The sequence below is a fragment of the Coturnix japonica genome, chromosome 1 (genome assembly GCF_001577835.2).
Source record: "Coturnix japonica isolate 7356 chromosome 1, Coturnix japonica 2.1, whole genome shotgun sequence".
NCBI classification, from domain to species: domain Eukaryota; kingdom Metazoa; phylum Chordata; class Aves; order Galliformes; family Phasianidae; genus Coturnix; species Coturnix japonica.
This window is the reverse complement of record NC_029516.1, coordinates 33656841-33728929: the sequence shown is the minus strand read 5'-3', so window position 1 is coordinate 33728929 and position 72089 is coordinate 33656841.

The window sequence follows — 72089 nt, the reverse complement described above, 5'->3', positions numbered from 1 at the left end:
AATAGTAAATATAATAATTGCCATATTAACTGGTACTCATTTGATACACTTTTGGCCACTATACTGATATCAGCTGTCACCAGAATGAAGCCGTGGCACAGCACAAATTCATAATCTACATGGCTAAATTATCATCTCTTTCCAGGAAGCCTGTTTTATCACAAATGTCTCATGATCTGGGGTCCTGTATCACAATGGACCACTTCAAATGTTTCAAAATCAAAACATTTTGTATTTACATCTCTTTCACCCTGGAAGATATAGCAGCCATTTATATGTGGAGAATACACAGACTTTAATTAATTCTCCCCAGCATGGTTTGTTTATTACCTGAAATCACTTTCTGGCATATGCTTACAAAAGTCGTGCTGGTCAGTTTCCTATTTTGAACTGCAGAGGTATCTAAAGCTCTTTCATTGCCATCAGGAATGAAACGTAATATAGAGGCAAATATTATATTAAATGCAATTATGGTCTATCTGTGAATATCTATCTTGTTTTTTTAAAAAAGGAAAATAATGATCACTTCAAACTTCAGAATTACTGTATTTGCACCATGCATATAGTTGTTTTAATAAGTCAAAATTAGCATTATTTCAAATGCTCAAAAATCACATTTAATGGTGTTTAACAGCCTTCCTAACAAAGAAAGAAATATGACTGTTTCCATAAGTCTCTAATGAGAATCTTTTCTCCTCTCTTGCTCTTCAGTACAAGAGATAGTTTTGTTGACTGCAGTAATCTCAGTCATGAGGCACAGAAAATGTAATTCCCATGAGTCATTCACCCACTTTCAGCTGAGTTCACATCTAAAGAAGGTAATAAGATCTGTTGCCAAATTCCAGTCATACACCAGGCCATGCTAACAACATCTCATTTTTACACCATGGGACAGCATTCCATTTTACACAGTGGAATATCAACTTATGAACCACTGTTAATCTTAACGTTTAAGTCATAGAAATGTAGAAACTAACAATACTTGAAGAATTACAACAGTGATTGTTGTTCTGCCCTTTCAGAGCAGGTTTCATTCAAAGGCACAGCAGTTCCTTAAATATATTCTCATGATAGTAGGTGATCATATGAAGAGTAAAGCTCTGACAATGTAAAGTAGCTTCAATATGCCAGTTATAATACAGATTGTCACACTAATTTCATCTAGATAGTTCTGTTATTCTACTCTAATTTGCTAAGTAGCCTGGTAACTTTGATAATCTCTTGCTGTCAAAAATCTTTTACAACAGATATAACTTCAACAATGTACTTTATCTTGTTGTTGGAAGACATTCAAGAAATTTGAAGTTTGTTTTTTTTTCAAGCCACAGAGCTATGATACTTTTCAAAACTGTAATCATATCATTTGATATGGCACAGCATAAAATCAATAAAGTAATATAAAATAAGATAAATGAGATATCTTTCTTGGGAATCGCTTGGCTTAAAATATGACAAGCTTTGTGCAAAAAAAAAAAAAAAAAGTGACTAGTTGATGAAAATCTCTCTTGAGCATGAGCAAATTGGATTATCAATTAGCAGTATGTCTTCAAAAATCTCCTTTTCTTAAGCCTCCTTCAGTTCCAGTATCATTTGTCAAATGCCAGTGAGAAATATCTGTGATAAGCAGCAAAGCCTTGCTTGCAGACTGCCATTTTCTTCTGAAAACAAAAGCCTGGTAAGCTTGACTAAACCTGTCTGTTAAAATCCCTTGCAGCAAAAACAAAGAATGAAGAATTTCTTTAAATTAATTATTTCAGTGATTTAACCTAAAATTAAAGTCAAGCTGAATAACTGCCAGCCACTCCAAGGTCCCAGGGTAAGTCTCCATACTTAGTAACAAAATGGGACTATGGAACATAATCATACACCTGAGGACTTCGGGAATGTTTGTTTTTTTTTCATCCTCCCAGAAGCAAGCTATCTTCTACTCACCTTGCAGTGGACTGGGATTCGGCTTTCTTCATAGAATCATGAAATAATTTGGGTTGGAAGTTCTTGCATTTCTCTCTCTCTGTGTATGTGTATCAGACAAATTAATTTGTCTCAAAGGCCTAAAATGTGGTAGCCTTGGTCTAAGCAAAATTTAATTTTGTATGTCTGGGTTAACAGAAAATCTTTGACTTAATGATTTCTCTGAATCTGGTTCTTACTATGCTGTCTGGGAATTTAAACTTATTTATTCTTACCACAGTGATATTTTTAAATTATAAAAGCATGGACAAACAGGCTTTTCAGTACACAATTCTAACCTTCTTTCTTGAAATTTCCAACAAACAGCAAATGTTTCACCAAAATAAGACCACATCCATATGTTCCTTGGAAAAGAAGAGAGCAAAATAAGAAAATGACAAATATAACTATTAAAAAAAAAAAAATTAAAAAATCCTCTGGCTTCCTTACATGGAACAATTTAAATTTCCCATATGTATTGACATGAATTTTCTGTGTTGCTTTTTTTGTTTTCCAACTTGCTTTACATTGTGAATTTAATGGCACACCAAGGCTTGTAAAGCAAATGTAGACTACTAGAGAAATGATCAAAAACCTCTCACAATGTCATCACATTTCAATGGCATGCTTTGTTTAATTTTAACACTGTGTCTTCCTTTATCTCCTGGATATTTTTGCCTCCAGGAGTACAGTTACCTCTTAATCTCATGAGAATTGGAATAACAGCTGATCTCAGCTCTCCATATGCTGTTTTATTTTAGGCATAATTTAAAATCTATAAAATATGTCAGGTTATCAGCACTAAAAATAGATTTTCATTTGTCCCCAAAGCAGTTTTATCACAGAAAGTGGCAACTTCTTTACAAGCAAGTGCTTCTCTGCCTTGATTGTAGGCACAGGAACAGAAAAGTTTGCAAATCCCACTCTTTACCATAGAGAAAAAATATTTTTCATATTACTTTTCATAAATTAAAGAGATTCCATATAAAAGCTAATGAAATATTTTACCTGCACATCCTACAGAAATGCGTCCCATGGCAATACTACAGGCTTGGGGCAGAATGGCTGGAAGACTGTGTTGAAGAAATGGACATGAGGGCTCTGGTCAACACTCAGCTAAACGAGAGCCAGCAGTGTGCCCAGGCAGTCAAGGAGGCCAATGGCATCCTGGCTTGTATCAGAAACAGTGCGGCCAGAAGGAACAGGGATGTGATCATCCCCCTGTACTCAGCTCTGGTGAGACTGCACGCTGACTTCTGTGTTAAGTTTTGGGCTCCTCACTATAAGAAAAATATATTGATGCCATGGAGCTCATAACAAAGTTGGTAAAGGAGCTGGAGCACAAGTCTTATGAGATGCAGCTATGGGAACTGGGATTGTTCAGTCTGGAAGAGGCTGTGGTGAGGTGGGGTCAGCCTTTTCTCTACTGATAGGATGAGAGGGAATGGCCTCAAATTGTTCTAGGGAAAGTTAGACTGGATATAAGGAAGAATTTATTCTCCAGATATTCAGGTGCTGGAACGGGCTGCTCAGGAAGATAGTTGAGTCACCACCCCTGAAGGTGTTCAAGCAATGTGTGGATGCTGTACTAAGGGACAGAGTTTAGTGGGGAAATATTGGTGATAGGTGAATGGTTGGACTGGATCATCTTGGAAGTCTTTTCTGACCTTGGTGATTCTATGATTGTTCCACAACCTCACTACTATAACAGCTACAAAATTTCCAATCTGAATCTGTTTCACTCTGCCATATCACCTTGTGGCTTAACATGTCAGTTTAACAAATTCACTTTCTCAGCCTACATCCAGTCTCTAAAAGGGACAGCACTTTATGGTCTTTTATTAGTGTTAAGGCTGACTAAGGGATAATTCCGGCCCCACACTGTGGTACTTCCTCTGATAATAACTTTAAAAAGTTCAGACGTGCCACTAGTACCTTAAAATCTATATGCCAGCTCTTGTCTTGAGACTTTCCTTCTTATAGTCTGCAAAATTGTACACCTTTCCCAGACTCCAGCCTTCCTAAAATAAGCTTTGTTTGGATCAGTAGTCTGTTGGTCACAACATCTGGAAATCCATCTTAATACTTTTGGAAACCCTGTGTAGTATGAATAAATAGCACTTCAGTGAAGCTATAGTTATTAAATAGAATAAAATCTGAACATGGTAGAGCTCACTCAGAAGACAAGAATTGGAACTTGTAACAACTCAAATCACAGGCATTTTTCTGAAGGTAGTAGTAACAATCAGAAATATGCAGATATTTTCATGGTGGTAACTATCTACAGGTACATGCAACAAGCTTTATTATCTCAAAACAGAAGACAAAACTGTAGTAGCCATTTATTTTCTGACATGGTTTTCACAAGCAAAGTCTTGTCTTTACTCCATTGCGCAGTTTGGACAGGGACAACTGAAAAGAAAAAAGAACATCAGAAACCATGAAAATAGTTTTTCACCAGCATTTATAGCATAAGCATTGTTTCACGACCATATTTGTTCATGAGTATATCTGAAAGTGATTCCAACATTATTATTTGCACCCACTATGCAATGACAAGGCCAGTGTGCCAGCTGCATGGATAGAAGAGTAGGACATATTTTTCCCCAAGTACTGTTCATCAGAATATAAAAGAGAAGAGAAAAGAAAGAGTAAAATAGTTCTCAGGCTGTTTTTCTTCGATATATTTCAGGCGTTGATAAAGAAAAGGAATGAGTCAGTGTTTGGCTTCATGGAACTATCACAAGAAAAACCATTCACTCTTATCTCAGATAATGTTCAAATTGCAGCCAGACTGCAATGAAATGGAAAATTACCACAAATAAAAATAATGGCTTGAAAGTGAGTATATGGAGGGGAAAACTGTTAAAAAAAAAAAGCAGAGTTTAATTATGCTTAGTCTCTCTCTGCATCAACTTATTGTCCATTAAAGTTAAACTTGGGGAGAGATCACTGCTCAGGTTAGAACAATTTCAGAGAGAGAATGAAACATCTTGAACACTGGGGACTCTTTTATGAGACGTGTTTGCAGATAAATCTCCTGATTCTGTGGCTGGAATAGATTGATATGTTTGTACTTTCTTCACAATTAGTTCATGTTTTCTATGGAAAGTCTGAGTTTATAAGACAGTTACGCATTTATTAATGCTAAACAGACATTCAGTGACTAGTTACAAAAACACAGCTTACAGAAGACTTAGAATAAGAACATTTCTGTGATTAAAAGACTGTTTGTTTCTGATATATATCTGAAAAGCACTCTTAAATTCCTTCCTGGTTATATTATCTGTTAATTTCAGAGTAAGAGCAGCATCACTGAGGAGCCCATGGTAAGCTATAAAACGTGTGTACATGGTCAGACAGAATAAGAAAGAGAGCATCAACAAACATTATGTGACCCTGTGATCCTTGAATAGTGTGGAAATCTGAGCATGTAGGTCAGACTGCAAATATAAAAGGGTAATTATAAAACATCTGAGTTTTTCTTGGCAGAATGAATTGGATTTGCACCATCTTCTCTCAGCATTCATGTATTAACTCTGTTTTGGAATGAATACAACAGGAAGATACCCCCTATACAATAAATCTGATCATTTTCACCACATCTGTGGTATCATATCACAGAACAGGGTCTGGTAACAGCATTCAGGCACTGATGTCTCTAGAATTACAAAACTGGTGATACGAGCTTTTCATATTTACATGCATGGGCAGCTGACAAGAACGACACAGAACATCCTAACAGCCTACATCGTGAATAAGAGACAATGGCCGCTCTTCCTTCTTGGCCTCCTTTAGGCATATTGGAACATTTTATAAAATCTTCTGGCAGTAAGAAAACATAGAAGGCACTATGTCTCTCTTTTCTGCCTCCTAAATTTTAGCAAATGGTTGCAAAAAGTCTTCCCATACTGTGAAACTTATCCCAGAGGAATGGGTTGTCCAAAGGCAGCAGTAGCAGTTCTTGCTTCATTCCAGTTTTCTGGAAGTTTGAGGTTTTCTCTCAAACACCACCAGAGTTTATTCTAGAAGACAGCTGTTTTTCCAAAAAACATCTACAATGTTCTAAGTCTGTATATTTAGCAGCGTCCATCACAGCTTAGCTTTCAGCGTCCATTTTAATTACCATAAGTAATTATATACCACTACTTAAATACCATAAGTAAGTTCAATTTTTCCATGTTAACAAGTTACATCTAACAATCTTGTTGGACTTCTGTGGTAATTTTTTAAATTTTTTTTTTTTTTAGCTATGCATTATTTTTCAGCAATTGGAAAAATGAATTACTTCTGGTTGCAAAATTCAGCTAGTCTCATCTCTGCTCCTAAATATATTTTCTCGATCTGGCAACAAGAGATGCAAACTTTTCATGCATGATAAACAACATAGCAAAATTGCATACCAGGAACACAACTTTCATGGGAAATATCAAGTTTTCATTCAAGCAATAACAGTTTTCTGCCAAATTTTTAAGCGTTTCATAACAATAGTCGTTTCCAACTATAATAAATATGTCTGAACCCCATTGATTTAATTCCTAATTACATTTTTATAAAAATTTTCATATGATAAACTTGGAGAACTTGAGAAGCCAAAGAAATAGACTAAATTTTTGTGATTATTTTCATAGTGGATTTGTAAGACAAATATTCTGCAGTTATCTGAAAGTATAGCACATTCCTCAAGGTATTAATTGCACAACCATTTTTGTCATATAAAGTATTTACATGTAAATCACAAGTAAATTACAAACATTCTGTTGTTCTTTTTCATTTTTATTTTTTATTAATAAAATGCAATTATATTGTAAATACAGTTTTGATGGCAGTCACTTCTAACCACGACCAGCAGGTCAAGGGAGAAGGTTCCACTCGTCTACTCTGCTCTTGTGAGATCCCACTTAGAATACTGCATCCAGTTCTCAGGAAGCAAACACAAGGAGGATATTAAACTGTGTGAGCAGGTTCAGAGTACAGCTATGAAGATAATCAGAGAGCTGGAACACCTCAGGCTGAGTGAATTGGGGCTCTTAAGCCTGGAGAAGAGAAGGCCACTTCCTACTCTATGATTATATATATCTTATATGTTTTTATTATATATTTATAATAATAATATATAATAATATCATTACACAATATTATATGTATATTATATAATAATAAATATTGTATTATTATGTTTATTTTTAATAATAACAATAATTTATATTTATTTTAATAATAAAATTTAATAATAATAATGATAATGATAATGATAATAATTATAAATATATAAATATTTATAAATATAAAAATATTAACTTCTTCTTCTTCTTCTTCTTCTTCTTCTTCTTATTCTTATTCTTATTATTATTATTATTATTATTATTATATAACTATGATTGATAATGATGTATTTTTGTATCATAGAAAACCAAAGGTTTTCTTTTTGGGGAGGTGTTTGTTTTTTACAAGGAATTGCTAAAACACATCAACAAATTATTTCCTGATATTAATTTTAACACAACAGAGCCAGAAAACTTGAGTAATACCATAGGTACAATATTGGGCATAAGGAGGGTCTTTACTAACCTCTCTAGCTTCAGAAGTTCTCAGTCTTAAATGAGAATAGAGAAAAAATTCGCATAAAAATTCTACAAGGTAAAATTACTCTGTTTTGGCTCAACAGCAGAAATATGACACGAAGATAATGTATTAATTTGAACATGTCAATGACATTTTTAAACTTCTACTATCACTGGCAATACAAGTAAGTTGTGATCATTGATTTATCTGTCTGAAAAGAAGGTATGACTGTTTTAACCCTCCTCCAGAGACTCAATAATTACTATAGATTTTTTTATTTTCTAGATTTGTTGGAAGATGGTTTTTAATGAATGCTCTTAATTTGCATTTTCTGCAGTTCTCAGGACTAGAAAATAGTTCATTATAGAAACATGAGACAGAATTTTGTGTCATTCCAGTTCATTACTCTAATTACTGTATCTGTCAAAACTCCTAAGGATACGTGTTTGCAAGATGTAGCATTTAAATTTTTATTCGACTTAACTACTGATCTGTCCTATTTTCCCTCTTATCTTTATTCCATTTGTTTGGTTTTTGGGGTTTTGTTTTGTTTTGTTTTTGTTTTTTGTTTGTTTGTTTGTTGCTTTTTGTCAACTATTATAGAAACCTTTCTTCAGAACTTAATTACAAAAGAACGGTAGATATGAATTATCCATTTTCCTTGTAATTCTTCTCTTTTAGAGTGGAAATGACCAAAGTTCTGATTACACTGTGCAGTAATCCTCAATATATCTAATGCCTCTGCCAAAATTGTTCCTTAAGAAGACTGAGGTTACAGAAGCCCATTTCATTTCATCAAGACTGACATCACTGAGGCAATTTTCTAATGCCTTTCTCTCTGAGGCAAGTATTTTACATGCCTTACATTCCAGAGTTGTCTCCTGGAATGGGAGATTATCTTTTACAAGATCACTCATGGCGAATAATTTTCAGATAGCCCATAAAAGTTCAGAAGGCCAAACACAAATCTGAATAGTAGGAAGTTACATATTTTTGATGTATTATGTGTGAAAATATATTAAGCTGAAATGCCCAAGTAGGATGACTTTTCCTACTTCTTGTCCTCTCTCCTGGTAAGGGACCCTATATATATATATATATATATATATGTATATATTAAAATTATTATGTATAATTATAATATTATATTGCTATCATGTTCTCAAGAGAAAGTAATAGAAATCACCACTCACTCACACTGTCATGAACAGAGTTCTGAGATACAGTCTGTTGAGTAACTTCAGATTTGGAAAACATAAAACATATGATTCTTGAAGTATACAGAATAAACAGTTTTCTTGAAAAAAAAAATATATATATATATATATTTGTCACTCATGCATTTAATTAGAGCTTCAAAAAGTAGATTACTTTAATTGAAAATGTAATATACTATAGTTTGGGATCTTTTTTTTTTTTTTTTCTTTTCCTAGGGAAACCTAAATTAGCGTAGTTAATGAAATTACTTTTCTGTTTTGCTTTGTCAGTAAGCTAAATCTCATCCAGAGTTTTCTATCTGAAATAAGTAAATAAGTACACAAAACAAATAATCTGCTAAAGCTAATGATGTGCTTTTTTACCCAGAGATTTCAAAAGCTATTAATGCAAATTTCAGTGAACTATATCAACAGTATTTTAGCATTAACTTTTAATACTTTACAGATGTTTTTTATTGGGAAAATTGACATTAGTTTCTCTAAATACCTAAGAGATTTTTAGTGTAGCAAGCTGAAGTCTGTGGTTTTATGAAGTATATTATCTTCTGGATACTCTGTCAGGAAGTTCACAGGTCGTGAGCTTATTTGAAGCTGATCTGTAGCGCAATAAGGATAACAATTGATTTTCTGTTAATTGCCATATGAGCTGAAAACAGAAGCTGATGAATTTCAAACACGAATTTGACTTCCCAGACACTGCTGTGAGTATGAACAGGTTTTGTTATGGAGACTCTCTGTCTATTATCCAACTCCAGAGGTGGGTTACATTTCTAAGGGACATGGAAAAATTACGGCTGCAGTTCCACAGTTTCTCTTTGAAGGTGAGAGTCTGTGCCATGCCATCTCTTGGTATCTCTTACCTCAGTCCCTCAAATGTTAGAAAAAATATGACTTCAGGATCTTGGAAAGGATATATACAGCAAAAACACGTAAGCAACTGGCAAGGTATAGAAAGTTCATCTGACTGAAATACAGCTCAGTCTATATTTCTTTTCAAAAATACTTTGATTTCTTCTTATTATTATTTTTTTATTTTTTTTTTCAAAAATCCAGAAGTATATTACAAAAACAGCATTCAAAGGTTGGTTTGGAATCAATATATATATTTTTAAACAGATTCAAAGATCCTGATAACCATTTCAAAACTAACGTTAAAATGTTTCAGTCCCTTGAAGTCATCATAGGCTGAATACGACCTTTTTTTCTTCATGACTTCTTCACAAATAATTCAAATATGTGATAAAACAAAACATAACAAAACAACAACAACAAAAAAAAACCACACAAACCAAACCAAAAAAAAAAAACAAACCATGATAATAACATTAATTGTGGATCCCATGTCTGTGGCCAGATTAGTAATGATGTTATTGACATATTTATCCATCCCTAATTTTAATTAAATATCCTTTTTATATTTTTAAACTTTTCTTAATTTACTATGCTTTTGATGCTCCTTTTAATACTAGGATCAACCTTAAACATTATTATTTCAGGGGAGTCTGAGTGCAGAAAAAAAATCAACTTGTATATACTGCACATTTTACAAATGTTTGATATGTAGGAGAGGGGTCGAGATAGATACTATCAAATCCCTTTTATTTGACAGTTTGATGATTTCATAGTTAGTTGTTTTTGGTTTTGTTTTTTTTCAATGAGGATACATAGCCTAACTGATTAGTGCATTTTCACTTGAATTATTTGATAATATAGACAATAAGTTTGTGTAAAAATCAAAGCTTTTAAACTAGGCTTTGAAAAGAAACCTAATACTTTTTTGGTAGATCTGTCTATCGAATGACAAATTGATGGCATGAAAAATGTGTGCTGTTATTTGAATTGTAATCATTGAATTCTAAGATTACTTTATTGAAAAAAAACATCACATAAAAAACTTATTAGGTTAGCTGTTGCATATGGAAAATCTATTTCAAATCAAACTGCTGTGAATCTTATTTGAATATTTCCAGCAGAGAACATTATTTTCTAAATTAGTAAAAAACAAGGATTTTTAATGTATGCAAAATAAACATAAGAAAAACAAAATTCCAAATGGATATATCACCGGGAACACAGCTCAGTGGCTGAGTAGCTGTGGGGTAGATAAAAACACATTTCTAAATGACTTATAAAGAAACATTACGTTATTTGATGGTTAAAGTAAACTTTTATTTTTAAAAATATTAATTTGCTTTAAATGTTTTAAACCTTCATCACTAACATTTTGACACTGTGGTTGTTTTAAAAGTTGAAATGTCTGAGGGCTGTAATTTAAAGGCAGAATTCTAGTGTTGTTTTGTTGTTTTTTTTTTTGTAATTTATATTTCAAATTATCAAATATAAACATTAACAATATTATTTTAAATTAGTATTGTAAACTACTGTGAAATGCTTAAGGCAATAGATATCTAGGGATTAGAAATGCTTTGATGGTTATGGGGAAATTGCTAATATTCATACAATGAAAATATGAGGACTATGTCTATTTTCAGTAGGATATCACTTAATTTTTAAAAGAAAACATGTTTTGCAGTGAAATAGGCACAAGTATATGACTGTCTTTTATTTAACTACTTTTATGTCCTTTAATATTGTAAAATCAAGTTATTTCCTAATGATTATGACTTTAATATTACAATACCAATGTAAGCGTATGAAGTATTAATATTGTAGCACTTAATGTATTTGAATATAGGAGGCAGCTGTAAAGAACTTGAGATTTTCATTTGTAAAGTAGCTGTTTACAACATTTTGAAGATCTAACTATAAATGTTTGCCCTTAAACTTATAAAGAGAGTACGCATCCTTCCTCAGCTTGCCTGATGCTTTCACATGTTCAGAAAATGATGTTTTTGAAGGCTGTAAATTGAATAAAACCTGCATAAACTGTGAGAAAATAATAATAAAAATTGTATATCTGTTATTGTGAATAGAATTTGGTATAGTTTTGCTGGTGATGAGTTCATTATTTGTACTGAAGTCAAGCTCTAGCTTCTCTCTTGCAAAAGGTGTAGCTGAGTGATCAGGATAATTTTTTGATCCAGTTGAACTGATTTTATGAAAAGTCTCAATATCAGTAGCCTCCCTGAATGTGCATAATTACAGATTCCAGAAACGTTTGATCATCTCTGCCATCTTACACATCTTTATTGTACCCCAGTGATGTACATGAAGAGATGAATAATCTGGTTTTTGATAGACTCTGCCAGTTTGTATAATGCTAACATAGGGCTTTTGAGAAAGTTACCAGAAGAGTGCTATTAAAATCAAACTTTAATTGAGGCATCCAATTCATTCTCATTCTGATCTCATCGGTTTTCATTCACATGTGACACGTTGCCAGCTTACAGTTCTTGTAATAAGAACTTATAATAAAAGGTGGCCCTTTGGGAAAATAAAAGCCAAGATGAGCTTATTGCCTGAAATGAATTCAACTTGGGACTGATGGCTTTTAGCAAGATAAGTAGCTAAGACTGTTCACTGACAGCAATCTCTTATTTATTTACAGTAAAATCCTATTTATCTGAAGGTCTCAGCACACAGCTTAAATTCAGTTAACTGGAAGTATTTGTCACACGGATCTGATCGACAGGATTGCTCTGTATATTTCAAGGTATGATAGTTAAAGGATGCCTCTTTCCTGCACATCTGGTGCAGAAGACACAAACCCTCACAAAGTTCAGCCTAGTAGAGCTCTGAAACTACTTTTGTCTAAGGCTAGAGACAGTTCTCAGTTTAGTCAATTTTCAAATAGTGATATGCTCAGATAGATCCTGATGTAGGCATGCCATCTATACCTACTACATGATCAACTTAGAAAGACTAAATTAAAAAGAATTTAAATATCACTCCAATGAAATTACAAGGAAATCCTTGTACATAGAAGATAAATATCCATTCTTCATTACATTAGCAATCTCTCTGCTGCTTTATTTTCCTTTTGAGTAGCCACCTGTCATAGTCTTCCAGCCCATGTTTTTATTTCTGATGTAACATTTCCTTCTGTGCTACAAATTAGGTCTCTAAATACAGTGACACAATTAGGACTGCATCTTTAACATTTGTATTACAATATAATTTTCAAGATTTTCTCTTTTCTTCTAAAGTATCTATATATCTTTCAGTATTGGCAAATAGCAATGGCTCAGAAATCAATTCACATAGACTGAATATAAAACAGCTATGGGGCTGTCCTTTTGATGTCTAAGTCTGATTTCAGGCTGACAAATGATGGTTTGGAAAATCAAAATCTGGGTGGAAGAACTGTCTTCACAAAAATGGTTTTGCCAACTGCTACAACAATACTAAGAACAACTGTGGCTGCAGCAACAATTCTGCAGGATCCCACAAATAACTGAGGTCTGATGCTCACAGAGATGCCTGCTGTAATGACACTGATACTTTCGGTAAGTATACTGCAGCTTCATCTTCAAGATACAAGAACACCACAAACTGATGTGGTATTTGTTCTGTAAATAACAGCCAGAATAGCTTAGCACACAGCTATATTGGGTTTTCAGAGCCTGCTGTCCTATAAAAGCTTGAAAGAATTGAGAATCACTGCAAAAATGTAAGAAACAATTTTGAATAATTAAACAGGGGTCAATTCAGATCCTTGCCTTACAAATATGTTTCACAAACTTCTGCAAAGTGTGAAATGCCATTTGACAGCAAAAAGAAATCTGGTTTAGAAGGAAAGAAAATCACCTCTATTAAGAAGAAAAACCACTCTTAAAATTATCCTCTAAAACAGAGTTCAAAATCTCCAGCCCACTTGCTGTCATGATTCAACACAGGAATACAGATTTCAGTCTTTCTATGGGCTAATCATACTTCTGGTTCTTGGGTCTCTGAGGATGGAGGACTCCTCGGTGTCTGTGAACTAGTACGGAGGGAACCAAGGAACTCAGAATAGAGTCTGCTTACAGAGTTGGGTTGGAAGATATTTTTCTTACTCCATCTTGACACTGGGTGAATGTACATCATCAGTAAAGATGCTCATCTAATCCTCAACATGTGCTGGTTTAGACATACTGAAGGTGGAAAGGAAGCCCATTTGTTTGTTACAACAAACATGTAAGGACAGAAACACATCAAAATTTAAAAGAAAGGAGAAAGGCAAGAGACATCACAAGAGTATGAGAACTCATTCTACTACATCAGTCATACTAAGAAGATCAGAGGTGCTAGTCAGGAGTAACTCAGTGGTTTGGAAATGTGTTGGCATATGATACCAAGATGTTGTATGGTGTTTGGCAATCTTTTTTGCATCTGTTTTCACTAACAGTCATCACATGAATGTAGATGATTCTGATCTAGCACATAAATGGTTGTTGCAAATAAATGAATAATATAGCAGGATAGATATGATAGGTTGCAGTCAGCTTTAACTGTATCAGGAAAGATTCAAGTAAGGCATTAGAAAAAGCTTCAGAAAACTAGTAGGGATAATAAGAGACTGAAGTATTTTGCCTGGGGAAAGTGTGGAGTCTTCGTCTTTGGACAGGCAATGATTTGTCAAGAGTAGTTTGTGACAGAAATATCATCCATCAAAGTCTGACTGCCATGAGACAGAAGGAAAGAAAGTCTAGATGACAATACTAAGTCTCTTTGAACTCTTATCTTTCTCTGATTTTTGTAGTTTATTATTATTTGGAGAGCTAATAAATAAGACCGAATCTACTGGCTTTTTGTTACACGCATACTGGCAAACTTTGATTGCCTTTGGGAAAAAGTACTTGTCTACTGTAGCTGTTAATTTTTATAACATCTATAAGGCAGGTTAGTATTTGTAAACAAACATACTGTCAAACAAATTGAAGTCAGTCTTTCCTTTGACTTCTGAGTAGTTCAGCTGCAGCATGTAGATTTAGGAAGCTAAGCTGGCAGCTGGTCTCCCAAGACTCTTCTTTGCCTGCACATAGACAGGCACTTTAAGGCTTATACATGATACTAATTTATGTGCCCTGAAGATCAGACAAAGAACTGAGCTGGTTAAGTACTGATACAGACTGTTTAAACCATGAGCCAGTAGCTGGATGGTATTTGTACTCTCCTCCCATGCCTTTACAATGCTTAAATTAACCAACAAGAAGCTATCATTAATACACAATATTTAAAGAGAAGTTACAGAACATATAATGTGGAAAAATAGGAAGAAATTAATCACATTCACAGAGTTTATAGATTTCACTGCAAACCCTCCTCTCAGTTCTGTGCAATAAATAATACCAGGACAAACTAATTGTTTTCTCTAACAAGTCTATGTGATATATCTCTAAAATAGGCTGATTATGTAAATATCTAGTCAAGAGCAAAAGAAAGCAAACATACTCTATTTGGCTTCTACTCAGACTGGTAGTAAAAATAAAAGAGTTTTAAGCCAATGTGTTTTAGGACTTTAAACTAAAAAAAAACTGTAGAAAAAAACAAAACAAACACACTCAATAATTTCTATTCAGTTGTTGGTTTTGTTTGTTTATTTGTTTATGTTTTGGTGGGGTTTTTTTTGGGGGGGTGGGGGGGGGGGGGGAAGGGGAGGATACTGACTTTGTCTTATAAATTACAGAATTTCAGAAAAAGAATAAAGAACACAAAATAAGGTTTATCTAGTCTTCAACTTTCCAATATGCATTCAATTAAAATTATACTAGGAGTAAGATATCTCCTTCTTCCATCTGTAAAATTCAATATGTTTTCTTATCTAACAAGATTTGGCTGAGTAACTATTTGACTTGAAGAGAATATTGATTCACAAAATAACATTTGCTTTTCACTGTCCACTAAAACAAATCCTCGCAGGACTACCATGTAGCATTCTGCACATTGAGAAAATGTGCAAAGAATAAGGATCAGGTTGCAACTGAACGGTATAAGAATGAACTGAGTATATGATGTTCAGTTGATTGGTCAGTCGGCTTTGGTACTACAATTGAAACACCATTTGATTGAACTTTAAAATGTTTATTTTTATCCAAACTCAGTACTTACACTGGATATCACCTATAATCTGTCATTTCACTGAGTTATTTGTCCAGCACAGTGAAACTAATAGGTATCTAAACCCTCACTGAATGGTGGAATAGTTTAAGAGAAAGTATTTGCTATGTACAAATAATAGGAAAGCCTGCCTTGTTCTGAGCGAATATAACTGTAACTGAGATATTTAGAGCTAGCACATACAGTCATGAGAGAGTTCTAATCACCTATCTAATCTCAAAAGGATACGTCATATTAGTACTATGATTATCATATACCTTAATCTAAGAATCCACATTTATTTATTTAAATAATATTTTTAATATACAACTCACATGGATATTTAAAAAGAAAGTCCTTAGCTTCTGGTGTGAAATGCAGTAACAAAACTGCAATATTTTCTTTGCCAATCTGACCACAGAGTCTTTGTCACAGTGACAAAAGTGTCTTCAATGCGAAGACTCTTCAATGGGAAGGCCTTCATTGAAGGCTTATGAAGGGCTTGGAAAATCAACCCTATGAGGAGAGGCTAAGGAAGCTAGGGCTGTTTAGTCTGGGGAAAAGGAGGCTGAGGATATTGCCCTCTTCCAGTACCTGAAAGGTGCTTACAGTGTGAGTAGGGCAAGTCCATTCTCACTGGTGACAAGTGACAGGACGAGGGGAAATGGCCTCAAATTGTGACAGGGTAAGTTTAGGTTGGATGCTAGGAAACACTTCTTTACAGAAAGGGTATTCAAGTACTGGAATAGAATACCCTGGGAAGTGGTTGAATTACCATCCCTGGATGTGTTTAAGAGCCATTTGGATGTGGTGTTCAGGGATATGATTTAGCAGAGGGTTGTTAGAGTTAGCACACTATGGTTTAGGCTGTGGTTGGACTTGATCATCTTCAAGGTTTTTTCCAACCTGGGTAATTCTATGATTCTATGATTCCCCTTGGCATCCTGCCTGTGCTGGGGGTGCTTGCATTTCTTCCACGGGCACCAGAATACAAAGTGCTTTATTGAAGGCTTTATTGCACCCTGCTGTTACTGCTATAAGGGAAGGACTGGTTCCCTCCCCCCAAGACCTCTCATAAAAGGAGATCACTGTTGGACTGCTGACGAGGTTGTTTAACATTGCCCATGCTAGTATCCTGCAGAGTTACGGAGGTTAATGACTTCCAAAACTCAGATAATGCTGCAGAAATAGACAGTGAATAAATAATTCATATCTATTTTTCTATGACAAAAAGAAAAAGAAAAAAAAAAAGAGAGAGAGAGAGAGAGAAAAAGAAAAATGTGTGTAGCTAGACTTAGTTTCAAGCTACCATTAAAGTATTTGACTTAATTATAAATGTCATTTTTGCCCATTTACTTTTTTGACAGCCGGGCCTCTTCCAGAGACTTGATGACAGTATAATGGAAAGTTAATAAACGGATCAGTACATTGTTTTCCTTCTTTCCAGATGTTTCCTTCATTATGCCAGACACATTACATTCCAAGCAGAAAGATGCAAAGAGTGAAAAGTTTAGTGTCATTTAGTATCTCTTAGGAGACAAAATGTGCCATTCAAAATAATGCAGGATGCATCCTTGTTTGGCTGGAAGCAAACAGTTCATTCTGGTGAGAATGCTATACACAGAAATAAGCACTTAACAAAACGCAAACAACAAAAAAAGCTATAGTGGACCTCAAAAAACTATAAATAGAAAAAAATTATTATACATGTTTTTTACTGTAGATGAGACAGTTCCTATACTTTTATCTCTTCCTGACAACCACAGGCATCCAGCAAATGCATTTGGTTAGTACTACTTACTGTTGTATCTCTAGCACTAGCTGTTTCAATCACAGCAGGGTAGACAGAAGCAATGTTAATAAGCACTCTGAAAAATCTCACAGTGTCTGAATTTAGAGTGTAGTTGCTGTTTTATAGGGTCTAGATGAGAGACTGTAAATGTTTTCTGCTGAATGATGGAAGAAAAAAAGAACTATACAGGAACATTCAAACATTTAGTAATGAATTTAAGAGCCTGGGGATAATTTGGCACAAAATAAAATAAAATAAAACAAAACAAAATAAAATAAAAGCACAAATAATCTCTATGTCCTGTCTAAATGATATCTCACATAACCAATTTTCTCTTTAAAAATCAGTCCATAGCAAGTTAAGTTTTTATATTCAGAAGCAGTTTAGTTGACATTTGCATATGAATATAGAAACACTAGCTGTTGTAATCTAATAGTGTATACATAAACCTATGGTAATCATAATGCTTATTGATATAAATATGTGGGGAGGGAAAAGCATTTTAAGATTTTGGAAGAGATTTTATTTTCCAGAAGGCTGCTTATTCTGAAATGTCCAGTTCAGAGTTTCTTTTCTCACATTAAAAGAAACAATCTGTGTTTGTCACTTTCCTATTTTATCAAAGTTTTCATGTGCAGCTCTGGATTTTTGCTTTAACCTGCTAGAGGGAAACCCACAGCCTTATCATTTCATTTCTATTTCAGGAATATAGAAGGCACCATTTTACAAAGCCAGCTACTTTTCTGCTTCAGAGCTAATGCAATTTAGTTGGGTCCTCTAATAAGGTTTTATTTCATATATGCTGTATAAACCTTTCATTCCTACATTACTCCTCAGAGAACTTACAAACAAAAATACAGTTAAGAATAGTGATTGTGTTGACCACTCAACAACTTGCTGGGGCACACTCATTATAGTGAGATCTGATAAGTACAAGCGGTTTATTCAAGTTAAGGCATCAATTGTAGAAAGGTGCCCACAGATAATTGTTTATATCATCATGTTTTCCAGACCAAATATTTTCTTTTCTCCTATGTACGGTATTTGAATATTGTGCTTCTAACAGCTGCTTTTCTTACAATAATCTCCTTTTCTCTTAGAAGAAGAGTACAGAAAAAAATATTATGTAAAATATCCGTTGTGCCATAATTAACTACTAAACGATTTTTTAGTAGTAGTATTATAATGCACATTTAATAAAATAATTGTTGGAATGTATGCTTGATTGATTACTGGAAGAAAAAAAAATACAAAACAAACAACTACCTGACTATAATCAAATTGTACTTTTAAAGCTTTTTAAATCTATAATTCTAAATTTTCTAAACAGTGCAGAAGTGATTGTTTCCATGAACAATTTTCATGCCTTTGATTGAATGCAAATGTCATTTTATTTTTTTTTCTATAATTTTGTGTAACTCAAATATATATTGAAAAAAAAGAACTGTTTGCTTGTCTACTTAAAGCCTAGTAATACAGAGTCTCTGTGCTGATATCTCCCAGTTCTAGCAGAATAAGGCTGTTAATAAATAATACAAGGGGAAAAAAAAAAAAAAAAAAAAAAAAAAAAAGGAAAAAAAAAGAGTATTTTGTGAAAAAATAATTGTGTAAATTGCAAACACAAACATTCTGAAATTAGGAACTGACAGTTTAAGGCAATTAAATTTACTCTCCAATTTTGGTACAATCGCGTGGCAACCTGGCAATATATAAATGTATGTATGTATAAATGTATTTCTACAAGAAATGCTATTCTGCCTCCCCTGGTGAATCATTTTTATGGTATACTCTGAGTGTGGTAACTTGCAGATTCTTTTCTCCATTACTGAAAGCACAACATCATTTACTATTTGCTTTGTACAATTTTAAACTTAAATTAATTTCCGTGCCAATTTTTATGCAGCATTCTGCGGGGAAAAAAAAAAAAAAAAAAAAAAAAAAGGAATTTTAAACCTTGATTCAAAAGGAGATTTTGGTCAAGACCTCAGAGTTATCCCACCACCTTTTGTGAATGGCCCAAAGCTCTTCAACTTTGACAAAGTTCACATGCTTAGATGAGAAATGTAAACATAAATTGACCACAGTAGTCTACTTTTACCTCTGTCTCTCAATTTTTTTCTTAGACCTCAATTACTGAATGGAATCCTGTCTGGAATTTAATGATGGGCAAGGTTGGACAAGAAGTGGAGATGTTCTCTTCTTCAACAGAATGTAGCATAGGTAAAAAAAATATCTTAATTCCTGATGAATTCTAAACTCCTTCATGAAAAACATATTGGAAAGTATTCACTACAGAAGCTGGTGACTGCTTTTGTCTTCCACATCACTGATGATATTGTTGCTTGTTTTATGGGTTCTCCTTTCCTTGTACCCCTTGTCAGTGAAAACTGGGATCAAACATTTTAACTAATCAGCTGTACATAGTTATTTAGAAGCTTCAAGCCAGGACTGAATACAGATCTTTGGATCAGAGTTCCAGCCCCTCCACAAGCCACCTGTTCCAGATGGCTTGTGAGTCCAGAAGTCTTTGAACTCCAGACCTTTTTTGATATACTTAGCTTTTCTCTTGTTCACTTGCTTAGTAGGTGGGATTGCCTACAGAGAGGGTGAGCTGAAAGTAAATTCACTCTGGGCATTCTTGATTAGAAAGAAAGGTTTTGTAAGCACTGCCAGCACACAACTACAAAACTTAGTTACCAAGCGTCACTTTTCAAAAGCTTTCTGGCAGCTGCTGTGTGGCTAGAAAAGGGAGATGGCTACTCCCCTAACACTTAACAGTAGGTTTTGTTGAAAGCAGTAATCAGTAACTGATGAAATATTACCTATCATTCTTTTTTATGGCTGCACGTTCACTCCTTATACTTAGAGACCAACAGAAACAGGTTTTGATTGGTCATCAGGGAAATTATATAGAAGTTTTCAGAAACCTCATCATAAAATAAGTACTGAACCTTATGAAGGAAGATAAGAAACTAAAATACGAAATTATTTGTTTTAACATTTCAGAGGATCTGTGTGTAGAGGAATTTTGAACCAAAAGACATGAAACAGATTCACTAGAACATGTTAGCATTAATAATACCATTTCCGTTTGTGTGACATTGACTGTTAAACCACTGACAAATTCTGCTGCAGAAAAGGGTGCAAACCACATTTAAGCTCCCACCAAATGCAGTACTGCAATGCACTGGAGTAGAAAGCACAGCTTGCCTGCATAGTAGTCCTCAGTGACGATCCTTATCTGCTAAAGGGAAATACGGCTTTCACTACCAATTGGAAAAAATATTGATCTCATTACATGATGATGTAGTATCTCACCCCAGGCACCACCAGCCATGTTGGAATACTAATACTGTGCTTATCATCATGAATAATGTCAGTGGGAGCTGTAGAGATGATGTCCTGGTCCTGTTATGCTGTGGTCTCTTACCTTGATAGTAGGAAAAAATCTTTGAAACTTGGGAACAGTGGTTTCCATTCCCTGTTATAGAAAGAACTGAGTTTCATTAGTTGGAGATTGTGACCTCTTACTACCCTGGTAACACCCTGGTCTGTCTTGCCTGTCTCTTCAGTCTTCAGTTGGATCACGTTCATTTTCTCCTGGAGATGTAATGTCTCCTTGTCAGTGAGGGTTACAAAGCAAAGGAACATGTTCCCTGGCGAGGAAAACTGCAAAGAACTGACTAGCAGACTAACAACTCTCTTCTGTAGTTATGAAGGAAATGAGTTTAAGGACTTGTAATTTAACAAAATGTGAACAGACTGATATAGTGAAAGAATGTCATGGTTTTATGATCATCGGTATTCCACATCATCACATCATGTAGTGTACTGGGAATTAAAGTGTTAATGCCCCAGTTCCACACACCAAAGAGAAGAAACTACGTTCCCCAGAAGACTGTTTGCTGTGCTGATACCATTCCTGCACAGGGGGAATGCATATAAGGCAGTGGTGGGTTTGACACCATGAAAACTGTTATTTATAACCAAATGAAATCTGCAAAAGGAGATGGAGGAATACAACTCATGAAAATCCACCAGGAAAATATCAACAACCCACAATTCAACCTCAGTTTAGGCCTCTTTCAGAACTGGTGATTCAGGATGAGATGTTTCTGCATGTTGACGTTTTAACCTCCGTGGAATTTTTTTCAAGAATAAGTACCCTGCAGCATAAAATTAAGTCTGCATCATCTGCATTGTCTGGCCTTAACTTTGTGACTGTTTAACATTTAAATATTTTCAGCAGTCCTGCTTGCAAAAAACAACCGTAAAACTTCTAGGATGAAACTTGATTTTATATGACTCGTTGAAAAATATAAGATTAGATAGCATAGGTTATTATAATAATTTCATGGTGTATAATTTACAATAAATATATTACTTTCTAATTTATACTCTTTTTAAAAATAGTTTTTATAAAATGGTTAGGTCATATAGATGCCAGGAAGCATTTGTTCTGCTATGAATATCAAAGTCAAAATTAATATTAAAAAAATGTCTCCAGTAGCATACTACAGAACAATTTTAATCCATTTATCAGGGACTGGGTCTCTGCAAATGAGATTTTCTTTATATAAACATATACATAGCAGATTGCCTCAGAACTATTAGTGTTATCTTTATGATCCCTCTAGTGCATATTTAACAGTTGAGATTCATTGTGTGTTGGCATTTGCACAACTGTTGTCTCTAAAAGTAACAAATGTGAATAATCACAACAATGAATCCTTGCAGAATGCTTCCTTATATGATGCACTCAATTTTTTTTTTATTTTTTTTTTTTCTGAGAAGTCTTGGAAATTAAAGTGTTCTTGGTTAATTGGGTGTAAGATCTTCCAAACTCAGAACTTGTTTGCACACATCCATTTGGAATGCACCCAGATTCAGAGCACTGTTTTAATTACCCAAATCAGCCATTTCCAATAACTGAATGCATTTATATGTGAGTTCCTGTATTTCATTCACTTTTTACAAATATAAAATCTAAACGTTTATTACGCTTTTTTTTTTAAATTATTATTATTATTATTTTTTATTTTCCCAGGATAGTAATTAAACTTTTCTATAGTCATAGTTTCTAAAATTAGACTTCATAGAGTTTCTACATTTATTGAGGAGACATGAAACTTGTTATATTGATAACAACAGAATATAGTTGCAAGCTTAATCCAGAAAAGATGGCACTTTATCCAGAAAGCATCAATGCCAATTCACAACACAAGATGTGCTCTGAAAGCAAAATGTTTCATAATGAATGCCTTGAAAAGACAGAGTTCACACATGTAAAGGTATGTTAAGCTGCTATATCTAAAGGTGGACAACATTTCTAGCTTTTCAGATAGGGAAAGGAGATACAAGGATTGATTTCACACTGTTCTCCCCACTCCTTAAATTGTTGTTTTCTTTCTTTTTTTTTTTTTTTTTTTTTAAGAGAAGAAGGCGTTGTAGCAAGATGAAATATCTTGTGAAATGGTTAATAATGTTAGGAAAACAGACAATATTTCAGAGTTAAGCAAACAAGAAAAAGATATGTCATTGCCACTGCTCACTCTCGTTTCTTCACACTGCATGGTTGCTAATCTAAACACATTCTTACCAGACATAATCTTTGAGCCACAATGGCTATAATACAATATAATAAGATAAAAAGAAAGTGTTACTTATTTTTTTCCAATTCCGAGAGAATTGTATGACATCAAGAATAGTCAGTATCAACAAATACATTAGTACTTGGCATGCAAAATTTCATATGTTAGGCTGTAGAAACTGAATACAAATTGTAATCTTAAACATCTTAAATATAGTATCTTGGTATTTTAAAATGCTGCAAAAATCATGATAAAAATGAAACAGCATACCTTTAAAGGAATAGAAAAAATAAATCTATTTCACTGGATTGTTTGAATGTGAGGAAAACTATTTCATTTATTTTTCCAGATTTTCAAAAGGACTTTAATGAGTGTATCAAAAGATTGAACATAAATATGATGTTATGTTAAAGAGTCTGAATTTTATTCCATAGAAAGTACACCAAAAATAGTAATGGAATAGTATCAAAACATGTATCTTTTCAAGTGATATCACCTAAAGGTGATTATTTTCATTTTATAGAATTTCAATCAAATCCCAACTTTAATATATTGTACACTGTATAGGGGTTTACAGTTTTATTTGAATAAAGTGTTGCACAAAAATGTAGGATGGTCTATAAAATGAGAAGCACCAGTTCCTTTTGTACTTGACGAATTAAGAACCTCCTGGTTACTTCAGAGGCACTCTGCAAATGTCACTCTGAGATGCCATGGTATGATACACCACACTTGGACCATGGCAAGTTCTAGGATTTATATTTGAAAGGACTTGAAGTCCAGAAGTGACTAATGAGATCATTGTGACTGACCTTCTATACCACAAGTAGTATAAATTCTCAGTGAAAGGATTTAATGCCAGAAATGGAAACATATATCTATTTGTAAACAGAATTGCCATCTCCCCCAAGGAGTCTGTTCCAATGCACTTTCAGATTTAATTGCACGTTCTGCTAGGAAATTGTGTCTTATTTCAAAGCCAAAGATTATATTCCAGTCATTCAATCTTGTAATGCCTTTGTCCAATGTACTGAAAAAACTCTGAAAAAAAAAACATCTACGTGGATGTAGATGTTTTTTCAAACATCTTTTCCATGTATAAGTACCAGATTAACAAGTGATTCATTGACCTTCTTTGTGATAAGATAAATAGAGAAGCTGATATCAGAAGAGCAGACCAATTTGTTGCAATCTGTGATCCAAAAAAGAAATGGCATCACTACATAACAGATTCATTTCTGCAATATACAGGAATACTTGTCAGGAATTGAAATAGGCACCAGTGGTGTGAAATTGAGAAACTGTGAAATAGAGAAAACATACTAAAGTTAAATCTTTGTTTAAGTAAGTAGTATTTCATTGACATTTTAATTTCATATAATCTAGAAAAGACAGAACGCAGAACTTATTGTTGGGGCATAAAAAAGAATTTTTAGATTATACTCTTTCAAATACATCAGTTGAAAACAATTTTTCAAAAGGTAGAAGAATGAATTCTGAAGTTTCCTTGACACAAAAATGCTTGACTATTTTGAACAGTTCTCCATCTCAAATTTATACATAGCCTTCTTCCACCTTAAGAAAGAGGGCACAAATTCAAATTAACATATAAAATATTTATTGGAATATGAAGGGTCAACCACATACTCACTGGCATCAGAGTTAGACTGAGCCTTTAATAATGGACACACCATGGTATCTTCATAATCTAATTTTGAATCCTTCTGGATGAAAGTCATTATCATTATTAACTTATTTTATCCATTTAATTGTGTCCTCCAGGGTGTTGCACTAATTGACTTTTCTATAACTGCAACTGTATTTTTATGCATTATCAGTCATATTAATAAATAAGCGTTATAATGGTTCCAACTGGGACTACTTAGTTAAAGGTCACGTTTTGTTCAAACATTATATGGTTTATATGTTGTCAAATTTAGAACTAAGAAGATAAAACATAATTAAACTTTTTACCTCAGTTGTTCTCTCTGAACTTATTTGGTATGACTGCAGTCAAAAGCATGACAAAATTCATACTTTAAAGATAGGTTTTATGTGCCCTGTGACGGTCTTGTAAAAGCCTATTCTTTTCTTAGTAATTGTGACATTTTAGACAGAAAGATAAAATACACTGTAACAAATTTAAACACTTTGTATTGACCCACCCAAAATTCAAGTATATTTATTACAGACTATATGAACTCATCTGATTCCTGAGTTTTTTCCTTTTTCTCATCCTTATTAAATTTTAATTCCATTGACCTTTAACATTTATAGAGAATGCATTCTTTTTTCAAGAACAGCAGCTAAAATCTGTGCAGTGGAAATACAGAACTGTGAGAGACAATCCACAATACGAAATGATTATTTTTTTTTAAATGGTATGTTGGACTAGAATGGAATTACATTCCCATTGTAATGGTAGTTTAGAAAAGATGAAATCATTAGATAAATCATTAAACTGGAAAAGGAAAGTCAAAGCTTGTTTAATTGCTTAATTCAATTGCACAAACTATTATGATAATTACAGTAAATTGAAATTGTTATGATAAAGTTTTCTCTTGTGTTCATACAGAACTTCCTACCTTCCTGGTTTTGCCCATTTCCTCTTGTTCGAAGTCTGTCCACATCTACTTGACGCCCACCCATCAGATATTTTTAAGATCCCTCTTCAGTCTTTTCTTCTCCAGGCTAAACAGCCCCAGGTCACTCAGCCCTTCCTCATTAGGGAAATGCTCTAGGCCTCTATTCATCTCTGTAGCCCTCCAACAGACTCTCTTTGGATATTCCTTTTCAATGATATTCTGTTTCTGTAGAACGCTCTATTTCTGTAAAATCATACTAAAATAATATTTCTGTTAACATCTGCAGAATCTACAGTCTGAGAATGAAATAGATGAACTCTGATCACATGAATGAAAAATAAGTGTTTCAAATATTAAGCCAAGATGGGTGTGCCATGATAACACAACAGCTGCTAAAGTGAAAAAGAACAATTTTTCTTTCCTATTTGTAATTGATGTGTTGAATTTAATTGTCCTGTAAATTTGTCTAATAGTACTATCTGATTAATATTGGTTCATCTTTTTACAAGATGGCTGTAACTCCACATGTTGTTTAATAAAGTAGCTGTTTCTCACTTATTCAAGGGCCTCCTGGTGTCACTGTATTCTAAACTTACTGTGATTACTATGCTGAAAAGACATGAGTACATATACGAATCTAAAATGACAGTCAATGAGATCTGATACTTGGCATCTAGCTCTAGTACTGATTTGATTTTGAATGCTATTCTATATCCATCTTTAAACAAATATTTGATTTCAACCTCATGAGCTAGTAAAGCATATTCCTCCTTTAATTAAACTAAAACAAACAACAACAACAACAACAGAGAGAGACAGAGAGAGAGAGAGAAGGTGAGAAAGGGGGCACTAATCCCCAAAGAAAGTAGCAACGAGCATCATGTTAATTAATAGACACCACGGATGCTACAGATGGAGTGTTTTCATATTTCTTAGCAAATTCTGAAGAACCTATTCTGGATACTGTATTTGCCAATCAGTCTCCCTGTAGAAGGCACAACAAAACAAAACCACTACAGTAGTCCACAAGATAACTTTGAGAATGTTTGAAGATAAGGTGCATCTTGTATATCCAACCAATACTGTAACTATATTAAAAGAACATTGTTGCTTTTTCTGTGATTGTATTGATTGCAATATCTTTCAATAGCATTATGCTTGAAATAATAATAATCATTAAGTTGCCTTATCAGCCTATTTTCCTACTGAGAGAAGTGCATGTAATACACGAAGGTATAAATGCAATTATTTCCAACAAAAGTAGAGGAGATATAAATAGCTGGAGACAAATGTACAAAAAATAATTCCAAAATACATGGTCAATGTCACACTATTTACATTAGTTTTGCTTTACTTTGAAGAAGAAAATAAAGCAGTAATCAAGGCAAAATTTACTTTAGGGACATTAATGGTCCCTACTCTTCCTGATTTTGTGATCTTAAACATTCTTAAGCACATCAAGCTAAAAAGTGAAGCATAATGCAAATTAACTTTTAATTCCTGGTTGAGTGTGACAGCTTCATTATTTCTGAAGAAAAATGCATTTTCTACTTTGGCTAGGCCATAAGAATGAAAGATGGAGTTGAGTTTGCATACTATATGTAGCATCACTATTGGATGGAAATATTTTCAAAGCTTTGTACAGTGAAAAAAATTGTAACAAAGAATAGAAAGAAATTACAAGTGTCTTGTTCTTCAAGTTTCACTTCTTACAAGTAAACCTGCAAGGCTAAGCATTTTGTGTCTGAATATATAACTGAAAAGCTGAAATGAGAGATAGGTCGACTCAAGCACTGGCAAAAGGTAAAGTGATGCTAAGTATAATAAGTTTGAAACAGTAGGAACATGCAATTGTTCTGAAATCCCATTAGGAAGATGTATTATTATTAGGTTCTGCTATTGCTTCAGTAGGAGAAAGCATATAAAATACAAATCAGTGGGCACAAAGTTTGGGATTAAATCTAAGACATCAGTTTTCTAAACACAGTCACTAATCAATTCCTTTGCTTGGAAAGGCAGATGCACCATTTTGAACAGCCCCAAGAACGAGGGCGTAGAACACATGTCTTGCTGTTTTAGACTTTTAAATCTAACTGGAGAAACTTACTTTATGCCAATAGGCATTGCAAACAGTTCACTCAACTTCTCTGCCAATATGGCAATTTGCATAGCATTACCCATAATGCTTCACATTGTGTCTTTGCTTTGAAAACAGATTTAATTGAGCCTTGCTGAGCTGCATTAATGTGTCTGTTTAAATTGAGCAAATCTAATTAGCTCGCATGAAAGTTATGCCACCTCTGGTGCAGCAAAGCTAATGCAATTAAAGTCAGCCAGATGTATTGAGTATTGTAAACATGCAGTCTGACTGGTGGAGAATAGTTCTGTATTCATCAGAGACTGGACAGTTTTGTAACACATTAACAACAGCTGCACTCTCTACAGTGTACAAATATATATTTTGCTGTGTATATGACTTTTAAAATGCCAAGGATTCTGCATTCTGCAGCAGTACACATTATAAGATTAGAACAGTCTCATCTACATCTGTGCAAACCCAAGAATACTCATTTTTAAAGGGGTTAATACTTTTATGTATAGCAATTGCTACAAAATCAATATTTACTGTACATTGCATACCAACACTGTTTACACTGGAAATAATCTAGAAATTTTCGACTATTTATGTGTCTTTACAGACTCGGTTTCTAACAAAACTACAATAGGACAGTAATTGGAAACACCAAGATACTCTTTGAAAAGAATCAGAAGATAATTAATATGATAAAAATGTGTTTTATTTGGGTGACGAGTTATTTTCATTACAGACTTGTCAGATTAGAAACAATGTTATAGTTGACTGCTGTCTATAAAAGAGACATTGCTTGAGATGTTCAGATGATTTTTCATCCTTAAGCTGGTTTTTGTTTGTTTGTTTTTTAATAATGATTTAGAACCTAACTTCTAAGATATAGATGTAATGCAAAAAATAAGAGTATTGAAAACATCTGAAAGACAAAGATTCTCCTGCCAATAAGGTAGTTTGCATAGCATTACCCATAATATTTCAAAATGTGCTTGTGCTTTAAAATCTTACTTAGTGGAAGTTACTTACAGAATTGGCTCTATTTTAATGTAGTCATTCATTGTTTCTGCTCTATATTTCCTGTCTAGAAGAAAACCAACCTGACTAAAAAAAAATTGACTTTTCCAGTGCTAATCAATAGTCTTCTTCTTCCTTATTTATTCAATTAAGTATAATTGCAGAAAATAGTAATAAAGTCTGATGTTTCACACTGTAGAAAAGGCACTCATTGGAAAACAAAGTAGATTATGCTCTTGCTTTATTCATCCTAGATTTTGAACTTGCAACTTTTTGTCTTCCCTGTCTTTAAAATGGATACAGCAGTACCCCAAGAAATATATTTGTATATCATTTTCTTCAAGAAATTCTCAGAAGCATATAAATACTATGGAATTAAGTAAATGTGTATAATTTAGATGTTCAGAAGTACACTGTTTAAAAAAAAAAAAAAAAGTGGTATTTTTAGAATAGGCATAAAAACTATAAAAATAGGACACAATATTGTGGAATTCAATCTTAAAAATACTATTAACATTCCATTGTTATAAAGAAAAAATCATCTTAAAGAAGTTCAAGAGAAATTTTCCTTCATTTAGCTGTGTTTCTCAAATTCTAGACTTTCTCTTGTGAGAGGATTTCTAAAGATGATAAAGCAGAGGAAATAAAAATGGCTTTTCTTTTACTAAATCTTTAGATTTATCTATAGAAATATTATTCAGTACATATTGCCTTTAACACCATTCCCCAGAATCTCCACTATGAAAGAGGAATGGATTTGATGGTGGGATGGTTTATTACATACTTGTTTTGCATACAGGTTTTCATAACAAGTTCCAGCTGAGTACCTGAAACAAATGAAAACAGCTTAGAAGCCACTCTAAATTCTTTGTCCAACAATCCACTGTTTTATTACCCTACCCTAGTTATGTGCCTTCCATGCAAAAGCTCTAAGGAAGGCCTTGGGTATCAGTACAGTCTTTCTACTACCTCTGTGCTGAAGATATCATACAATTACTTTCTTCCCATCTCTCTTCCAGACGATTTCAGTGGAACTGAGGGGATATCAGGATTGCAAGAATTAGATTCCTTGGATCAGATTATGTAGGGACGAATATGTAGAGCTCAAAGAAGAATGCTGCGTGGAGTATATGTTTTCTGAAGTTTCATTTTTTAGCTTCTGAACACAACAGATCTTCTGATGTTCTTCATCTTAATTTTATAAAAACATTTTTCCATTTGGTGCTCAGACATGCATCAACTTGTTTGGCCATCTCTTACTAGCCTGTAACACTAACATGTGTGATGTCTATCGCTCAAGTCAAAAGATTACCTCCAAAAAGAACAATCTGAAAACCATGATATGTGAGGCTTGTTCACCTATTATTTTGGTGGCAATTTGATGTACCTTTAATTTGGGCAGGAAGGTATTTCACAAAATAGCAGAGTCTTCTCTTAGCTGTAATTTCCACTGGCAACTGAAATTCTGGATAACTTCTGTGCTGCTTCATTCAGCGTCCTTTTCCTCTTTACTCCATTCTACACCTTCAGGGAGCTTGTGCATCTAGAAAGACAGTGATTTACCTAAATTTATTTATCTTTCTTTTCTGGAAAATCTATATTGTTTTTGAATTTGAAAGCAGAAATGGAAAAACAAATCCAGAGTGAGAAAGAAGCAGTTTTCTGATTAAAATAAGCCAGTCACAGTGATTTGTTTATCCTGAAGAAACATCAGCTGAACAAAGTTCAAGCTGGTGCGGAAAGTGGGAAACCCTACACAAAGAGAAATACAGTCACTGAACAGAGTTCTTGTTAAATAAGAAAAACAATTACTATGATCTAATCAGGATATACTTCTCAAAAGATAAGAAAAAGAGCAGTTGCAACTTGACATTTATTGTTGCTGGCTCAGTGCTGCTATAGAATCATCAACACCTTCAGAACTGCTTGTATGCAGACATAAATGGGTCTTTTTTTTTCACAGGAGAAGAGGGACACTCATTACTGTCTAGATGAAGCTCTCTGTCAGGCTGGATGTAGCAAACAAAAGACTAAAAGGTTCAGGACCATTAAAAGAATTATGAAAGACCTACAAGTGGCTGAAACATAAAGACTCTTAATGTGCACTTTATTTTCAAAAGAGGCAGTATCCTAGCTACTTGGCTATTAGTAATCAACATATCATATTTGTTAGCTGTAACTCCATAGATTTTATTACCTACAGCCTCTCAGAACATGAAAATTATTTAATCCTAACACACCACATAAATTACATCTAAGCAGTTTTAATCCAGCGCCAAATATTTAAAAATAATTCACAAAGAATTCTGTAAATCTTGCAGATGGCAAAGTTGAGATGGGTTAGGAATGAGAATGTTCAGTATGTTAGTCTTCATAACCCAGTTTGCCTTCAAGGCACATGGAAAAGGTCTGTGCTATTTTGCAGAACTAAGTTCTTGGGGTTGACAAGCTGTAATCAATGTGTAGATGAAAACTGCATTGGGGCTGAAAAATCCACACATCATCCTAGTCCAGAGAACAGCAACTATCAGCTTTGTGCCTTGGTCGAAGGGATCACAAACTCCTGATGAGGAGTTTGTGGAGGCAGAGAAGGGAGCTCTCACCTCCTTGCCATTTCTTTGTCTTCTCTCACTGAGCAATTGCATGTCCAAACACTTGGCAGTTAATTAGTATAAGCACAGATAAGTGAAAACTGTGTTCCATATTTAGCTTTATCACTTTCTGCAATATTTCATACTGATTTTGTCTGATAAATATCTGGTTTTCCAATAAAATAGAGATCACATAGGCAGTTACACTACATGAAACTTTGTTTACCAAGGAAAGCAATTGCAGATGACTAAGAAAGCCCTGTGTAATTAACATATAATAATAAATGGTATCTATTTTCTCCAGCAGCATAGGAATCCCTCTTGCTTATCCTGCACAGAAACTGATTAAAACTGGAATTGCTCCAGACCTTAAAGCTTAACAAAGATCCGTTGAATATAAAGAATAATTTATTATCACCATTATTTTCTAATATATCTTCACAGGTCACACTCCCTGTATGTATTGTGCCTATATAAATTGTTTTGGAGTTATTTCACTATGCAATTTCAATTAGAAGACTGCTAGTTTATAAACCATTCAGGGTGTCAAGTGAGACTGTCACACTGAAGATAAATTGATTAAGCATTAATGATAAAAGCAAAGAAGCAAATCAGGAAGCTGGGTAGGATACAGATGTGATGACCAGGACCACAGGACTGCAGGAAAAAGGAAGAACAACTGTAATTAACAAAAACTGGAATAATGTGACGAAAGCCAAACACAAACTGAAGGGATAACATGGATAATGTATAGAAACTTGATTTTTGTTTTACTGGGAGTTAGCCTTTAATCTCTGAAAATAAAATGACAATTATTTATTTACTGTAATTAGTTTGCAAGCCAATGTTGGGAAAATGTGCACATGATATTTAGGGGAGATTTACTTTTGCAAGAGAGATCAGAACCCATCAGCTATGTTAGTTATTAAAATAGCACATGAAGTTACTTACACAACACTTTCTGTTGAGAAAGCAGGAGTTTGTGTTTAATGTAGGCAACAGAGAGCAAAAACAAACAGGCTTTTTCCAAACAGATGCAAAATTCTGTGTGAACTTTCTATCTGTTTCAAGATAATAATCCAAATGAGAACTAGACTAAGACTCCTCTTTTATTTACTACTCTGTTGGCTATAACAACTTGAGGTGCATAGTGATGCAAATACATGCATCTGAAGCTGTCCGTTGGAAAGCTAGTTCTGTTAGAAGGCCCTTTTAAAAATAATAAAATAAAATAATAAAGTAAAATAAAAATGTACACTTGTCAACTTGTTGTGCCATATTATAGGACAAAGTCTGATCTCATATTTACTACGTTCACTATTTTTTTTTCCCACCACTCTCAAGAAAATCACATATTTGAAGACCATCCATTTTTAAGCATTTGTAAGTTTAAAAATGGAATAGTCACTCTGAACAGAGAAACACTGCTTTAAGCAATCCGACATGCATTTACTTCCATCCCTGATGGAACACTATCAAAATTCTGAATTCTTTTTGGGAGTTTGGGGAAAGAGCTCTGAAAATCTATCCCCAGGTCAGGTGTTTGTGTTTTGTTTTTTTCAGTGGTTCCACTTCAGATGTGAACTCATATAGGCAAATGGGTTTGCTATAATTTTAAATATTTTACATCTATTATAACCCTCCTAGATCTTATGGAAGGCATTCAGAATTGTTTTAATTCCTCTATGTAAGGAAGCTCTCTCTACAACCTTTTCCACCACTACAGTACTACTTTTCATGCATTTGGCTGAAAGAAATGCTCCCAAAGAAGTTATCAGCACCACAATTGTACAGGCGTTAAGGTTTCAGTTTTTCTCCCTTGATAATTCCTGATCACCGCAATCTACACAGTATCTAGAACATTCAATAGACTGAGGTTTTTTCCTCAAAAATACCAGAGGTTTTAGGAATATGAAAGAGGCTTTTTAAAAACAAACCACTCCATTCTGTATGCCTTTCCACATGCAGAACATAACTGCTAGGAGGTCTAACCACTCCTTAGCCAGCACTTACTTAAAACAGTATTTTCCTCATCTGAGTTTCTAAGTATCCCTACCTGCACATTTAATACATCAAACAAAGTCTCTACTCTCATTTTCATAGTCCCATTCCAATCAGAGGGACTGCTTGGGGGCTCCCATGTGCATCCTGTAACAGAAACAGCACAATGATGCTTTGAATTTAATGGAAGCTATTTTTGACAAGTAAAGCAAAAATTTGCTGGGCAAGTTTGCTTTAAAGCAAGAGGCAAGATAACATTCTCTCCCGTGTTACTAATCGTTCTGACTTCTGCAGTTAAATACTGCTCTTGAACCTATGTTATTTCTTTAACAATACATTAAACATGGACAGAGATCTCTGCTGTTTCTCTTTGGTTTGTGGGGAAGGCATAGATACTTGAAAGGTCCTAGAAGTGTAATTATTGCCTGATGTAACTTACTGACTGGTACAGTGATCTGAAATGCAATAGAAAAAGTAAAAACTCATAGCAGCTGTGGATAGGCAATATGTGCCTTTAAATGGCTATGAGTATATTAGATACCATAAAAGAGAGAAAAAAAATAAAAGTTTCAAGCAAAATTTGTCAAACACCTATATAAAATTGAGTTCTTTCTTTCTTTGCTTTATTTTGCATGCTATTTCTCTGTTAATAAACAGTATTGTAGAAGTACACTGGCTATGACAAGATCAGCTTTTAGCCAGTGTAACTTTCATCAGAGAGAGTGTAGGAAAACTTTTAATGAGATTGACTTTTGGTCCAGAGTACCAGAGACTGCAAGAGCCATTTCACTTACCCCTACAAAGCCAGCTAAAGTGACTGGAGACCCATTGGAGGTGTGAATTTTTGCAGCTCAATGAGTGCCTGTGAAAGCAGATATTCTCTGTAGACTATGTGGTAGGCTGTGAGGGAGGACTCTGAAAGGTAGGGGTGAGAAGAAAACTTTAATTGTCAGAAAAAACACCTCCCACTCTGTACTGTTAAAATACACAAAATCTATCCCTAGGTTGAAGTCAAAGCAGCTTCAAGAACTTGAGGCCATCCAGCAATGTTAAAAGCAAGAATGACTATAATTCAGAAACTTTTGAAGTCTTACCTATGTTAGTCTATTGTGGTGTCAGATTGGGTCAATTAGGAAGGTAAAAACAGCTGCAGGGGTTTTAAAGGATGCATGAGGAACCATGAACTTTGCCAGGTGAAGCTTCAGATCCCTGCTTTACGAAACTGAGACTTGCATCCCAGAAAACAGAAGAGGTGCAGTAAGTAAAATCTGAAATGTGTCTGAAAGGCTGAGGAATTAATATAGATCATGACATCCTGCCAGCTCACAAGCATGTAGGCTCTGCTGTTGGCTGTACTCCTTCTGCAAAGATGTGAAAAGGTGCCTGGGAGACCAGAGTCCTGTACTGGTTCCTGTGAGCTAGGCCTATCTGGTTTGGCACTAGCTTAGCTAAGTTACAAGTTTGGGTTGTGAGACCTAAGTACCTAGGGACTAAACTCATGCTATCTGCAAGGATGGTTCTCTCACACAGGACATGAACTTAATACTGCCAAAGTGGACTTACTTTCTGTGTGTCATTTTGACTCTCTTCACAGAATTTCCAGTCCTACTGTTAGCTCTGGAATAAGAAAGGAGCCATGTCCACTGGAATAATATCTGCAGAGATGAGAAGCTGAAAGGCATTATGTCAGTAAACTTCTGGCCTAAGATTCATTATCTTCGGGAAATTGTTTGACACAGCTCAGAACTACATTACATCACCAAATGATGGTGCCAGAGTGCTGTGCCCAGATAAGGGATGATACACTACTCAGATATGTGCCATCTCATGAGAAGGGTGTAGTTATTTATGTGAGCTAACACACAGAGGTGCAATCAGTTTTGAAATCAGTGCAAAATCTTTCTTCCTGATCAGCTCAGTTGTGAGATCTAGAGCATTCATTAAAAACAGAAAGTTTGCAGTCCTCATATCTGGGCACTGTGCTATACGTTTTGATCAGAAATGACCTCCAGCTCACAGAAGGCCTGCAATTTTACCTCATACAAATTAATCCTGCACAAATGCAGTGTGATACATGAATCATGTAAAATCTTTCAGTAGTATTTTTAAGGCCTAAGGGGACACCTGTTCAGAGGATGAAAAAAATAACCTAATACTTGTAGCAAGGATTTATTGGCTAATAGTTTTTAAAGAGGTTGCATTTATCAAACACTATTTAATGGCTGTATGTTGTCCAGAGTTTTCTAAAGAATTTTTGTGCATATAGATTTGTGGTCCAGAAAGTGAGTCCTGTTGAGGTAGCAGGGAGAAAGATGGAGAACTGGTCTTCTGAAGACTTGTATTTCAAAGAATCCTCAGAAGAAAGGTAACTTCACAGTGACAACTTTAGGAAGTTCACTTTTAACCAGAGGAAATGCTCATATCTAGCTTTATTCCCTGGTGGTTCTTTAGGTATAACAGAGGCTACCCCAGGTGGAATGTGGCACATTGCTGGACTTCTCCTTTATATCATTCCCAAACAAAATCTCATTCAATGAGGGCAGATGTCTAGCTTTGTATTTTAATATATGACCAATTAACACAGTTAATGTAGCCACAGTTAGATATACTTCAGGTATACTCCAATCTTTCAGACGTAATTAGATCTTGGCCACAGGGTTCATAGATAAATAATTTTATAATAATTTTATTTATTCATTTATTTTTCACATAATTTTAAAATACAGATATGTTTTCAGAGAAAAAGAATAAAAGAAAATTAATTTTGCTGGAGATTCAATGTTGTTGCATTTGAACCCTCATTACACCACTCTCCAGGTCATGTTAAGGATGAGTAGTACAACTTTAACCAAAGACCATCTAAGACACTTAACATGTGATTGTTGTAGCAGGCTAAAGACATGGACTGATGAATGCTGCTCCGCTTGTAGAGAACCATTTAGCAGAATGAAATATCTAGTGATAAATAATAAATAAGCAAGACATCTGGGGAAACTGGGATCTTTTGAAGCAGAGTTTGAAAATAAGGCATGAAAAAGCAGAAGGCAATATCTGTTTTGCAGCTTTTTCCAGTTTTCAACCAGCCTTTGCAAGCATTCATCTTTAGGAATCAGTTCCAAGTTAGTCAAAAAGTGGTCAGGAGGAGTTTCTATTATAAAGGATTTATTTTGTATTTGCCTCTGCTAATAAACTAAATGGGGTTATGCATCAGAACTGAACGCTGTCCCATAATATTTCAAAATATCAGTCATACTCAACATGGCTTTGAATTGTGTTTGTTAGGACTAGCACAGGCTAACACTTAGGCACTTTTCAGTAGTTTTTGTAGATTGAGGGACTTTCCCATTACACAGATTCAGTGTATTTACTCTGACATAGTGTACGTGACTGTAACTGTAGCTGTGACATTACAGTGGGCTTCAGTGACAGAAAACATTTTCTGTCCAATTTTATGAGTTTGAACACTGCAATTAAATACCTAATTAATGTGTAATGACAATAATCTGCATAATTCCCTGAGTTGCCTGTGTAGTTTACCTATGCAGAAAGTTTGCATTAACACAAAATGGACAGTCAATTAGACAAACTTACACTTCATCAAAACATATTTTAAATATATACAGTTGCAGCTCAGGAACATTTTCAGTAATCCCTCTGCTAGGTGGGATGTCCCAATTCTCCAGCAGTGTAAACTGTTGTGTTTTCTCCCTGAACAGAGATCTAGAGATACATTTTTCTTTAATCCCAAAGGATACACTTAGAGAGCTGTAAAGAGAATCAGATAACAGGTAGGAAAAACAATATTTCAGCCACACTATTCTGTCTGTTATAGTTTGTTTATTGTTCCCAGGCTACTCTCTCAAGGAGAAATATCATAGTCTTCCACCTTCACGTGTAAAGCTGACATTCTTCTTTGCCACTTTTGTCCTTTCAGTAAGTTAACCATGAATTCCACAAACTGATTTTGGCCTTGGAAAATATGCAGAGTTTTAAGAATAATCAAGTTCTCTTTAGCCCAGCTCAGCCTTAATCAACTGATGTAAGATTGCTCCTTTGAATAAATTGCAATTAGGACAGGAATACCTACATACTACTAACTGTTAGTAAATTCTGACTTCTTGATTAGATTTTATATATAGATCTTATAGTTTCCTATAAATCAAATAATTCTCTCCATGTTTTTTAAAGAGACTGACTATATCATATTTATGATAAACTGCTTCACAGCAAGTGACACCAAACTGCAGCAAGATGTCACATTATTAATTTTATTACATAAAGTAATCATGTCCTTGGCTTTTTTGGAGGATGTCTGTATGATTACAGAAACTGTGGCTTCTGCCATATTTTTCACTAAATTGAAAGGACACAAGTGCAGGCACTGCAGTAGTCTTTGAACATCATGAAATCTACAAGATTTCTTTGAAATGGATGAGATTGTATATAATGTAATAATAATAATAATAATAATAATAATAATAATAATAATAATGATAATAATAATAATAACAATATCATACCATTTTTGAAATTGGATGAGATTATATATTTTTAAAATTTTTCTGACCTTGAACATCTTGGATTACTTAGAGGAAAAGAAACTCTTACCAATCTTTGCAGGTGTATTTCTGTTAAAGTGTAGCTTTCTTTTTTCAGACCTGAAACTTCTCCCTCATTAACACTAGAAACTAGCACCATTTTAGCAAATAATATGTTTTAATAATATGGGGTACAGACACAGAGAAAATATTACAACATTATTTTCCGCTCTGTGTTTTTGTATCTACTTTAAACTGGGGCTATTACAGTTACTATACCTATTGATAATCTAGGTTAGTCTTAACTCAGACTATTTTTGAAACTAAAATCGCTGATCAGACATCCTCAGCTGTGCCCTTTTGTTAAAAGGACATTTTTTCACGAGAGTGGGTTGCAATTGTATCCAATAAATGAATGAATAAATAAATAAATAAAATAAGTGTAATCAAGTAAAATGTTTTGGCCCTTAGTGTCTGATTGAACTATTGTGTAAAGGATAATCCTGTTTGACAACCTGCTGAATTTATACTAGGTAGGGTAGTTCATGCATTCTTCTCATTAGCTTTGCCATTTTTTCAAGTATTGTAAATCACAGCACATTTTAAAGAAATGGAAATTACAGGTCTATGACAAATGTTTATGTATGAAGATTGAAGTCATCTCTTGAAACTGGTCACTTTCATTGAATGGGGCATAGCAGTAATAAATGCCAAAAGAAAAGCAGTGCTGTTTTTCTTTAATGTGATCTAGGTGAACCACGTACTTTAGCCTCATGAAAGCATCTGAGAGCATACATAGGAAAGCTGGAGAGAATTAGTTTTTTTTTTATGGATGATAATCTAAATGCAGAATTTTCATTAATTTTCTCACACAATAAATCTCCCAAAAATCATAATGATACATCAACTTAAAATTGCTACAACTTCTCATCGTTGATTACAATTAGCTCAGCTCTAATTCTGAATGTTTTAACTTATAGAAATGTACTTGATTGCTTTTTTTTTTTTTTTTTTTTCTTTTCTTTTTCCCACATATGTTGGCAAAAACTTGTAGAAGGAACTCGAAAAAGTAGTAGTTCATAGGTAGTGGAAGAAAAGAGATGGAAAACACCTAAACAAGAAAGCTTGTTTGCTGAATGATGTAGTAGAAATGGAGAAGAAATTTAATTTCAGACCTCTGAATACTATCTATATTTAAATAACTTATTCAAACACAAATGAAAAAAAGCAAATGAATATTCCTAGATCTAAAAATCCATTTTGATTTGGAATTACATCTTGCTTTTGCTTTTGCTATTATTTTTAGATGACTGGTTTGGAAACATGACCTTTTGCTTCCCAATATTTTCTGCTGAAAAGCCACCAAACCTTCATGTACAGCAGTGAAATTCACCAGGAGTAGGTGGAAAATCGCACTGTAATTGAAAAAATGGGAAAATTTTAGCCAGTGGCAGCAGATTTTCATTTAGTCTCCATCATACTAAGTTTGCTGACCTGTTCCAGTCCCCTGAGTTTGAGGAATGACCATTTTCTGCCAAACACGTCATCTGCCACCATCTGGAAATTGAATCTGGATGGAAAAATTAACTCCACCACTTTTCCAGAATTTCTGGTTACTTCAGAGATATGACAACTGTACATGAACAGTCAAGGTGTGCTGAACTCACAGCCAAGGCACAGATGGACTCAGCTGCATGCAGACAACAGAACTGATGGCTGCAGAAAAGAATGAAGAAACATCTATGTCCTTCCTGTTACTGTCTAAGCTGCAGATGCACAGCAGCAGCAGTATACCTTGCTTGCACTGAACACCCTGCTCATGAGTTACAGGGCATGTGAACCCATATTCTGACTGAGATTTCCCAGCACAGGAACAGAGAACCAGGGCAGAGGAACCTGGTGAGATAGCTCACTTCCACATTGGCAAGCTGTATGGACAAACAGCAGGATTCTGTGACATATACCCAGTGCTAGCCCAGTTTAGCTGCACTTCAGTGTATGCTCTCTCGCAAGCTAGTTAAATTGCGCTTTCTCCACAGAACTTTTCAATTCTGCAATTTCCACAGGAAAAACATTTTATATCCAGGTGAAAGTGATAACACCTTTCTTATTACTAAGAGAAACCTTGCTAGGCAAATGTTAGAATGGCTATGGTATGCCTCCTTAAAAATATTTAGTGACAAGAAACAGTCAAACAATGAAACAAATACAGAGCTGCCAAATGTAAAATATTTATTCTGATGTATGCTTTGTTCTGTTCCTGTGGTCTGACCCTGACAGGCAGCAAAGGTCCATACAGCCTCTTGCCCAGTCCTCCACAGTGGGATGGTGAAGAAAATCAGAAAGGTAAAAGAGAGAACACTCATGGATTGAGATAATGACAGATAGATAAAGCAAAAGCTGTAGATAGTAATTATAAGAGCTATAACAAAACCAGTAAAGATATGCCCTTGGATATACACATAGCCTCTCAGCCTCCTCCCACCTGTATTCACAACTCCAGGACTTGTGTTTGCTATGTATTGGTTTCTCTCTTCTTCCACATCTTTGTGCACCAGATAAATGAAGTATCAGATTCAGAAAAGGGACAAGCATGAATTCACATTCTCAAACTACTGTTTTGGTAAGTAGTCCATGCACATACATGCAAATCTTTGATGAAATTGTTGCAAATGAAATATGACACTGCCATGTTATCATATGAGGATTGTTTTGTAAGCCTAAGTTTCCAAACTCCTGTGAGTTTTTCAACTTTTTAAAAGAATTTACTCTGAAATTTTTCAATACCTTGATAATGTAGTCATTTAGTAGCATTTAGTATAAATAGAAGTCTGATGGAAAGCTAAATAAACTACAGCAATTCCATTACATTTTATCAATCAAACCATAATTTAATCAAAAAGGATATCAAATTAATTAAATAGAATCTTACTTCTATGAGTTCATATTGATTAATGCTAGTTCTATTACCAGATTTAATTTAATATGATGCTTGTTTTTTGATTGCTTGCAAATGGAGATTTTATTCCAAATCTATTCAGAATTCATGTATGTACCATGATGTTATAACACATATATGCAAAAATTACTCTTGTATGTGAGTGTTTTATACAAATGGGAACCATATTGAGGAAAGCCTTTGTAGATGTTCTCTCTTAGGGAAAACTTCTCACATCTTAAAAGATGCATTCAGGCTCACTTCTTGAATTCCCAGATTAATTTAGTCTGGCACATAGAATAAAATGTTTAACTGAACAGATCTGCTTAAGCACGTGCCTATAATCTGTGCTGAATTCATTTTGCAGCTTCTTATGTCCCAGAATCAAAACCTAAGTTTTCTACTTGAAATAGAGGATAAAATAATAAATTTCATAAATAATCCCACAGCTGCTTCTCAAGACAATATCCCAAACTCTGATTACAGTTGCATCTTAGTGAGCCCTTAGTCACTATGTAGACATCTCATTTTGCACAAGTGGAAATGAGAGCCCAGTCTAGCCTAAGAAAATCTGCTGAAATTCTCACTTTTCTTTTATGAAGTACTGAAAATCAATGTCAGAATGTGTGTATGTGATAACAAGAATGTTAAACCATCTTAATATTTTCTAGTTTTCAGCTAAACAGTAGGCAGCTAATCTTGGAGGGAACATTTCATTTTTAATAACTATTAACAGTGAAAGATCACTAATACTGAAGATTAGTTAAATATGCTGTGGTTGTTGCTTATTTATTTATTTATTTATTTATTATCCCTTTATGAAGACAGTCATTGATTTTCTGTAGCATTGCTCAGGATTATATACACACATCTTATGGATAATTCTGGAATATAAATGTTTACTTTAGGTCTCCAGCCATTATAAATTTAATCTGACAGTGATCTGTAAAAGCTAGCTGAAAAAGGTAGATGAACAAAAGCACTGAAACATTTGAATCTTTAAAGTTCAACTGATCACAGAAATGTGGCTAATACTTCCATATACATATTTTGGAACTGAATGAGATAGAAATCATGACAGAATGTAACACTGTCTACCCAGTGCAGGACTTCCTATTTCATAGAATCATAGAAACACAGAATCCTTAGAGCTGGAAGGGATCTCAAAAGGCCATCTGTTCCAACTCCCCTACAATCAACAGGGACGTTGCAGCTGTATCAGGTTGCCTGGGGCCATATCTAATCTTGCCTTGAAAGTCTTTAGGGCATTAATTACATCATTAGGCAACCTGTTCCTGTGCCTCATCACCCTTACTATGAAAGATTTTTTCCTTATGTCTAACCTAAATCTACCCTCTTTGAACTTGAAACCATTTCCCCTCATTCTCTCACCACAGACACTGCTAAAGAGTCTGTCCCCATCTTTCCTGTAGCTCCCCTTTAGATACTGTGATATTCTGTGATACTGAAAGGCCGCTATCTGGTCACCTTGCAGTCTTCTCCAGGTTGAAGAGCCCCAGCTCTCTCAGCCTGTCCTTGATGGAGAGGTGTTCCATTCTGTGGATTATTTTTGTGACTTTTCTCTGGACATGCTACAACAGATCCACATCTGTCCTGTACTTAGGACTCCACATCTGTTTGCAGTACTCCAGGTGAGGCCTCACCAGTATGGAACAGAGAGGAAGAATCACCTCCCTCATCCTGCTGGCAATGCATCTTTTGATGCAGGCCAGGATACGGTTGGCTTTCTGGACTGTGATGGTATATTGCTGTATCATTTCTAGCTTCCAATCAACCAGTATTCCCAGGTCTTCTTTGGCAAGGCTGCACTCAATCCTTTCCACCTGACCTTTGGCAAAAATCATCATTGCCTTTTAATCAAGAAGAAAATATGTTTGAGTCAAGTTGGAATAAACATTTGATTTTGAAATACAAAATAAAAGAATTACAAGCTTTAAAAGATCAAGTCAGTTATGTTGCCCAGATAGATTATGGAGTATCCATCCTTGGAGATGCTCAAAACCCAACAGGACATGTTCCTCAGCAGCCCACTTCAGATCCTGCTTTGAGCAGATGGTTGGACTGGACCATCCCTAGAGGCTCCTTCCAACTCCAGTCATTCTGTGACTGTGAAAAATGTTCAACATAACATGAAGGCAAAATATAAAATGTCAACATTCTATTATTATTCTAGATTTTTTCACTTTAATTTATTTTCTATTAATTTCTCTACTTCCTAAATTTGTCTGTGTTTGAGGAAGAGACATAAATACTTGTCTTTCTTTCCCTTTCTTACATGTTTTATTATTCAGGGAGCAGTGGTGAAAGAGAATTTGTCCCTAGAGCACAGTGAACTTTCCCCGGAGATACACTCAGCACTATTTGGAGTGAAAGTCAAGTGGTTTAAATGGTTCATCACAGACTCAGAAAAGCTTTGTGAAGTCTCAAGGACTGTTACAAATGGCAGGGTTAACAGTGAGATATATTTCTTTTAGGCCTTAATTGAATCCTATGACTGAGACAAGTTATACATCCATGCGTGGGATCTGTGCATTCCACCGGGTTTCACTTATGATAAAGTGTATGTATTTAAATACAAAATCACAAAAGTGAATTGGAAATGCCATTTTTTGCAACCATTAACCTTATATTATAGAGGGCTACTCACACCTTTCTTCTAAAGGTACATTAGAGGCATGAGGCAAACAATGAGCCCTTTTGTCATTTTCCCTTGAAGACAAAACTCCACAGGACATATTCAATTTCTCCAGTAGCTCAAATATTAATCCATCCACCCAAATAATTAAGAGGAATAGGAATGTACCATTTAAATGCATTTGAAACCAAACAGGGTCTGGATATGGTGTAAAGCTGACAGTTATGACAGAATTTACAGATTTTTTTTGCATTTTTACTGAAGCTACCAAATTTATCTTTGTCTTCTTATGAATCAATTGAGAGAATAACAACAGAGAAGTAGGGATTATCCTTTGTAGCTTTATTATAATCATAAGCAACAATGTTCCTGCAATGGGAGCGGTTACAGAGGTAACTCAGTGTGGCATGCACTCACAGCATTCTTCCCAGATATACTCATGAGAATGTTTGTAAATGTTGTTTTAAGAGTAACTTTTCAAATATTTAAGCAGATGGAGCATCTGTTTCTATCAGGTCTATAAAAAGGGTGAGGTGTTAATAAAGACTTCATTATTGACACAGCAAACGTGAGAAAGATTACTGTTGCTTTTAAAAGCAGTAAACACTGGGAGAGATGCAATCTGTCCACTGATGGTGAGACCTTTCTGAAGGTACAATCCTCTTTCATCGTTAGTCTATTAACAGCATAGCAAAAAATAAAGAGCTCTCTATAAAGGAGACAGGAGCAAGGCAGGGTGAAATGCTGGAAGATACTTGGTAGTAATCATGGTGAATAACTCTAGCTGTGGAATGTCCATAAATGAAATTAATTTTATGATCACAATAAAACTGGAAATGGTAGATGGTACATTCTTTCTGAGGAGAAAAAGCGAGTTGTTTCAAGTTTAGTGGGAATCGTGCAGGCATTTGAAAATGTCTGAAAATGTACTACAAAGCCCTGAAGTTCAACTACAATGAACCAGGGAAGAGGAATAAAAATCTACAAATAAGTGTAATGTAAGATGTAATTATACCAAAATCACATGGGACCTATGAATGTACATGTGAATATGCATGTGCACAATTGCAAGTTCCAGGAGGGAAAACTTCAAGGACGTAAATCTTTACTGCTATGTATGTGACAGGTATTAGTTTAGTATTCCTCTTATATTGTTTGCTTGCTATTCACTTTGCCACTGTTCCCCTCTCCCATGCTGACTGTAACGATCGCAAGGAGAGAATGTTGCCAACACTTCCCTCTTCTCCTTCCTGCTTCAACAATTGCAATCACTTCTGTGAACTGCTATTTAATTGCAATGCCTTCTCTCCTTATAGAGTGTTGTGTTCAGCATATTTTTAGAATTCCTAATAAAAAATTATCACCCTCAAAGGCTTAGATGTCTAAATTGGGACAGCAGTGGTTTCTGGATTCTACTCCCAGCCCTGTTGTGCTGTTCAGAAAAATAGCGTGAGATCATTGTTCTTGAAATATATAAGCCACAGCATGGCCATTTTGATAATCCTTTACAGAATCACAAGAAAACATTCTTATTAATATTAGCATGATTTGTATGGCACTAACAATTAGTTTTGAGCCACTTCTCAGAACAAACTTCTCTGTTCACTTCTAAAACAAGCCAATAAAGGGAAGGAGTGCTTTGCTCAAAAGAGAAGAATAATGGGGAGTATTTTTTACACAGAGCTGTTGTTTTTACAAACACTAGTTTCTGGCCCTATATGATTTATCTATAACTCCATTGGCGTTTCCTACAAGACAGTTCCTCAAAATCTGAATCCTTCCAGAGACATTTGCATTACAGTGTGTGTATATATATACATTTATATGGTTACACGTGCAGCTTTCCAACAATCCAAAGATATACTGAGAGTTAACAAAGGTGTGCTGCCTGAGGGTGACTGATGTGTCAGTTTAATGCAGGTGACTGATCTGTCATTTGGTTTAACCTTGTTCAGAGACTACTTTAACACCTAACATCTCATGGCACTGCTTTTGCTTTTTCTATAGTAGTGTGTGATGGTTCTTTTCCAGTCAAACATTAAAAATAAAAATGAAAAGAATAAAAACAATCTGTTTTTGTTTTTTTTTTTTTTTTTCTTCATTATGCCTTATCCTCAAAACCAGCTATATAGAACCAAACCAAAAATTGATAATTATGTGTTGCTGGAGAACACCAGATTTTCCAGATTTTTGTTATACAATCCAGAGTTATTGACAGTACTTTTCCTACTGTTACAATTTCTTTTATGCTGAGCAAATTCCTGTAACATGCTTTGTTTAACAGCAAGGGAAGGGGAACATACATTTATTTAGGATATCTTAACTACATTCACTATGTACAAATTAAATGAGTGTATTTAAATGAATTTAGGTATAGTTTGGGTTTAATTCTCATGGTAAGAGAGTTTTGCAGCATACATCTGGAATCAAAAGAATAACTAAACCTTGTGTGTAGATTAGGAATGTTTTCAAAAACATCCTATAGTTTGTCACAGTCAAATATACTTAACCTGAGTTCATAATATTGTCAGCAAACACTCCTGGAGTGGAGAAGGTAACAGTCTTCAAAATTGCAGTCCCTACAACTTGACTGAGGAAAATTACTGATTCTGAATAAAGCAGCAGAACAAGAAAGCTTCAGGATAACAAAGAGTTAGTTCAAAGTTCATCTACATTTTTACTGGGGGGAAAAAAAAAAAAAAAAAAAAAAGTATGTTATTAATTCTGATGTTTCAGGTATTCTTTAAACTCTATATTTTTTACCAGTATTAGTATACTGTAAACAAGTTTTTAATGCATGCTTTTCTTAAACTTGTCTTCTACGTTAGAATGCTCGTAAGTAGAACTCATCAAAAATGTTCTAAAACATTTTCCCAGCAGCTAGAACTACTTTTGAATTGTAACCATGGATTTTCATTTCAGGAAAGAACAATAATACATATTCATGAATTGCACAGGAAATATTTCAGGTGATGTGTCACCCCACTGACAATATTCCAGGACTAATTTTACTTTCCTAGCTCCTTCAAATGACTCAAAATCAGCAAGATTCCAGTGAAAATGCACTATTAAATGCTTAGGAGCCAATCTCCTGCTCTCCTTAAATTTTGCTTCTTCCATACCCCTTCTCAACCAATCTGTTCCTTCCTTTTCAGTCCACACATTGAACACTGTTCTAATGTCACCCCCATCATTTGTTTGTCTCCAAACTCCCAAAACAGTGAGACCTTTAAAAAAGACTGCACAATGCTCATCTTTCTCAGCTACTGCTTTCCCTTGAACATCAAAATGTCTTCTAATCTTGAATATTCCAAATATAAATGTTTTGGGGAAATAAATGTTTCTCATTCAAGGATTATACCTGTGGCAAGGTAATTTCATATCAATAAAGCCTTTGTACACTGCTAAAATAAAATGAATCAGTGGCATTTTATGATTTTATTACTAAGCTTGCTATGCCATAGTATGGATGCTATGTTTTTATTCTTTTCATTTATGGATTCAGAATCAGCATTCCCCCTATAACCAAAAGATGAGGCTGGAATTTAAATACTTTGTATACTATATAGGGATAGACTTTTTTATTATACATCTGATAACTGCATGTTTCTCACTGCATACTGTTACTGTAAACTTTTCACTTTGCTACAAAGAGCATAAAATGAGAATATCTATAGATTACGCTGTGCTATGGTTAATTATTATTAAGCAGGGGACTGTTGACTGCTTTCCCTCTCCTCGCCTTTTCAGAACCATAAAACAGGTAATCTTTTCCCAGGCAATCAGTTTTATTATTCTCAAACAGACTAACTAGAAGAACTCAGTGAAACAATCTGTGACACTGATTATAGAACAGTAAGGCTTGAAATATTCTTGAGAGCCATGGATGGATATAAACAGATATATGAAGCAGAAAAGAGGATAAAATGAAAAATATCTTAAGGATGAGCAAGAGAAACACCAAAGGGACACTTCAGAGAGAAAGCTCTTGTGTTCACTCAAGCAATCCAAAAATCTGAACGTGAGGGAAGTGAAACCATAAAGAGAATGGTAGAAATATTGGTATGCTCTCAAGTAGATAATACAGGAGTTCCTCCTGTTCTGGAGGAAACAGGGCATTATTTACAAGGAAGTATATTCTACATTCTTAAATCGAAAAATAAAAATGGAAGGACTGGAAATCTTAAAGGCAGAGTTTAAGGAATGAGAATATCATTAAGGAGATTAAATTTCTTTTAGATTAGCAATGTTATTCATTCACTGCAAAAGAAAGTGACTTTTTCTTTCTGACTGGAAATGGATACCTAATACTAATGCGAATTTATGGATGAATAGTATGCTAATAGGAAATCCTCATCAGTCAGGCAGATGGTCTTGGCCACTCATACTGGTGTTTTAAAAATTTAACCACAGATTATGAGCATCAGCGATGTCCCTGAAAGAAGAACTGGGTATTCAGTTCACTTTTTTTATGTGAGTCATAAAAATAGAACATGATGATAAGTAAAATCTGCAACAAGCCCTGAAATGTAAGGTTATTCAGTGACCCTTATCATTACTAGAGAAGACACAAGGAATAAAGTGGCAGTGAAGATAGGAGGGAATAATGTACCTTACATAACCATATCATCCAGACTTCTAAGAAGACAGTAAACATCTCCTTAGAAGACAGCAAGTGTCTTCTAAGACATTTGGGTTGTTGCCTCAGTTCCCAAAAGATCTACCTCCTCAGTAGCATCCTATGCTATCAGAAACATTTGGATGTTCATGGGAAGTTTTCCAAAGGAAATTTTGGAGAACTCTACAAAGACATTGGCTTCTAAGAGATGTTTTCATAGTCATTAGATCTCCTTGCTTCCAGTCTCCACAGCAATGACTGCAACTCGGGAAGATCACATCTGTGGGAATTCAGTGATCGTTTTTTTCTCTTTGACAGTCCTATTGCTTAATTCCCATGCAATAATAAACAAATAAATAAAGAAAGACTAGTATGGTAGAAGATACTGTCTTGGTGGAAAAGAAGAACTAGCAGACTTAAGTAGAAAGCAAATTCACAGCAGAAACATTTAGAAAATAAAACAGAAAATTTTAAGCAAGTCTACTCATCTGGCTCTGATATCTTGCTGCTGAACAGTATGTATAATCATAACAATACCTGAGCTTGATTTGTCTCTTTGCTAAAGGCCATATAAGGACTTGTCAGGCTGTAATCAAGAGACAGTCAAGCTGAAAAACACACAAGAAAACAGCAGTTTTTGCCTGAAATCCATTTTATTTCATATTCACTGACAATAATTTCTATTAAAAGTGCAGGCTTTTCAGTCAATGTTATCTCCTTAATTCATGCTTTGAAACTCAATTATGCTGCTATATAGGGACAGGGTAATTACAGCACTTGAGAAGCACTTTGTATTTCCAAAGCTCCATTCAAAAGCTAATTATTGAAAAGTGATATAGCTTGACCCTCTGGCTGTATATTCTGGCAGGACTACACTCAGGGGCAATTCTTAGAGGTTAGCAGCTTCCACAGTACATCCTGAACTGTGCCACAGTATTCCAAAATGTGTCTTGTGAGATAACTAAGGAGCAAGTTTTGCTGATCCTAGTCACATTCAGTCTAAACAAATAACTTACAATTACTTCATTAGGATTTTATTAGTCCAGCTGACTAACACACTACACTGTGAATAACGTTAATGGGGGATCCTCATAGTGAACAGACTAAAAGAGTGGGCAGTCTGAAAGAACAAAACAATTGTAATTGAAGATTTATATATATATAAATTATATGCACATATATATATCCTTTTTTTTTTTTTTTTTTTTTTTTTTTACAGAGTTCCCAGTCTGAAAGTATCTCCTTCAAACCGTAATGCTTTCACAGAGCTTCTTTCATAGTCATTAACGGTAAAAAACCATCTGTATGGATGTTATTTTCCTATAGCAGAAACAATACATAGTGATTAAGGTATAGATAGAAAAGATTTAGTGTTGGCTACATGGTCTCACCGCTTGGCTAATGCTTGCAAGCTATATACTGTATTGTGAGAGATGCATCTTTTATCTGTATCTGTAAGCCAAAGTGATGAGTAATATATCTGTTCCTTTGTCCTCACTGCTGAAAAGAAGAAGCCATAAGTCTATTTATCTCAGCAAATACTCTGATGTGTTAAACCCTCAGCAGAGGTTTCTCTTTCCATACATTATGCACCTTAGAGTTCCTATAATATTGTCTGAGGGAAAGCAACAAAATGGTGAGACCTTTTGTACTCACTGTAAAGAAGATGCATTTCTTCAAAAAACAAAACAAAACAAAAACAAAAAACAAAACAGCATGTTCTGGTTATTCCTATGAGAAGAGTGAAGGCCTCTCACTGGTGGTATTAGATGTAAAAACTGATGCTGCCAGTCTAACACACCTAATAATGTTTGTAATCAATAACATATGTAGTTTTTATTTTTTAAATGTAAAAGTGAAGTTTAAAGGGTCACTTGATGAGCTTCACAATTTTCATTCATTGTTCATGCTCCAATGCCAGACCCTTTTTGTATTATCAATTGTCTCTCTTCAAACTATGCGAGAAATAAGGCTGTTGGTTCTTATGACTCTGTTCATTGTCATTATCCTTCTACTTGCTGTGAAATATCAAGTTAGCTTTGAACTGAATAATTTTGTATCTCTGAACAAGAAAAAAAGATATCTTTAAGTATCTCCCAGTATCAAAACGTCCAGGGATAAAACAGCTTTCGGACCTTGCACGTTATACATTCAAGTATATCTTCACACTCAGAGCAGTGTGTGGAAAAGGATCAGAAAAAAATAAGTTCCAAAAAAATTCAGCTCCTGCAATTACTGAAAGGAGAAAAGTAGACAGAATTCACTTCCTCATTGTTGCGATGTCTAGAATAAACCAGACTAATCTCAAAAGTGATGATGAGTTGTGCGAATTCTTATTGTGGTTAAATCCCTCCTTTTTGAAGATCATATTGAGATTTCACCCCACAGTTTTCCTAATGAGGTGGTGGGTTGTTTTGTTTGTTTGTTTGGTTAGTTTGCTTTGTTTTGTTCTTGTGTGTGTGTTTTATCTTTTTGTTTTCTGGAGATTTTTTTTTTTTTTTTTCAAATGAAGGCAAGGCACACATATCTTTGTTTGCCATATGCTTTAATGTTCACTAAAAATTACTTTGGAACAAAAACTGGCAGGGAAACACAATTTGTAGTATGTCTGCAGAGTAATGCTCCTGCTTGTAATGAATGGAATCTAATCTTTTCAATGAGTTTACACTCTGTAACACAACATGACACATATGGTAAAGTGATGTAGGCCAACGTAAATATCAGTAATAATAATAAGGGGGGAAAATTCCATAGGAATTCAAAATGAGAATAGACATTACAATGTAGTTTGCTTTGCTGTTAATTTGAGATTCTGGTTCAGCATTAGGCTGAAATAAAATGCATGAATAGACAGTCAGAGAACGAAGTTTTGGGGTCTAATGGCAACAGAATACTAGGGAGAGGAAATTCAAACAAAATGCAATTCAAAGCTAAATTTGCACTCAAGAAAAAAAATTGTTAGTGTGTAGTTTCCTTTCTTTTTGTAGAATAAAATATTAAAATAGACATGATTTGGAATATTACCTTTCCAGAATGACTTTCCCCAGAGAAGAAGGTAGATATACTTAATAGCTATCCAGATAACTTGGAAGCAGTTCAAGGTAGTTTATGTAAGCATCCATTCTCTAGCAAATTAACAATAAAAATCTTCAAAAGGAAAGCTTTTTGGATGTAGAAAATTGATTGGTTTGGTTTTCTGAGTAGTAATATATAGTATCTTCCAGATTTATATTCAATTTGTGAATTCCATTACATATTCTGCTTGTCCAGTGAGATGCCTAAATGCAGATTAAAAAACCAGAATGATGATCAAATTCATGGAGACACTCTTCAGCACAATAGCAAATTCTTAATTCCACTTCTCAATCCAATCTTAATATGACAGCTATAAATCAAAGCTTAACTTCTCACAGATGCTACTTTATGCTCAGACTACGCAGTTGAAACATTAAGGAAAATACCCACAAGACACCAAACAAAAAACAGATAGGAAGCTGAGTATATTAAGTACACATAACACCTTCTTAGAAAGAAATATGGTATTTTTGGTTTTTTTTCCCCTCTGAATTAGGTAATATACATGTAAGATTCCTTGGAACCGGATTATGTTCTGCAGGAAGAAGCTGATCATGTGATAACAAGTTTAGAAGGACACCGTTACATTTTGATAGCCACATGTATGTGTAAACTACTACTGAATTACATGTGTAGAGCACTGCATATCTTTTGGGTCCCAATGATTTAAAATGCAAGAAACATCTGAATTTACTACTTAGCAAAAATGCAGCTTTCAAACTCCCGCAGAACTACTATTTCAAGCTAACTCTAAACACTGAAAAACAGTGCTACTGAAGTTTCTTTTTGTCAGTCAACACATTATAAAGACTGGTCATATACACAGAAAAAACAGAAGATTATTTTTTGGAGAATTCTTAACACAGAAAGGGAAGCTTTGTATATTCTGCCAGTTGTAGATATTCATATTTTTAATTAAATATCAGAGTGACACAAATCCATGACAAGAAGTCTGTTAAGAAATTGGCTAATTTCTCTATACCAACATGTACTAAATTAAACAACAAAGACATTGAGAGACAGGAATTTGAAAGCTTTCAATAATAAAATGTTTAGTTTTACGTAAGCATTTCTAACTAGAATTTCATCAGTGAAAAACAAAAAACTCAAAGTTCTAGAAAATTATCAATATTCAGTTTTGTGTTTTTGTCACTGAGAGACTAAAAAATAACATGAATAACAGATAATATGAATAACTTCCTTCAACAGACTGTTAATGGAAGAAATCTTAAGAGATGTCACTATAACCACAAATTTTTTTGTTTTATGTGTGTTTTACACACATAAAAGAAAATCAGACAGTATGGAAAATATGATTCACTGCATGTTTCAGGGATTCAGCTTCTTCTCAGCCCAAAGGATGAAGTTGGTGTAGTCACCTCTTAATTCACTAAGGTGCTATTTACTACGAGGAACTCAACCATAATTTCAGTGTTGGAGAGTATTTTTTTATTCAGAAGGTCAGTTGTACTGTTTCTTTTTCCGTTGTTGAAAGAAGAGTAGTGCTAATACAGGAGTGTGGCAACTCTTACCATCACTGCCAGAAGTGTAAACCTAATTGATTTTTGAAGCTTTGCTTGAAAGATCCCTATGTAATTTGGTCACTGAACTGAAGAATATAGCAGTTAAATTTTTGGAAGATTTGTCTAGATAAAGGTGATTGCTTCTAAAACAGAACAATTAATGTTATTCTATTTTATGAATTTTCATATATAAAGCACTCTTAAAAAGACAGTGGGGAAATTTCCCTCTTCTGTTTAAGATACTTATTTTACAATAGATTAGAACCTCATTTTAGAGAAATGTACATGTATTTTTTCTTTGAATGTTGAGTAGTAAGGGACCAGCTGTAATTAGAAAGATAAGTTTCAGATAGTTAACATCAGATGGGATGAATGCAACCAGTTAATCACTTCCCACAGTGGGGGAGGGAAGCTCTAAATACTGTAAATAGTATCCTACAGTCATTTATGTTGTTTTCAGGCTTTCTGCCCAATTAAATGAATAACATCATATTTATTGCAAACCATCTAGAAGCCATTATGTTTTGCAGCTGGGGGGAAATTCTGAAATTTCCCATAATTTGTTTCTTCCAGCCCATAATTCATCTCTTTCTGGATAGCCAGATTCTTTCTTAAACTCCTAAGCCACATCTGAGAAAAGGTTACCATATGTCTAGATTTTCAATGACATTGTGTCTTTTCCAGCTGGAAGTTTCACACTTCAGGATTTTGAGCACTTCTATTACTTGTCCAGGAATTCTGGGCATGTTAACTCACTAACAGCGAACTGTTTCCTTCTGAAAAGTCCTAGCTTGAAATATGGCAGCTCTAATTAGGGGAAAACCATCTGTCGCCATAGTGCTTTGATTTGAACATAGCTAGATATATTTATCTGGACAGCTGCAACTTTGCAATTGCTGCACTAATGAATATTTTCTGGCTGCAATTTTTGCAGCAGCAGCAGTTACATTTACTTTTCTTTCCCAGCTGCAGCTGCACCAACAAAAGAAAGGAACCAAGAGGAAACAGAGCATCTGGAGGTGCTGATTCACAAGGGACTTTCTTGGGAACCTCTTTACTTCATATTTTTGAGTTTGAGGTTCATGGAAAATAAAGGTTGATCAACAGCCTCAGACTTCAAAATGTGAATATGAGTTTACTGAACATGGCTTTTCTAACTTACAGTGCCAGCTTACCCTGTGAGCATTCATTGTCCATTCACTAGAATGTGACTGTCACCATATCGAGACTGAACTACATAGCTGTTGCTGCCCAATTTGGCAGAGACAGATCAGTTGTTGATGTTGTTATGCTGGAGATGAAGAAGCCCACTAAAAAAGTTCTGTAGATATGAACTCTAAAACTCAGAAACCTATTGGTGTTTTGGCATATGGTCATGGAGTTTCCTAACTGTATTGGCCCACATTTCTAACTTTTGCAAATGCAAGGCTTGAATTTATAACTGGAAACCTGTAAGAGAACAAGACTGATAGAGACACATCCAGAAGTATAAAGGACAATCACATTTCTCTAGGAACACCAACTTGTTCTCCTTTTTGTAGAAAGACTGATTTTGCTATCACAGACATCACCACAGATACTGAAGAGACTTTTTACTCAGAAATATTTACTAGCCTTCTGCCCCTATGGTTGATGAAGTTTTAAAGGGACAATAAGATAGAACTGCCTAAATATCTGTAAGATTACAGTAGAATATGCATTCTCTTATGATCTTCTGCCAAGTAATGGGGTCTTCTCTTTAACTTTTTCCTGGTTGTAGCTCAACTGATCATTCATTTCACCAAAAGAAGGGTGATGGGAGTGCATGGAAGATCCTAGAGTCTATAAGAATCCCGTCTGTTCCCAGTCAAGATCTTTGGACTTCTTTATTGGACTTTCAGGGAAGGGAGCAAGGTTTTGTGATGTCTTACTCAACATCCTTAACTATTTCCACTTTTATGACCACAACATTCTTCTCTCTGATCCCACTTCTTATCATTTTCAGAGAATCACAGAATTATCAAGGTTGGAAAAGACCTAGAAGCTCATCCAGTCCAACCATTACCAATACTTCTCAGCTAAATCATATCCCTCAACACAACATCCAAACATTTATTGAACACCCCCATGGTCCGTGACTCCACCACCTCCCTGGGCAATTTTCATTTGTCATCCTTCACACTTGAATGTTCCTATTTTTTATTTATTTATTTATTTCTTGCTTCCAGGGTTTGTTTTTTAGGGGTAGAAGAAACAGGAACATAGATGTAAAAAGAAGCAAAAAGGAACATTTAAAAGAAGACATATATAAATAGTAGTTTCTATATATCCAAACACACTCCCATTGTCCAGCTTTTGTTTGTTTAAGAAAACTTTCAGTGCTGAATATCTGCACAAAGCAACTTTTTAACATGTCAGTGCCCAGACTCCGCATGAGCCAGAGAGAAATTTTAGCACCCCAAGATCTAACTTTTTCAGGGAAGGTCACAGTTATTGAACTTTCTTTTTGCCTGTTCTTAATCTGTCCACTGTCCACATCAGATGGAAGACATGTTTTGCACTGTTAAAAAACGTGATGCAGAGATCCCTACCAATACTCTTTTTCCCACTCACATTTTTCACATTCTTATTACATACTCATTAGTTGTCAGCATTTTCATACATTATTTCATGCACTTGGAACTGTAAAAAGAATTATTCCGAATTATTTATGTTTCTGAAGTATTATAAAGATGTTTAAAGGGGAGAGACAATGTACTTTTAGATTAAGTAACAACAGCTAGGTCTTGCAAAAAACACAAAAAAAAAACCAAACAAACAAACAAAAAAAACCCACTACAGTTATACTGCATAAACGGATACACCATAATGCCCAGAGTTCTATACACGGCAGCATTCCGTTATCAATTTTCTAGTCAAAATATTTCAGACCAAGTCATTTACTGTCCCCCCCAACTACAAAAACATATGAACTTGCAGATCTATTTCTGTATCATGTAGCAAAAATCTGGACAGGATTTGTTTTTGTCTTTTTCTGGTTTGTTTTTTTTTGTTGTTGTTTTGTTTTGTTTTGTTTTTTTACATATCAAATGCTTAATCTTTTCCTAGAGGTTATAGATCATAAAATATACTTCTAAGACTCTACAATGTATTTTGTAGATAGTTAGTCAATAAAAATACATGACAATTATTGATCATAAGTTTCTCAAAAGCTGCTTTCCCTTCAAATCATTGTAGCAATGCTCTCATAAAATACAACTTGTTTACTATTACTCTTTTATATGTACTATAGCTGTCATGCCATTACAATTACCTTCTATCTTTGCCATCTAGAAACAGAAGGAGAACTTATCTTCTCTGTACTATATGGAAAATAATTACTAGTAATGTCTTGTATCATAACTGAAGGAAGATTTTTACATCACATCTTGATTGCTGCCTAATTTTGTAACACAAATGTTTTAACAGTGCAGATTAAAAGAACCTATGTTTCTGATACTTTAAATTTTCTTTAAATTTATATTTTTTAGTTCTTTAAATTTCAGAAAGGAATTTTCACACCTGAACAATCACACACTATTTCTAAAGCCTTCAAAAAAAGGTTTCATAAAATTCCATAAATTGATTTTATCACCCAGATATGAAGCAACTTTAGGAATCAGAAAGTTGTTTGGGAGAAACCTGCCATTACACCCTTTCTAATGTGATAATAATAAATAAGTTTTATAAAGGTAATTGGTAATAATGGATAAATTCCACTAAATTTGAAATATCACTTAGCTCAGATTAGCAGCTACAACTGCAGATATTTATCTGAATTTGGGCAATCCATTCAAATATAATGAGAAACAATAGAAAGGAAGCTCTCAGTCCTGCATTTCTGTCAGGTTGGTCAGATTCTTAAACATGCATAGTATCTCCCTCCAAACAGTGGGATTTCTCTCAGAGGCAAAGTTTTGACTATGTGCAGTTACTGCAGGAAATTTTCCACTATGAAGTATACAGTATACTTATATTATTACTTATATATATTAACCAGAAAACCTTGAAAACAAGTTATTTTTCAGCCTTTTGCTCCCCATGCTTCTGATCTCAGAACAAGGAATAAAACTGAAGGGAGAATGAGAACAACTATCAGGAGGCACACTTTGTAAGCATGCAAGAAGATCTGAGTTGAATTGAAAGGGTGAACAACTTCTCCACTCATGACTAGATAAGAAAAAAGAAATGGTTTCAAAGCCTCTGTGAAAAAAAGGACACTCAAAAGATATCTTGTATTTGCCATACATATAGGGAAGGGGGACCTACATGTAAGCCATGGATTAAAAAAAAAAAAAAAAAAAAAAAAAAAGCGAAAATATCTTTTGGCATCTTTCAGTCATCACTTATTGCCATAAAAAGAAGCAAGTTCCTATATCTGCGTGGTTAGAACGGTGACAAATATAAATACCTAAGTGTGTGTGTAAATTCAAAATAAATCATATTTTTATGCCTGAGGGCATTTATAATGATGAGAGAATCTGTAATGTAGTACAAACAATGTCAGACAAACAAGAGCAGTCATGGATCAAATTTCTGATTAAAAAATGCCCTAGCAAATTCAAATATTGTCTCATTATGGTTTTACATCTTTATAAAATGTAAAGACCCGCTCTTCATTGGATATGTGGTCTGTGGCAGCAAAATAAATATCTTCCCATCCCTGATCATTATCTAGCATGGAGATTGAAAAAGAGCAGCAAAGCAAACATCTGCAAGAAGACTCTCTCATTTAAAAGATTAACTCTAATATAAAATTACTTTATCTTGTCTTGCAACTATTTTGAAACTCATTAAATTTACAACAGTCACTTCATATGGAAATTACTTCTCTCCCCTGAAGAGACTGTTAACTGTAGTCACGTATTTCATGGTCATGATTATATGAATATGTCCTGTTTCAGCAAGGAGTTTGAAATCTGTACAACATTATTGCAGTGACAAAGCCTCAGCATGGAGCTCAAGGGGTCTTTCTTGCTGTTTCTTCACATCTGCCTACAGAGAAGCTGACAATGCATGCTTCACCTTGTTAATTCAGCATTAGTTTAAGTGGACTGGTATATTTGTTGGCTGGATTTCAGCAAATAAGTGAAAGAAGTAATTAACGTCATAAGCAAAGCAACAAATCTGCTTTACATTTTAATTTAATGAGTTTGTATGGGATCTTAATCCTTAGAACAGTTACACCCTACTGTAGCTAGCTATTAAGGTGAGGCGTAAAGTATCCTTCTAATAGTCATCAGCATTTGCATTTTCAGCTTGGAAAAAAATTGTTTTGGAAAGGTTTATGCATTTGGAAATATTACAGTCAATATTTTGCAAGCTGATCAGCTACTGTTTTTTCTAGGAAGAAAACTGCAATACCATTCCTCTTTATATAAGCTGTTAAACAAGAAGGCTGGTGAATTTTAAATAATTGCCGCTATGAAAGGTAGCAATATATTTAGTAAATAAAACTATCCATTTGTAAGCACTTTTAGAGACCAATATAATCTAACATTTCTGTTCAGTTTTTCCTGTCAAACCCATTAGAATAAGCAAAACATCCTTGAAATCAGAAGTGCTTCTTCACTCATTACCTTACAGGCGTACTACATAATGCTTTCACTAGTGGAACAAAATCTTAGCCTACTTACTCATTTATTTTTGACTCAGCCTATTGGTTCACATGTTAGGACCTGGAGGGCACCAGCAAGCCCATGTGGTCATAAGCTGCCTCACTGGGACCACTCCCACACAATAAGCCTCTGTGTGGAACATAGCCCTGATCCCAGTAGATCTGCTGACCTCAACAGGGTTCCCCAGAAAATCCATAGTTCTGTCTCATGAGTTGCCCCACTCCTGCTGCTACCCAGTATTGCAATGCACAGCTTCCACCATGTCTGTTGGATGCAAAAATTGCCTACATCTTCTTGAACAGCAAAAACCTAACCTCTGTCTAAGTACCATCTGGAAAGAATTTATATTCTTCTATAGGATAAATCTCACTTTTAAGCACCAAGCTGCTATACTCACATTCATGGGAGCTAACTCAACATATTATGGTTCCCAGCTGCTCTTACAACTGCTCTATGAAACACAGATGAAACCAGGAGCAACACAGGTTTACAATAAAGAATTTGTAGAGAACTAGGAAAAGAATAAGTGTTAACTTCCACTTTACATAATCAATGGAATGTTTAACAGTAAAGAGTAACAATAACTGTATGTTAAGGAGATTTGTGAATCACTGCCAAGCATACACACAGGCTGCAAAGCTGGGCAGACAAATCTTCATGATCCACTGATTTCCTAAGCAACTTCCCAATACAGACTTGCCCTCTTCAGAATTGGACAACTCAGTGCCTGCGAAGCCTTGCAATAATCACACTTCTGTATTCTGAGGAGTTTCCAGAGCTTTTGCTAATTTAAAACTAGAACAGAAAAGTCTATTTCTTTTCTCAAGTCACAGTTTCATACAGTGGAGGGATCATATAGCATCTGTGCACTGAAATATGTATATTTCAGTGGTACAGTGCATCTTCCAGGCAGTTGTCTTGCAAAGCTTACTTGGTTCTCATATATTGCACCAGCAATGTAACAAACTGATAATGAATTAGGAAAAGATAGAATCACTGATCACACATGCAATCAGACTAGACACTTACAGACTTAATTATGAATGGCAGCCCAAGCCAGAACTTCACTGCTCGCTCACTTCATTCCTTCATCTGTGTACCCACAGGAATTACAGTTCTAATGCCTCTGTCACTGGGGAAATTACATGATTAAACTAGCTTTCATAGGGAAATCAATTACTTCTCAGATTTTTAAGTATATTTTTGCATTCCAGATACATCTTTGGGACTTCATATTAAAATGGCACTTCTTCAATATTATTTAATTACTTTCATTTTTCATTTTCTTAGACATTGTGTTTCCACTCTTATATTCTTGTCTTTCCATAAACTCTCTAAAAGAGGCACCTGTGCTTTTTTTCTCTTGTGATTTACTCAATGGTTTACGTATAGGGCAGTGTTGTCTAACCAGCCATATGCAGAGAAGAATTCATTTCAGAAATGTAGTATCCACACTTGTACCCATTTTATGACCGTCTTTTATGTATGTGCACACATGCACGTACATAAGAGCATATACTAAAACTTTATATCTTGTCTGGTCAGATTTTTTTATGCAGTTCCAATCTAACCTGTCTAATGAGACAGCGTCTAACAGCAGTCACATTGACAGTAAAAGTAATGGCTTTACAGAAACAGTAACCTGTTGCTGTACATTGCTACATTGAAAAATGGATGCTCTTGTTTGAAGCACATCTTTTTATTGAGCGACTATAGTGTGCATGATGGAAGATACGTGCAAGAGAAGAACATTCCTAATTGCCAAGTGTTTTGATAAAGAGGACCAATTAATCTCTGTCTATAAGAAATGAGGATAGAAATTAAATCCTATAAACTAGTGCAAAGAAAAAGCTCAAGTAAAACAATAATATTAAAGTTCTTTGTAACTCGCTTTTCACAGACTGTGCAAATTACTTTGCACTCATGTAAGCCCATGACTTAATACAATTTCTGAGATCTGGTATGTTAGTAATGATGACAAAAGCAAAAAACTATAAATTATCCTGGCAGTGACTATTATCAAAACCCTTCTGACTAGCTGCATTTAGATTAGCTTATTTTTCCTCACTGTTATCTTTAGGAAGTTTAGCACAGCAGAACTCAGTGGGAAAACCAATAGGAAGACCAGCTGAAGCTCCGCCTGGCCAAAACTTACAAAGAACTCAGGGATCATAAGAAATCTTTGAGAAGCTCTTGTTTTGTGTTGGGTTTTGTTTGTTTGTTTGTTTGTTTGTTTGCTTTGTTTGTTTGTTTGCTTTGTTTTTAACATTATGGTTTTAGTCTTTATGTACTAGACTTTATATACTAGTCTTTATATACAGACTGCTTTTTTTTCTGGCCTTTTTCATGTGACAGACATAATTCTTTCACTCCTGCGAAAATACTCAGTCTATCAAAAATCACAGGTGATGATTAAGTGCTTAATATTTCTGAGCTTCAAGTTAGCGCAGTTAATAGGAAGTTTAAAATATCTTGTGACATTGAGCTTGCGGTCATTTTACTTCCGTCTTCAGAGAAAAAATCAAAATAGGGTAAGAAATCCACGCTTTTGCAATATATAATGTAGGCTTTTGAGAGATTACTTCAGTAACAATATTACCAAGGGATTAAAAAGATAGACCGTCTGTTTAAAACATCTATTAAGATTAGCTGCAATAAAACCCACAGGTGAAATTAATTGCACTTGCATGAAATCAGTGATCAGGCTATATGCAAGAAAAACTTGCAAGAAAAACCTCCAGGTGCTGCATTTTATTTTTCCAACCTGCTGCCTAAACTGTAGGATGCAGAGCTGCTCCAAAGCCTTAATCTCCTGCTAGCAGGTTAGAGAAAGTAGCATTGCATTGCAGGGACAAACAGACCTGCCTAAACCTGCCTCCCTTGGCATTTTGACACAGAGCCCACCCACTTGCGCTCCTCTACAGAAGTGCTGCTGGAGATGCACAGCCACAGAATGGGACAGGGCTTAACACTTGCCTACCTTTTGGAAAACATTTTTCAGTTAAGAGAACTATTTTGATTTCCAGGCTAATTTAGGCCATTCCTATAAACTGAAAGATAATTTAGTATTGATTAATAATGTAGAAAGGTTGACAGGGTGGAAATGCTACACTGTCTGAAAAATTCTGTCAGTACTATGAATTTACAGAATATTAAGGACTTCTTAAAAATCCAGATATCACAAAGAGATATTATCACTGATCAGTGCATACCAACATTTCAACTTAGGAAAAATATTTGAAATGTGGAAAATGTTTGTCATATTTTAAAGGCATCACCAATGGCCATAATGAAATTGTTCTTTCATTTCCATGAAAATAGTGCATAGTATTTGATGTAGTACTACAATTACATCTAAGTTTTGCTTACAGATCTCAGCAAAATTCATGAAAGCCTAAAAAGAAAATCCCTGCCATGTGGTAAGCTCTAGTCAATGGTATGTCTTGCACTCTGATCTCAATTTAGTTTTAAAAGGCTTAACAACTGTCAATTTGAAGAAACAAGCTTAGAATAGCAATGACCATGTCATCCTATTTATTGATTTTAGGCATTTTTTTGTGTTTTATCCAGTGGACTAAAATTCTGAGCCTCCTCAGCAGCTTTTAGATATGCTTACAGAAAAACTTTAACACAGGCTTTGGAATAAATTTTTCCTGGCTAACTAACAAATACATGTTCAACAGCAGTTAGTTCTCCAAATTGGACACTATGTCAACTATGAAATTATATATATATATATAAATAATAATAAAATAAAATATAAGCAGTTTAAAAACAAGGTTTCTCTTCAGTAGGAATTGGAGTAAGGGGCTGAGTTTCAGGTTTAGATCTTTCTGATCAGTTTCTCAGTTTCTTTGATCTCAATCTAAAAATCCATGATTTCAGCTTAAAGTATAGTGATGTATTAGTTTATCATTTTTCTGTCAACTGTGTGTTTTATTCTATTTTTCTTTTCACCATCAAAGGGATATTAAATTTTTTCCTGAGTTCAGTGTTTGTCTTCACACACCTACTGTTATCCTGTTATTTCCCCAGCACCCTACTTAAAGGGAGAGTGCAATAAGAATTTCATTATTTCTTTACTATAAAGGCTAAACTATACTGGGCAGCCTTGCTTAACACAGCAGAGGAGAAAACATAAAGGACTGTCTGCTGGATTGGCAGCTTTGAGAACAAATTGCCAAAGCTACAGTGACAGAAGGGAAAGGCCACGAGAATGAGGAGCCAGACACTAGGATGAGCAAAATGAACAATAATATAGGTTTCAAATGATCCCAAATCAAGACTGCAGGTACAAAAAAATAAGGAAATAAATAAATAAAAATTCATGTCTGCCAAAGGGAGTTAGCCTTAGTCTTTCATAGCATCCATCTGAAATTGACAGCATAATATAAGCCGAATGCAGCAGTTATATGTTTGCCATTTAGGATTTATGTCATACTGTGTCCTATCTATAAGCTTGGGCCTGAGATCAGCTGCTATGACATAAATCACCACCAATGAAAATAGTAGGCACTTATTCTTTTCTTTTTCTCTTGAGACTGTAGAGAAGGTGGGAAAGGAAAATAAAGTGGAAGAAATTTTAAAAAGAATATGAGAACAAGAATTCATTCTTTAACATTATATATAATTCCCAGCTTTCACGGTGTTTTAAGTGTGGGTAGCTTTTTTAAACTTGGAAGCAGCAACAGCACAATCTCTCTCCAGAAACTGCAAGCAGCCAGTGAAAAGCATGTGAAATTAGTGGATTATTTTCTTCCATGGATAGTGTCTACATCTTAAGAGTGGGTAATATTATTTGCTAAATACTCCAGAATTTTAGTTGGGAAAGATTTTGTTCCTGCTGTTGCTGTCACCACTAAATTGCTGACAATTTAACACTTTTTTAATATTCCCTTATGATCATGCTTTTTCTTCCATTTGTTGTTGCTTTTATTGTCCTTGGGTATGTTTTTAGTTTCAGCTGTTTTGCTGGTGCTGCTTTCTGTGAAGGAATTTGGAGCTGAGAACTGCCTATGTATGTCCTACATATCTGTCATGAATATCTCACAGACTTTTTATCCAGTGTAAATGTGGTATACTAGCACTTGGTTCACTGCTATCATTTGTTGCTGTGCTACTTCAACAAAATGGACTCAAAGCAGATCAGAACTTCTACCTGCATTTAATACAGAGTTTAAGTCGCCCGCTGCTGCCTGGAAGTCAGGCAGTTATCTGGTTTCTCTACCTTGTAAATAGACAGAGGCATGTTCGTCTTATATGGTTTTTCCAATTGGCTTTAGAGGACAGTTTCATTCTTAGGTAGCTAAGTTACATTCATTTTATGCTTCATAGGTATTTTCCTGAAGACCTTTGTTTAGACAACGGCCTGTATTTAGTACAGAAAGAACCTCTGAATAGGGATAAAATACGTCAGCTAGGAATTAATGTTTATCTTCTGCCTTGCTTGCTCTGTTATGTATGATGAGAAGTAGTTTGTATTTATTTCATTCTATTTATTAATAAAATAAAACATTGGTTTAAAATGTTAATGAAGAAGAGATACATCAGAGAGAAATACTAACATTGCAAATGAATGACTTTATGAAACACATTCTTCTACACATGCTCCATTAAAAAACAAATCAAAAAACATTATTTGTAGTAATCTTGTTCTATCTGAAACAACAAGAACACATATTAATAAACCTTTAAATGAAATTGTTTGAAACATAGCTGCTGTTCTCAACTGTGAGAAAATTAAACAATTGCTGGAAAGTATTTTGTTACAAATAAAATATTTTTTTTTGTAGTTTTTCTCTATGACTCATCTGTATCTCCTTTTCTCCCTTATCCTGCTTTTTAATACCCCAAGCTAAAATAAAGATTAATTCTGATTTTATATTTGTCAGGATTAAGGGATGTGTTATAACCAATATTCACTGTGTCTAGAAGAGGGGGAGCCCGTAGTTGCATGTAATATGATGGAAGGTTACACAATACAATTTTAATAGAGTTTTGAATGGGTGTGTTTGAGACAGTTTTGACTAATCTGTTTTAGCATTAGGTGCATTTATATATGTTAGGAGAGCATTTTTTTATTATTATTATTATATATTTTTTTTTTAAGCATGGCATGTGTTTTGCACACAGGTATCTTTTCCTTCTCCTTTCTGCACTCCAATTCTCTTGCTTAAATAGGACCCTAGAATGTTTTAGGATTTGATCAGAGGTAAAGGAATTACAGTAGAAGAAGAGCTCCCATTTTCCTCTTTTGTCTGGTTCAGTACACTTATTGTTACTAAGGAGCTGTGATAATGAATAGCAGGTTAGTGCTCTCCTAGGCATGAGCAGCTGATTTCAATGCTGCAGATAATGAGGTTTATAGCTTTCTCCAAGTTTTTGGCATGAATGTCCTTTCAGACTAGAACCACTCTGACAAGAGGATTGCATTAAGCTGGTAGGAAGATGTTCAGCACTCCAGCCCATTATACAGCTTTTGCTAAGTGTCTTCTAAACGGTGTTGTAATGTTTATCATCTTGAAGGGTGTAATAAATGTTCAAAAAAAGTAACGGTTTTGTGGAGCAATAGCAGGGGGCAGAACTCCTTAAGTCAAGTAGAGGCAAGATTGCATTAAACAGCTGGCTTCATAAAGCACGTATGAAATGTGTGATAGAAACCTAGGAAGACCCACAGGATACCACAAGTTCCATCATGGGAGTTCAGCACCCTTTAGCAGAAATCAATTATTTAGACTTTGCTTCTACTATAGGGAAAAGAAAAAAGGAAAGGCCAAAATGTGATCTGCATTTCAGTCATTGGGTCTGTTAAATATTAAACATTTGCTTTTCAGATGCAAGAGTAATAGAAGACAGCAAGAATTCTGTACAGATCTGCTTTTTATCCAATAAAATTTTTGTGTTTTGTTTGTTTGTTTGTTTTGTTTTGTTTTGTTTTTTTCAGGAATTGAGTTGTATAATATTTTGTATTTATTTTTTTATTAAAGGAATAAATTACGAAGAACCAGTATTAATCTTTCCTATTACCTTGTTCCACCAAAACAAAAATTTAAAAAGCATGGAATCTTTTCAACAATATAAATGACCCTTATTTGAGAATTTTATGCCACAGACAAACTATGAAATTAGCCTTTTTTTTTTTTCTTTTTTTTTTTTTGCCTTAATAATTGCTCCAGCTTGCCAACAGTGATTAATACAGCACCCTAATTAACCACATCCCACTAGTTTTGTATTAGTTACAGAAGATCCCTAGACTAGACTAAAACTCTGATGATAAAATGGGTACAATTTGGCTTTATTATGAATCTTTTATTTGATCCTTATGGTTAGGGTAGGGAGAAAAAGTGTTCTCCGGGTCTGAAACTTAAAAGAATGTACTATAAAACTTGAAGGAAGAAACAATTTAGAGGTCAATATTATCAAACCTATGGGATTTTTTCCCATGTGTGTTTTTTTTTCTCTCTCTCACCAAGGACACTTAGCTGAAAGTTAGGACATACACATAATAAGCACAAAGAGACCAAAAGGATATTTACTCAAATTTAAGTCTCTACTGACAGGAAAAAAAAAAGGGGGGGGGGCGGAATATGAGAAAAACTGTCTCAACACAAGGCGTCCTAAAGCTCCTTGTCTCCAAATGTTTTACTGCTGTCCATGACCAGACAGAATCCCTTAATCTGCTGAGCCAAATATCTCAGCCTTCATCAGTGTCTGTCTAAAATGCCTTTGTGTATATGAGACATTCTTGAAGGGATGGCAGGTATAATAATTTACCCACACAATATTTGGAGCAAAAGCTGAAAACCAGGCCAACATACTGCACAGCAACTTATATCCCACATCTCCAGATACTCTAATGAATATTTGTATATTTTAGGCGAATCATGAAATTATTAACAAGTAAGCCAGGCAACCGGGATAAATCATAACAACTGACTTTTCTTTAAGCATAAACTACGGGTACATGAGACTGTAACATTCAGTCCTAGGTTCAAATGAAAATGAAAACAAAAAAGAAGACTAATGAAAATTACAGTATTGCAATATGCTTTAGAAAGAGTTCTCGTGTCTGTAGACCAGATTAATTACAATATAAGCGATAGAGGATCAACTAAAACAAGCAATTCTATTAAGCAGTTTAGAGATAAGAAATGACAATATCTTAACTGACAGGAGTTACTTCACTTTACCTTACTGTTAAAAGAATTCTCTTTTATGTGCCCCTGCCTGCACTGGAGTAGAGCAGATGTTGAGGAAGAGGTGAGAAAGAGGCAAAGGAGTAAAGGATCAAGAGGCTGTTAGATTCTACTTGAGTACAAATACAATGTCTTCTACATATAGAGAGGTGTTATTATAGGAGTCAACTCTCATTAAAGACTGTTTCCCATAGGAAAACATCTTACAAAAAGAGAAAGAGAGAAATTGATTATGTAGAGTTCATTGGGTCTGAGACTATATGACAACTTTTGACCTGAACAAATAGGTGACCACGATTCTTAGGCAGTGATGCCAAAAGACTTTATCAGTTTTTAACAGCTCTTTACTGTAGATGTTGAGTTCTTCATTTGAGCAAAATGTTTTGGAGGACCTCTGAATATACCTATCTAAAATGTTGTAACTAGTTATTTCTAGGGTAATTTCTAATATAGTAGAGTACTATCAGTGACTACGACAAGGTGCACTAATGTGGTGTATTTAGATGTGGGAGACTGCCAGCTGATACTGCTGTCAGACACAGGATCTCAAAACAAACAAACAATCAAACAAAGAACACAGAAACAGAAGGAAAAAGAAGCAAGCACATTTCTGGAAAGTAAAAATATCCAAACATGGCAGAAGAAAATTAAAGCTGACAGTCAACACACATAGAGAACACACACACACACATAAAAACCCAGCAATTATAGTATGTCTCTTATTTTCTCATGACCTCAATAAATAAATTTCATCTTATACTCTGCCTGGACAGAAGAAGCTTTTATTCATTTACAGTTAATGTAACTTTGACATAACTGTAGAATTTGGAGAGTTGGACTCAGAATCTTGTTTGCATTCTGTGAAATACTTATTATGTGAAAGGAAAATTGTACTCCTTGATGCAGGTGCAACCCCTATCAGCAGAACGTGATGCATTTTCATTGTACTTTGCATTCACTTTTGGTCACCAATCAGAACAGCTAGAAGAAATTTAGGTCATTTTTTTTTTGTATCTTGGTGATGTTATTTATAGTATCCCAATGAAGCATTTGATTTTAGTGCAATGAACTCAATGAATTCAGTGTATTGTATCTATAAGTCAAACAGGAATGTGAGCTGCCTCTGAATTCAGTGCATTGCAATATTAATCTCAAGTGCTTTACAAAGATCAGCTTTGCAGATACAGAAAAATGGGTCTAGATAAAGAACCGTAGAATGAGCTATGTATATTTCCTCTCTTCTTTCTCAATTTCTTTGAAATTCCTGTCTCATTTTTTCCACCAACTACTTCAAAGATGTAAAAAAACCCTCACAGAACAGTAAAATACAAAAGATTATTTTGGCACACTATTTTATATATATATATATATATATAAATACATATACATATGTGTATATATATATGTATGTATGTATATGTATGTATGTATGTATATATATATATACACATGTATATATATAATATATTTATATTTATATTTATATTTATATTTATATTTATATTTATATTTATATTTATATTTATATTTATATTTATATTTATATTTATATTTATATTTATATTTATATTTATATTTTTATATACAGAAATTAGTTTTCACAATATAATCTCAAATTCTTTCAAAAATGGACATCATTTCTAAATTAAATTAATAAGTACTGTTGAAAGACATGATATTTGATATCTTCTGACCTGCCTCTACATTGACCTTCAAGACCAGATCTGGAAATAACCAATGACTCAGAACACTTTTTATATTAAACTTCAGTATGCTGGTATTCAATTTCTCCAGAAAACACAGATTTTAGAATTTCAAAATTTTCTGAAAAGTGTCACAAGCGTTATTGATGGGAAAATACAAAACTTTGAAATACCTAAATACATTCAGTACACTGTGAATCAAATTCTTAATTCTGTTTCTTGATTATTTATTTGTTTATTTATTTTTTAATTGAACTAACCTAAGCAGCACCTAAAATTTTGCTATAAATTATGCGTTTCAATTAGGTATGCTGAATTCTACCCACTTACTTCTGTGGAATTAAATCTATTAAAAGAATGTTTCATCAATTTCTTAAAATGTTAGTGTTAAAGCACATTTGTCTATTACAAGACTTCACTGGTATTGTTTTTTACATTTGCTCAAATTTAATTACCATGAATGTGGTCCTATCATCCCTACATGAATATAACTCCAACAATTTTTAAATCAGTAAACCAGTCTGCTCACACTCAACCAATTTTTATCTTAGGAAGACACAATATTCTGAATCTACAACTCACTTATCTGACAAGAGTGAATTATTAACTCTCTGTAAAAAGTCAAAAAGGGATAGTATCCAAAATACTATTCATTCTATAAATGGGTTGGCTACCAACTGAAAGATTCAGAACATCTGATCACTTTGTCTCTAAACTCTTAAAAGCTGATTTAAATTTCACTGCAGTAGGTTCATATAATTAGCGCATTAGTTTTGTCTCTTAATACACATGGCAACATGTGTTCTTTAGCAAACTTTCAAGAGACTTTTCTTTATTGTAATTACTAACTTTGAATGATGTAGCTTATCTCAAACTCTCATGATAGATTTTTTATGCAACATAATGCAGGAACACAAATTACGCAGCTATAAAAATACATTGTTATTCAGTTTTCCTTAAACTCCAGCTTTAAAACTCTCCCTTGATGAGGGCTGTTATGAACAACAATGTATCAATAGACACTAGAGCATTCAAGTAATTTCCTAGCTTGTGTTTCCATCATGACTGATATTGCTGATATGAACCTCAGAATCACAGAATCACCAGAGTTGGAAAAGACCTCCAGGATCTTCTACTCCAGCATTATACCTACCACCAGTACTTCCCCACTAAGCCACATCTTTTTTAGTAAAACATCTAAATGTTTCTTAAAAATAAATAAATAAATAAATAAATTTTAAAAACAAACAAACAAACAAAGAAAAAAAACACTTGGAAATTCTTATGCCTTTATGCACCCTACTTTCCATGAGAACAATTATGTTGTGTTTGTACTTATCTTGGTACTCAGAGAGGGTGATTGTATTTTGTATCTACGCTGCTCTGTTTTACACTATTCATGGTCATCAAGATCATATTAAATCTCTTATAGCAGGTATAAATGGCTGCTGGTATAGCAGGTGAGAGTCACAAAACACAAAACATAACTCTTTATAAATAATTAATCAATTAAACAAATCTAAAAGCAATGTATTGCTTAAAATTCAATATTTATGCAATATTCATCCAATAAAATCCAATATTTAGCTCAACAAACTTTAGCTACAAAATAATAAATCACTGAGTAGTCAGTGGAGCAAGAGCTGTTTCTTGAAGGTGGATTTTTCACAGAATCACACAGAATTACACAGAATTATCAAGGTTGGAAAAGACCTAGAAGATCATCTAGTCCAACCATTACCAATACTTCCCAGCTAAATCATATTCATCAACACAACATCCAAATGTTTCTTGAACACTCCCATGGTTGGTAACTCCCCCACCTCCCTGGGCAGTGCATTCCAATGCCTGACTACCCTTTCCAAGAAGTAATACTTCCTAATGTTCAGCCTGAATCTCCCCTGGCGCAGCTTGAAACCATTCCCTCTAGTTCTATCACTGATTACACAAGAGAAGAGGCCAACCCCCAGCTCACTACAACCTCCCTTCAGGAAGTTATAGAGAGCAATAAGGTCTCCTCTGAGCCTCCTCTTCTCCAGGCTGAACAATCCTAGCTCCCTCAGCCTCTCTTCATAAGGCCTGTGCTCCAGACCCCTCACCAGCTTTGTAGCCCTCCTCTGAACACATTCCAGGGCCTCAATGTCTTTCTTGCAGTGAGGGGCCCAAAACTGAACACAGTACTCGAGGTGCGGCCACACCAATGCTGAGTACAGGGGGACAATTACCTCCCTGTTCCTGCTAGTAACACTGTTTTTGATGCAAGCCAGGATGCCATTGGCCTCATCCAAGTCATCAATAAAGATGTTGAAGAGGACAGGCCCCAGCACCGACCTCTGGGGAACACCACTCATGACTGGTCTCCAACTGGATTTAACTCCATTTACTACCACTCTCTGGGCACAGTCCTCCAGCCAGCTCCTTACCCAGCCGAAAGTGTATCCATCCAAGCCACAGGCTGCCAGCTTTTGCAGGAGAATAGCATGGGAGACAGTGTTGAAGGCTTTGCTGAAGTCTAAGTAGGCCACATCAACAGCCTTTCCTTCATCCATCATTTTTCTCACATTCTTGGACAATCAGATGGAATGATCACATAGATACTTAACTTTCTGTGTTAGATGCAGCTAGTGTGTGTACAATATTTAGCCTTACATGGTAGATTACTTGATGACATTAATCTTTACAGGATTTCTGCAATAAATAGAGTGAAAGTAAGTCAAAATGTAAAAGTGAGACAAAAAATGAGATGTCAAAAAGTCTTTTGTTGAGAAACAAATTTGATGAGATGTTAAACTTTTCACCAAATTATTCTTCCTTTTTTTTTTTTTTTTTTTTTTTTCCCATAAATTCTGAATTTGGTCTTACGGAACCATCTAAAAATTGACAACCATTTTTTTATGATGCTTACTATTTAGTATAGGTGGAACACAATTTTACTTTCTACTATGTACATCTTAGGCTCATTTGAGATATAATAAATACAAGGCTATTAAGTAGGTTCAGTATAATGCTAATGAAATCCCTGTTATAATGAAAGATTATAGATAAATAAATGGAAAGGGGGGACCATTCAATTAAAGGTGTTTTATTAGTAATGCACTTTAAGAAGAGAATGAAAATTTAGTTCATACTAGTTCTCTTGTGATGAGAATCCTTTTAACTGGTTTACTGGAATCTCCAGAATAATGTTTTTCAGAATAGAAGGAAATACTGGAAGATATAAAGTGGAGACAAACATAAGCAGCAAGGCAACAAACCATTTATGAAGTTGCACCAGTATATAAACTCAAAAACAAAAAACAAAAAATAGCAAATCAGTCAGAAGATGCTATCATGTAGTATCTATATTAACATCTGAAATGGATTACATAGAGTCTCATTATTCTCAGTGAAGAGAACTGGACTCTAAAAGAAATGAGTTGCTCTACTTATTTTAGATGTTTACATAAGGATGAAATGAGTTGCTGCTTAGAGAGACCTCTTTCTCCTCAAAATAAAGGAATACAGGGGTGACTGTTTCAGCTGTAGACCTCTAAACTTAGCTTTGCACCAGGGATGGAACCAGCTAAAACTAGTATTTATATGGCAGTCCTGAGTCCATTTTCATGTCTCTATTTTGAAGGAGCAAAAGACATGCATGAAAACGAAGTCCTTAAGAAAGATTCATACATAGTACCTTCCTGCTTATAGTATTTAGAATACAACAAGGGCAATGAATTAGTTTCACTTAGATTATTGTCAGCGGATTTCTGAAAGATTAATTTGATTTTTAGAAATTCTACCATAATTTATTCACAATATTAATGATCGTACATAAAGATTAAAGGTGTGACAAAG